This window comes from Myodes glareolus, chromosome 17 (assembly GCF_982192425.1).
Source record: "Myodes glareolus chromosome 17, mMyoGla1.1, whole genome shotgun sequence".
In the NCBI taxonomy this organism is placed as follows: domain Eukaryota; kingdom Metazoa; phylum Chordata; class Mammalia; order Rodentia; family Cricetidae; genus Myodes; species Myodes glareolus.
Window position 1 is genome coordinate 65,448,606 of NC_142042.1, and position 67,740 is coordinate 65,516,345.

At 46.9% G+C, this 67,740-nt stretch overlaps 7 protein-coding genes across 16 annotated transcripts in view; 3 read left to right on the forward strand and 4 right to left on the reverse strand.

Moving 5' to 3' along the window:
* Nucleotides 1–9,904: 9,904 nt before the first annotated feature.
* Nucleotides 9,905–15,621, reverse strand: S100a16 (S100 calcium binding protein A16). Of its 3 annotated transcripts, none has more exons than XM_048456492.3 (3): nt 15,460–15,621; nt 10,870–11,038; nt 9,905–10,652 (listed from the first exon to the last, which is right to left on the reverse strand). In XM_048456492.3, exons 2-3 carry the CDS (start codon nt 11,020–11,022, stop codon nt 10,476–10,478), a joined length of 330 nt encoding a protein of 109 aa, XP_048312449.2. In that variant the 5' UTR covers nt 11,023–11,038; nt 15,460–15,621; the 3' UTR covers nt 9,905–10,475. The 3 variants fall into 3 exon arrangements, with proteins under 3 accessions (XP_048312449.2, XP_085534364.2, XP_048312456.2); XM_085678238.2 differs by lacking the exon at nt 15,460–15,621 and adding an exon at nt 13,140–13,283; XM_048456499.3 differs by lacking the exon at nt 15,460–15,621 and adding an exon at nt 11,655–11,807.
* A 5,395-nt stretch (nt 15,622–21,016) lies between these two features.
* S100a14 (S100 calcium binding protein A14) lies at nt 21,017–23,125 on the reverse strand. Of its 2 annotated transcripts, none has more exons than XM_048456469.3 (4): nt 22,987–23,125; nt 22,551–22,667; nt 21,993–22,139; nt 21,017–21,783 (listed from the first exon to the last, which is right to left on the reverse strand). In XM_048456469.3, the coding sequence occupies exons 2-4, from the start codon at nt 22,578–22,580 to the stop codon at nt 21,646–21,648; spliced, it is 315 nt and encodes a 104-aa protein (XP_048312426.1). In that variant the 5' UTR covers nt 22,581–22,667; nt 22,987–23,125; the 3' UTR covers nt 21,017–21,645. The 2 variants fall into 2 exon arrangements, with proteins under 2 accessions (XP_048312426.1, XP_048312435.1); XM_048456478.3 differs by having other exon boundaries at nt 22,551–22,682; nt 22,987–23,124.
* Nucleotides 23,126–25,195: 2,070 nt separating this feature from the next.
* S100a13 (S100 calcium binding protein A13) lies at nt 25,196–38,244 on the reverse strand. 2 transcript variants are annotated; one of them, XM_048456440.3, is made up of 4 exons: nt 38,097–38,237; nt 33,792–33,906; nt 32,771–32,963; nt 25,196–25,456 (listed from the first exon to the last, which is right to left on the reverse strand). In XM_048456440.3, the coding sequence occupies exons 3-4, from the start codon at nt 32,921–32,923 to the stop codon at nt 25,313–25,315; spliced, it is 297 nt and encodes a 98-aa protein (XP_048312397.1). In that variant the 5' UTR covers nt 32,924–32,963; nt 33,792–33,906; nt 38,097–38,237; the 3' UTR covers nt 25,196–25,312. The 2 variants fall into 2 exon arrangements, with proteins under 2 accessions (XP_048312397.1, XP_085534362.1); XM_085678236.2 differs by lacking the exon at nt 33,792–33,906 and having other exon boundaries at nt 38,097–38,244.
* S100a1 (S100 calcium binding protein A1) lies at nt 34,443–38,574 on the forward strand. Its single transcript, XM_048456455.2, has 3 exons — nt 34,443–34,602; nt 36,640–36,803; nt 38,249–38,574. The coding sequence occupies exons 2-3, from the start codon at nt 36,663–36,665 to the stop codon at nt 38,390–38,392; spliced, it is 285 nt and encodes a 94-aa protein (XP_048312412.1). The 5' UTR covers nt 34,443–34,602; nt 36,640–36,662; the 3' UTR covers nt 38,393–38,574.
* A 1,580-nt stretch (nt 38,575–40,154) lies between these two features.
* Nucleotides 40,155–50,652, forward strand: Chtop (chromatin target of PRMT1). 5 transcript variants are annotated; one of them, XM_087897309.1, is made up of 8 exons: nt 40,155–40,457; nt 41,334–41,446; nt 41,946–42,027; nt 43,292–43,445; nt 44,232–44,315; nt 46,461–46,650; nt 47,482–47,619; nt 49,508–50,652. In XM_087897309.1, the coding sequence occupies exons 3-8, from the start codon at nt 41,963–41,965 to the stop codon at nt 49,711–49,713; spliced, it is 837 nt and encodes a 278-aa protein (XP_087753435.1). In that variant the 5' UTR covers nt 40,155–40,457; nt 41,334–41,446; nt 41,946–41,962; the 3' UTR covers nt 49,714–50,652. The 5 variants fall into 5 exon arrangements, with proteins under 5 accessions (XP_087753435.1, XP_087753434.1, XP_087753437.1 ...); XM_087897308.1 differs by lacking the exon at nt 41,334–41,446; XM_087897311.1 differs by lacking the exons at nt 41,334–41,446; nt 44,232–44,315 and having other exon boundaries at nt 40,158–40,457.
* An 8,315-nt stretch (nt 50,653–58,967) lies between these two features.
* On the forward strand, nt 58,968–62,262 carry Snapin (SNAP associated protein). 2 transcript variants are annotated; one of them, XM_048456378.3, is made up of 4 exons: nt 58,968–59,142; nt 59,362–59,408; nt 59,657–59,775; nt 60,580–62,262. In XM_048456378.3, exons 1-4 carry the CDS (start codon nt 59,000–59,002, stop codon nt 60,679–60,681), a joined length of 411 nt encoding a protein of 136 aa, XP_048312335.1. In that variant the 5' UTR covers nt 58,968–58,999; the 3' UTR covers nt 60,682–62,262. The 2 variants fall into 2 exon arrangements, with proteins under 2 accessions (XP_048312335.1, XP_085534356.1); XM_085678230.2 differs by having other exon boundaries at nt 59,050–59,142; nt 59,609–59,775.
* Ilf2 (interleukin enhancer binding factor 2) overlaps nt 62,073–67,740 on the reverse strand; it is a 10,508-nt gene continuing 4,840 nt past the window's right edge. The window contains exons 6-13 of the mRNA XM_048456366.3: nt 67,692–67,740; nt 66,171–66,236; nt 64,814–64,930; nt 64,348–64,426; nt 63,841–63,928; nt 63,152–63,213; nt 62,872–63,077; nt 62,073–62,732 (exon numbers count right to left, since the gene is read on the reverse strand). The exon at nt 67,692–67,740 is cut by the window's right edge and continues 54 nt beyond it. Coding sequence (XP_048312323.1) covers nt 62,572–62,732; nt 62,872–63,077; nt 63,152–63,213; nt 63,841–63,928; nt 64,348–64,426; nt 64,814–64,930; nt 66,171–66,236; nt 67,692–67,740 — 828 coding nt within the window. The 3' untranslated portion in view covers nt 62,073–62,571. The remainder of the gene's footprint in view (nt 62,733–62,871; nt 63,078–63,151; nt 63,214–63,840; nt 63,929–64,347; nt 64,427–64,813; nt 64,931–66,170; nt 66,237–67,691) is intronic.

A 67,740-nucleotide genomic window follows, 5' to 3' on the forward strand; every position in this document is an offset into this window, starting at 1 on the left:
GTTTCATTGATTCTTTGTATTGTTCTCTTTGTTTCTATTTTCTTGGTTGCAGCCCACAGTTTGATTATTTCCTGCCATCTACGCCTCTTCTGTGTGCTTGCTTCTTTTTGTTCAAAAACTTTCAGGTGTGCTGTTAAGTGCCTAGTATGAGATCTCTCCAGTTTTTTATATAGACAGTGCTGTGAACTTTCCTCTTAGCACCGCTTTCCTTGTGTCCCATAATCCGACTATGCTATGTGTTAAATTTCATCGAATTCTAGAAAGCCTTTAATTACTTTATTTATTTTTGTCTTGATCCATTTTTCATTCAGTAGAGAGTTGTTCAGTTTCCATGACTTTATAAGCTTTCTGTTGTTTCTGTTAGATATTAAAATGGCTATATCAGCTTGCTTCTTAGGTACGCTTGCTTGGAATATCTTTTTATAAACCTTTATTCTGAGATAATATCTATCTTTGATGCTGAGTTGTATTTCTTCTATGCAGCAGAAGGATGGGTCCTGTTTTCACATCCATTCTGTTAGTCTGTATCTTTTTATTGGGGATTTGAGACCATTGATATTGAGAGATATCAGTGACCAATGATTGTTCATTCCTGTTATTTTATTGTTGCTGTTGTTGGTGTGTGTGTGTGAGTCTGTCCAACTGTGTGTGTTCTTCCCTTCATTTGTTTTTGCTAGTGTGAGGTGATTTATTTCCTGTATTTTCATGGGTGTGGGTAACCTCCTTTGGTTGGAGTTTTACTTCTAGCACATTCTGTAGGGCTGGATTTGTAGATAGATGTTGTTTAAATTTGACTTTATCATGGGATATCTTATTTTCTCCATCTATGGTGATTGAAAGTTTTGCTGGGTATAGCAGTCTGGGCTGGCATCTGTGATCTCTTAGAGTCTGCAGCACATCTGTCCAGGCCTTTCTGACTTTTAGAGTCTCTGTGTAAAAGTCAGGTGTAATTCTAACAGGTTTATATATTTTATTTATTACTTGGTCTTTTTCCACTGTAGCTTTTAATACTTTTTCTTTGTTCTGTATGTTTAGTGTTTTGATTGTTGTGTGACAAGGGAAACTTTCTTTTCTGGTTCAATCTATTTGGTGTTCTCTATGCTTCTTGAACTTTTTTTTTTTCTTAAATAGGCAGCTCCTTTAGTTTAGGGAAATTTTCTTCTATGATTTGGTTGAAGATATTCTCTGTGCCTTTGATCTGAGATATTTCTTCTTCTTCTATCCCTGTTATTCTTAGGTTTGGTCTTTTCATAGTGTCCCAGATTTCCTGGATATTTTTGTGTCAGGAATTTTTTAGATTTAACATTTTCCTTGACCTATGTATCCATTTGTTCTGTCCTATCTTCAATGGCTGAGAGTCTCTCATTTGTTTTTTGTTTTGTTTTATTTTGTTTTTTCAAGGTAGGGTTTCTCTGTAGCTTTGGAGCCTGTCTTGGCACTCTCTCTGTAGACCAGGCTGGCCTTGAACTCACAGAGATCCACCTGCCTCTGCCTACCGAGTACTGGGATTAAAGGCGTACGCTACCACCGCCTGGTCTTTTCTTGGCTTTCTTTAAGGGATGTATTAATTTCTTCCACTTACTTGTGTTTTCCTGGATTTCCTTGAGGGATTTATTATTTTCTCCTTAGGGACTTCTATCAGCTTCATAAGGTTGGCTTTAAGGTCTTTTTCTTGTACTTCAGCTACGTTGGAATATTCAGGGCCTGCTGTGGTAGGCTAGCTGGGCTTGGTGGAGGGAGACATATGCCCTGGCTGTTATTGATTGTGTTCTTACCCTGGCATCTGGGCATCTAGGTTTGGATAACTATAGTGTAGGTGCTGATTCCTGGGTTTGTCCTTGTTGGGTGAGTGTTCTGTTCCCTCTCTGGATTTTCAGAGTGTGATGGCTGTCTTTGGTCTGTGTTGCTGGCCTGCTCAGCTAGTGTGTTCACAGGGAAGGCCTGTGAGTGTTGGAGGCTGAGATACAGTTATGAAGGGATGGTTTGTGGTATCCACAGGAGGCGTGGACATGGGGGATGGGGGCCGCAGCTGGTGTTCTGTTGCCTGAGGGACTGGTCTGTTCGGGGAACAGAGAGCCACAGTAGCCCTTTTCCAGTCAAAGCCAAAGGCAGAGGCAACACCTTTGACTCCTTCAGATAGCAACACTCTGCCTAACTGAATGGCTAAGAACTTGCTCGCACATTTCTTGGTGTCAGTCTTACACAGTCCATTCATCTACCAGCTACTATCAACCATGACAACACACAGCATAAGGGGTTTTTTGTTTGTTTGTTTTTGATATATGGTCTCTCTATGTATTTCTGCCTGGTCCAGAACTCACTATGTAGACCAAGCTGACCTCGAATTCACAATGATCCAGCTGCCTCTACCTCTCAAGTGAGAGTACTGAAGTGGTGTTTAGTATTTTTAAATCAACGTCCTCTACTTTTTAGTATACATAGCACAATATATTATTATTGATAATTACACAGTATATTATTGATAGTATGTATATTTTTTCTGATTTTTCAAGCTAGAGTTTCTCTGTGCTGCCCTGGTTGTCCAGGAACTCACTCTGTAGACCAGGTTGACTGAACTCACAGCGATCTGCTTGCCTCTGCCTCCCAGGTACTGGGATTCACTGCCCAAACCCTTTTTATGTCTATATGTCTGTTGCCTACATGTGTGTCTGTGTACCATGTGCATGCTTGGGGCCCTTAGAGGCTGAAGAGGACATTGGATGCATTGGAACTGGAGTCACGATGTTTGTGAGCTGCTGTGGGTGCTGGGAAGTAAAATGGTCCTTTACAAGAGCAGCCAGCGCCTGCCCGATGATGGTGGCACACGCCTTTAGTCCCAGCACTCAGGAGGCAGAGGCAGGCCCTTCAGAGGAGAAAGCTGCAGAGAAATCTTGTTTTGAAAAACAAACAAAAAAAAAGCAAAACAAACAAAAATAAAGAGGAGACGGTGCTCTTAACCACTCAGCCCCCTTTCTGGCCCCACATGAGATTTGAGACAGTGTTTTATAAGTATAGTGCTGTACACATGTACTCTTGGTAGTGGGAAGGTTGATGCAGGAGGATTGTCGCAAGTTCAAGGCTACTATAGAGGTCCTTGAGAGGAGAGATAGAGAGATAGGTAGGTAGGTAGGTAGACAGAGAACACTTTCTATTTGTTGCCCAGGCTGGCTTTGAACTCCTAGCTTCAAGTGATCCTCCTCCCTCGGTCTCCTAAGTATCTGGGACTACAGGTGTGTCCCACCTTGCCATGTATGATATACACTGTGGTATGACAGGTCTCTAGAACTGTTTCATCTTGTTAGATATCCAAACTATCTAAAAGATGGAGAAAGAATATCCAAATTAACAAATCAGAAGTTAAAAAGGGCATATAATAACAGACATTGAAGAAATTCAGAGAATTATAAAGTGTCTTAGTTAGGGTTTCTATTGATGCGAAGGGACATCATGACCATGGCAACTCTTAAAAAGGAAAACATTTAACGGGGGTTGGCTTGCAGTTCAGACGTTCAATTCATTATCATCATGGTGGGACATGGCAACATGCCGGCAGACGTGGTGCTGGAGAAGTAGCTAGAAGTCCTACATCTTGCAGGCAACAGGAAGAGGTTTGAGACTCTGGGTGATATCTTGAGCACATATGAGGCCTAAAAACCACCTCCATGATGACACACTTCCTCCAGGGAGACCACACCTATCCCTACAAGGTCACACCTCCTAATAGTACCACTCCATTTTCCTTCAGTCCGCCACGTAAGGACATGCTTTAGAAACCTGTAGTCCACCAAACTGGGAAATCTAAGAAATGGATAACTTTCTTGACAGGAACCACTTACCAAAGTATAAACAATTTAAATAGACCTATAAGCCCTAGTGAAATAGAAGCCATTGTTAAAAGTCTCCCAATCCAAAAAAAAAAAAAGAAAGAAAGAAAGAAAGGAAGGAAGGAAGAAAGAAAGACAAAAAAGGTTTTTAGTGCAGAATTCTCCCACACTTTCAAAGAAGAGTAAGGCCAATACTGCTCAAATTATTCCACAAAATAGGAACAGAAAGAACATTGTCTAGTTCATTTTATCAGACCACAGATACCCTGATTTCCAAAACATATAAAGATTCAACAACAAGAATTACAAACCAATTTCCTTTATGAACATACCTGTAAAAACACTTTTCTTTTTATTGGTTTTTTAAGACAGGGTTCCTCTGTGTACCCCAGCTATCCTGGAACTCACTTTGTAGATCAGACTGGCCTAAAACTCACAAAGAAACATTTGCCTCTGCCTCCTGAGAGCTGGGACTAAAGTTGTGCGCCGCCACAACCTGACTTAAGCATGAATATCTGTTGAGCAGATATTTCCTTTCTTTTCTTTTCTTTTCATTTTTTTGAGACAGGGTTTCTCTGTGTAGCCTTGGCTGTTCTGGAACTAGCTTTATAGACCAGGCTTGCCTTGAACTCACAGAGATCTACCTGCCTCTGCCTCTCAAGTGCTGGGATTAAAGGTGTGTACCATCACTGCCCAGCAAAAATATTTAATAAATATTTGCAAATTGCATCCAAGAACTCATCAAAAAAAATCATTCACTATGGTCAAGTTAGGCTTCATCCCAGCGATGCTGGGACGGTACAACACACAAAAATCAGTAAATGGTAGTCACCATATAAACAAACTGAAAGAAACAAGCTTCATGATCATCTCCTTAGATGCAGAAAAGGTCTTTGACAAAATCTAACACTCCTTCATGATAAAAGTCCTAGAGAGATTAAGGAAAAAGTGACTAATAGGTTTTCTGTCCCCTGATAATAGGCATCTCCACCAATACAGTAAAGCAGATGAAGCTGAATTGAAAAATGTAACAACAGGTTTATTTGAGCAAAGCAACTCCTGGGTGGCTTCTCCAGTCCCAGAGACAGAGGTAGGAGAAGCTGAACACCGAACTAAAGCAGGGTGATTATATAGCTTGTATGCAAGGGATGAAGTATGATCCGAAGCTAAATGTTTTAGGCAGGGACTTGGGCTGCTGGCAACTTCAGAGGAGGAGCTGCCAGTAGCCACCAAGAATTCAGAACTGGGTTTCTTAGTGCCTTTCCTTTGTTCAGACATTCTCTGAGAGGACGGGGTTTGGAAAGAAAGAAAGTAGGGGGGAGGAGGGTCAGGCTTTCCAGATGAAGCAGGAGTGAGCTGAAGCTTCCAATCCAACAGTGACATACCTAAACATAATAGAGACAGTTCACAGCAAGTCTACAGCCAGCATCAAACTAAATGGAGAGAAACTCAGCCATTCCACTAATATCAAGAGCAAGACAAGGCTGTCCTCTCCATATCTTTTCGATATAGTACTTGAAGTTTTAGCTACAGTTGAAAGACAACTAAAGGAGATCAAGGGGATACAAACTGAAACGGAAGAAATCAAAGTGTCATTATTCACAGATGGTATGATAATATAATAAATCAGACTGCAGACCCAGACATAAATCCACACACCTACGGACACCTGGTTTTTGATAAAGAAGCCAAAAACACACAATAGAAAAATGACAACATCGCTGTCAGAAATCACCTTCCAGCCACTTCTTCCCTACCCCAAAATAAGTGCTATCAGGCCTGGCTTGATCAGCTAAGTCCGCTGTTGTGAGCTTTCCATAAGTGTAACTGTATGGTGTACACTGTGTTTTACTTGGCTTCTTTGCCCTAGAAGAGAATACAAGAGCTCTCTGGTAGTGATTACATAGATGCATTCATTTTATGAATATTTATCAAGCTGTACCAACAATCATGCTTTGTGCACTGTTCTATGTATGGAAATACAACTCAATAAAAATGTTTGGTTATAAAAAAAGAAAAAGACAACATCTTCAACAAATGGCGCTGGTCAAAATGGATATCTGCTTGTGGAAGAATGCAAATTAATTTATATTTATCACCTTACAGAAACTCAAGTCCATGTGGATCAAAGACCTCAACATAAAACCAGATCCACTGAACCAGATAGGAGGGAACTCATTGGCCCAGGAGAGAACTTCCTGAGTAGAACACCAACAGCACAAGCACGAAGATCAACAACTAACAAATGGGACCTCATGCTGTGGGATGTCCTTCTGTGCACTGTGAATATGTGTTGCTCTCACTGGTTGATAATATAAGCTGATTTGGCCTATAGCCAGGCAGAATAAGACTGGGCAGGAAAGCCAAACAGAAAGACATGGAGAAGGAAGGGCATAGTCAGAGAGACATGTAAGCCAGTCTCCCAAGAAGCAAGATGCCAGAGGACTGGTAAAGCCACAGCCACGTGACAGTACATAGATTAATAGAAATAGGTTAATGTCAATGTAAGAGCTAGTTAGTAATAAACCCGAGTTATCAGCCAAACATTCTGTAGCTAACAGTAAACCTCTAAGTGATTATTTAAAAGCAACTGTGGGATGGGGTGGGACAGAAAAACCTGTTTACAGCCTCATGAAACTGAACAGTCTCTGTAAGGCAAAGGACACCATCAATAGGACAAAGCAGTAGCCTACAGAATGAGAAAAGACTATTACCAACTCTACGTCTGTTAGAAGGCTAATATCCAAATATATAAAGAACTCAAGAAACTAGATATCAAATAAACCAAATGATGCAATTTAAAGATGGGGTACAGATCTAAACAGAGAATTCTCAATGGAGGAATTTCAAATGGCCAAGAGATAGTTAAAGACAAATTTAAGATCCTTAGCCATCATGAAAATGCAAATTACATCAAAACTACTTTGAGATCTATCTTACACCTGTCAGAATGGCCAAAATCAATAACACAAGTGGCAGCTCATACTGACAAGGCTGTGGGGCAAAGGGAACACTCCTCCATTGCTAGGGGAAGTGCAAACTTGTACACTAAGGAAATCAATATGGCAGTTCCTCAAAAAATTGGGAATCAATCTACCTTAAGAAACAGCTATATGGGGATGAAGAGATGACTCAGTGGTTAAGAGCACTGACTGCTCTTTCAGAGGACCCAGGTTCAATTCCCAGCACCCACATGGCAGATTGCAACAGTCTGTAACTCCAAAATTCAACACCCTCACTCAGAAATATATACAGGCAAAACACAAGTGCACATAAAATAAAAACAATTTTTAAAAAAGACCCAGCTATACAACTCTTGGGCATATACCCAAAGGACACTCCATCCTACTACAAGGATGCTTGCTCAACTACCCTCATTGTGGCTTTATCCATAATAGCCAGAAACTGGAAGCAACCTAGATGCCCCTCAACCAAAGAATGGATAAAGAAAAAGTGGTACACTTACAAAATGGAGTATTATTCATCTGTTAAAAAAAAAATGACATCATGAAACTTTCAAGCAAATAGATGGAACTAGAAAAGAAATCATCCTGAGTAAGGTAATCCATACCCAGAAAGACAAATATGTCATGTACTCACTTACAAGTGGATTATTAGTCATTATGTAAATGATAATAAAGCTACAATTCATAGACCCAGGGATGCTAGGTAAAGAGGAGAGCTCTAGGGCGGGGCTTATGGATCTCTCTGGGAAGGGGAAATAGAACAGAATTTGGAGGTGAATTGAGGTGGGAAGGGATGGGAGAGGGAGGGGCTGGGATAGAGAAAGAGTGCAGGGGGAAACAGCTGGAGCTGAGCTGCATTTGCAGGACGGTGTGGAACCTGCACAGTGGAAGCTCTGAAGACAAGGTCCTCATGAGGACTCCTAGTAATGGGGAATACAGAGTCTGAACTGGCCATCTTCTGGAGCCAAGCAGGGCTCCCAATGGCAGGACTAGGCTGCATTTGGTTGACTTGTTGGCTAAGTCGGCCTGTGGAGATTCCCCAAACAACCAAGGCTGATGCTAGGACAGAGCAATGCTGACTGCAAACTGGCAGTGGGACCCCTTTGCTGAGGACAACAGCCACATAGCTCACTGAATGTGGGGAGGTCAAGGGGGTGCCTGCAGGGAGCCTTCATCCCTACAGTCTCTTTGGTGTGGAAGACACTCTGCAGGCCCCAGAGTACCTTCTCACCAAAAGAGAAACCTGGACACCCATCCAACCATGAAACCTTTGGCCTACATCCTGCCTGCAAGATGTCCTGGAGCAACGGCGCTGCAGAACCTGTGCTAACGCATGTCTGATTTAACTTGAGGCCCACTCAGTGAGAGGGAGTCCATGCCAGACATTGGTCGGTTGGCCAGGAACCAGAAACTAGGTAGTTCAGAGACTTAAGGTAGAACTAAACAGGACTGGTCTTTTTTAAAAAAATCAATTAAATAATTTCTAATTATTTAGGCTCATAGATCAGTGCCTTTGTCCAGTGGTCCAGTGGTCAAAAGAGAGGCTTTCGCTGGCAAGAACAGATGCAGAGATCCACAGGCAGACATCATGTGGCAAGAGAGTCTATATTTGAAGTCTCCATCTGATTCGTCCCATTGGAGCTCAGAGAATCACGAGGAAGAGGGGAAGAAAGATTGTAGGACTCAGAGGGGATGGAGGACACCAAGAGAACACGGCCCACTGAATCAAGTAAGCAAGGCTCACATGGGCTCACGGGGACCGAAGCAGCAAGCTTGGGGCCTGCATAGGTCTGCACCAGGTCCTCGGCATACACGTTGTTACTGTTAGCTTGGTGTTTCTGAGGAACTCGTGACCCTGGGAGCAGGTGTGCCTCTGACTCTTGTCTGCTCTTGGGATTCTTCTTCTCCTATCAGGTTGCCTTGTCCAGCCTCAGTGTAAGGGTTCTGGCCTCGTTTTTTTGTGTTTTGTTTTGTTGTGTTTGATTGTTGTCTCCTGGAGGCTTGCTCTTTTCTTAAGGAAAACTGAAGCAGAGTGGACCCAGGAGAGAGGAGAGGTAGGGGGAGCTGGGAGGAATGAAGGGAGGAGAAACTGGAGTCAGGATGTTTTGATAAGAGAAGTATCTACTTTCAATTAAAAAAAATAGACGATAGATAGATAGATAGATAGATAAAAATTAAAAATATGTTTTTTAAAGAGTGTTATTGTGGTGCTGCAGTGGGAAGGGAGGCCAGCAGTGCCTTGACACCAGCCGGTCGGAGGCACACCAGTTTCACAAAGCTGAAAATCCTTACATGGACTCTAATAAAAGTCTCTGCGCCTGGGCCTGGTGGTGGCCCACACCCTTAATCCCAGCAGTTGGGAGGCCCAGACACTTGGATCTCTGTAAGTTCAAGGCTAGTCTGGTCTTCATAGTGAAACTCTGTCTAAAAAAACGAAACAAAAGCAATGGGGAAAAAAGCAAAACACTCTCTGCCCCTGTGCTTCTCTCGGGCAATCTTAAACTGTGGGGACAGGCTGGGTTTCCCACCACGTTCCTATTGAGGGCTGCTCAGTGCAGGAACAGAGGGAGATGGAAAAGCTGGCATTGCTCCCAGCATCTGAAAACTGTGCTTTCTTTCTGTCTCTGGCTTCCTACACCTTTACACCGTTTCTCGCCCCACAAAGTCTCCGCACATTAGTATTATCCTCTGAGGAGGATCTCAGCCTTCCATGCAACTCATGGCTCAAGACTGAGGGTTCCTAGGCCCTCTCATTTAACTGCAGTGGGACTAAGTGACACCTACTATGCACCTAGAAGTTGAAATTGAGTCTGAGAATAGGTTATGAGGGCCTTTGGGGATTGCAGGCAAACAGCACCCTGCTGAGCTACATATCCCAGACTGTCCTCGAACTCCAGACCCTTGTGCTTCAGCCTGGATTCTAGGGTTATGTGCGTGTGCCATCGAGGCCATTTTAACTTCTGGCTTTCTTTTTTCCCTTGCTTTGTTTGCATATGAGGTTTGCTTGTGAGATTCCCTGGAGCCTCAGAGTCCAGGACAAAGACCACCAACATGGGATAAAAACCCAAGGAGTGTGGAAAAGTTAAAGAACATCACAAAGGAACCAGCCAAGAGTTACAAATTCCAATTCCAGCCTTTATTTCAATGGCAGAGCAGAGAGGAGGCTCAACCCAGGTTAGGCCATTCCCAGACAGAGACAGCTGGACGGGAGCCCCTGGGAATGCCTCTCCACCCAGCTAAGAGGTTGGGAGGAAGAGGAGAAGATAATACTGGTGCTGCCACTTCCACAGCTGCCACAGCCAGGAGCTGGGACACCTCAAGCAGCAAGCTGACCTCCAGAGGTCAGGGCAGACCCAGAATCAGGCAAGAATCAGACAGGAACAGCAGATATTGCAAGAGTGTACAGACTCAACAAATGAGGAGACTATTGGGGGCCCCCCAAACAGCACTGATATTTCACAAAGGGGACTCCCAGGGCCTGCAGGCTCCAGGGACTGAATGCTCAGGGAAGCAGGGCCACAGTGAGACACTCACAAAGAGGCTTTGATAGCCACCCCCCAACCCCCGTGTGTGTTGTTCTGTAAGGGCAGGAACAGGTCTGGAGGGAGGAGAAAAAAGAGTCAATGAAAAGCACGGGAAGAACGCTGGCGCTGGTGGGACATGAAAAGGGACCCAAGAGGGGCCTCTAGCTGCTGCCCTGCCCCTGCTGCTCCTGCTGGCACTCCTGCTGGCGGATGAGGTTGGCCATGGGACTGGTGATACCACCTATCATGGTCCAGTATTCATCAAAACTGATGCGCCCGTCATGGTTGGCATCCAGGTTCTGAATGAGCTTGTCAGCTGCCTTTCGGTTCCCAGTGTCCTGTAGAAGAACTGGAGTCAGTAAAACTTGGGGTGACCCAGACAGTACCCTAGGCAGAGTCCCAGAAGCAGCCCTGACAGCTGCTGCCTTGGCCAGGCAGGCAGGGCACAGGGAGGGGTCACCGAGCAGGGCACGGGTGGGGGACAGGGGTGGAGGGGGTGTTGCTGAGAGGCCTGTGAGGAGCAGAGGAAGACAGAGAGAGCAGAAGCGGGGGTACCGTCAGCATGTGGTTCAGCTCTCTCTGGAGCATCTTGCGGAAGCCACTCTTGCTGATCTTGTTTTTCACCAGGCTGTGCTTGGATACGTATTTATAGAAGTTCTCCACCAGGATGACAACTGCCTTCTCCAGCTCCGTGTAGCACTCCGCCATCTCACTGCCTCAGCTCCTAGGAACCAGAAAGAGAGGAGATGAGGGGAGACACATCCCCACACACAGCTCCCAGCACCCCCAAGACTCCTGAGCAGGGAGAGGAGCAGGCATGGAAGCGCAAAGGGAGTGCGGGGGCGGGCTTGGAAGGAGAGCTATGCACTGCTCTAATCCAGGTGTTCCCCAGCCAGGCTGCCAACTGCCAAAACAGGTTCTCCAGGTCCTTCCCATGCCCTAGGCAGCCATGCTGCCTGTCAGAGCCCTGTGAGAGTTGAAGGCTCCTATGGGAAGTGTAGGCAGGTAACTGTTCCCCTACGCACACCAGGGTCGCCTGTTCTAGGAAACCACAGCTGGGAAGAGTTGAGAAAGAAGGCCAAAGACTTTTCTCTTCCATCCCAAGGACTGGCTGAGACCCCAGCCCTAGGCCACAAAGCAGGAATAGAAGCCCTTGGCCCACTTCCACCCCTCGCACGGGCTCTAAGACAGTGAGTTCAGGGGCTCAGGCCACCACTGTCCCTCTCCTTCAGAATAGATTTTGTGCGGCTCCCCTCCAGGGCACACCCTGTCAGCCTCTCCTCCCTCATAACCATTCCTAAGCAGACATCATGGCCCAACAACACCCTTCACCCCATTACCTAAGAAGATGCAGGCCCAGTTCTGCCCCAGCAGGAGACAGACTCTGGGCCTCTGGACGCAGCAGCTGCCTGGCAGAGGCCAGATGCATCACCCCCTCACCCCAGAACAAAAGGCACTCTCAGTCCAGGCGGATACAGCCTTTCAAATAACAGGATATGAGGGGAGCAGGCGGATCCACTCTGTGAGTCGCCGCCCATGCCCAGAGCCCCCCCAAGTCAGCCTGGCAAATCAGACTCCCCTCCCACTCTCAAGCATAAGAATGAAGCCCTGCTACTCTCCCCCAGCTGGTCCCAGGAAGGGAAAGTGGACACAAAATACACAGCCACTTGGGCAGGCCTGTGCACCCACAATCAGATTCACAAAGGTGGTCTCCCTTCACCAGGCCCCACCAGGCCCTCCGTCCTTACCACCTGCTTTCTATCCTTGGCGGCGGCATGGTCCTCTCAGCTGCAGGCCTGACACTCTGGCCCTCCCCAAACTGTACCTGCGGGAAAACTCGCCTTGACCTCTGCCATTGCTACACTCTCCCTGGACTCCCACAGCCCTGTCTGTCTTCACCACATCAACACCAGCTGGGGCCATTTGCTAGCTTGGTTAGTCTCCGGCTCTTATCTCTCCATCTATGAAGCCGGCGTAGTCTTTCTTACATTCAGCTGCTGTTCTCTGATCCAAATAGGAGACTACGTAGATGTGAGGGCAAGGTTTTCTATTCCTGAATATACCACTACCCTCTTCTTAATCTCTGAAACTTGCCTGGCCTACAAGGCCTGGCCAAGTGCCCTGCTCAGAGGAGATATTCCTCCTTCCAGCCCTAATGCCCAGCATCCAAGGTCCCTCCTACCCTTCTACACTTTTAAGCATCTTTTTCTTAAGGAATCATCAGAACAGGAGGAAGGAGGCTAGGATGCAGGAAGGAAGGAGAGCTGAGACGGTCAGGCTGGGCATCTCTGATGGGAAATCCTCCCCTGCTGACCACTGTGGTCTGTGGCTGGAAGGATGACACACGGTATCAGACCCACAGGAAACTATATTCTTCCCCATACTCTGTTTGTTAAGGGTGTAACAGTGTGGTTTAATGTTTGAAAGACTCTCAGACAAATTCTCTAACATATACAAATAGGGAAGAAAAGAGATTTTCCACCCACGGTCTGTCTGCCCTAATGCCCTCGGGTGGGGTGAGGGCGGCCTACGGCCAGCGTTCCTGGAGGTTCTAGAACGTGAGCTGGGATCAGGGAGGGTGGCACTCAGCTTTCCCCCACCCAAACCTTGAGAGCAAGAGAGGAAATGGGGGAACCCCACACACACCCCACAGGGAAGAGTTCTGTAGGAAACAATCCAAGAAAAGATAGGGAAAGAGTAGATAATTGGGTTGCTGTGCCTCTGTTGCTGTCCCCAAAGGCCAGTTCAGCTCTATCTGCCTTAAGTCTTGTTCTTCCACCAAGGTAGCTTCCTCCTGCCCCCTTAGCTCTATGCCCAATCCCTACCTGGCCTCTTGCAGCAGCTAAGCCAACAAATGACAGAGGAACACCCGACGGACGATGCAGACACCTGTCCCAGGAGCACGGGCGGACAGGAGACACAGCCTTTGTGTGCGGCTCTTTCCCAGGCCGCCCTCCCATAGATCTGCCTCCTCCCCAGGTTCTTATAAAATGGACAGCTCTGAGATAACCATCAGGACAAGTGATTTTCTGGAGCTTTGTCTGAAGACAGAGCATCAGAGTGAAGCAGTCAGGTGTCATTACACTCCTCCACCCTCCCCTGGGGGGCAGAAGACAGGCTCAGCGGCCCCACCCATTCACAGCCACCTGCTCCTCAGCTGTCCCATCCTTCAACCAGCCAGGCCTGAGGACCTCCAGGCATGGGGGGTGGTACTGGTCCCTTCCTGGGCAGAACTATCCAGGAGGCAATTTCGTCACATGCAAGTTTTGGAAAAAGAGTTGGGGGTCATATGGGGGTGTGTCAGTGTGCACTAAAGCTTTCAAAAAAAAAAAAAAAAAGCAGAAATCTGCCCTCCAAAGGGCCCTTCCCTAAAGGGGCCATTCATCTTGGGCCGCACCCTTCCCCCAATGTTCTCTTAGTCTCCTGGACTGATTCATCATTGAGCAACCAGAAGGCTCCCATCCCCCCTCCCCCCATCCCCGCCCACCTGAGCCCAGCTTGCTGACTTTTCCAAAAGCCCAAATTGCCCTGACTCCATGCCCCTGGATCTCAGCCACTCTAGCACCACCCTCCCACCCCCAAGTCCTGGTCCCCACCCCCTTGGAAGAGCCTGAGCACTGCCATCCCTTAATCCACCTGGTCTGGACCTCCGGAAGCCTGCCACACCCACCAAGGTTCACCTCACATACACTTAATTCGCAACTTATTTCCAGATGTTGGGTATGTCCCTACTCTTACCTCTCCTACTCAGGATCCTCACCAAAGCCTACAGGATTTTCACTTTTAGCTCTGGCACGCTCCGTGTCCCTCTCAGCTGCCTGGGATTGACCCCCTGCCTCACCATTTGTCTGGTACTCACTCACCAATGGCCTCATTTGCTCACTTCCATTCATTCACGTTTACATTCAGCCGAACGCTCACGCGCTCATTCATTCAGCCATTCCCTCCCTGATGAGCTCATTCCTCCCAACTGCTATCAATATGCAGGGATAGTAAAATAAACTGGGCTAGGAATCTTTGTTTTCAAGGCTCTATGGTGACTCCCTCCAGCCTCCCAGGCCCAGTCCCTGTCCCTCCATGCTTCTCCCGTGTTGGTGGATCATGGTGCAGAGGTGCTCCTACCTCCGCACCCTCACAAGACTCACGACACATCACATCCACATATAAACATCCACGAACAGAGCAGAGAACTCTGCCGGTCCTGATCTGCTTGGGGACCCCATTTATCCCCAGCCAACTTTTGCTGAAGCAAGAACTCCTTTGAATTTTTCCACCTCGTAAAGTTGTAAGTGGGGGGTGTGCACGCACACACCTCTACCCCAGGCCTCCCCAACCTTCAGAGGGCTCCTCTCCTCGGGGAAGCTGAGCCCACCTTCCCATCATCCCTGTCCTTGCCCCCACCTCAACTGGGCTGGGCAGGCAAACACTCCTACAGTGCAGGTGGCTCTGCCAGGCAAACCCAGTCAAGCTGGGACCTGCCTAGGACCTAGAATGGAAAAGCTGCCAGTTTGAAACTCCACTCCTTTCTCTTTCCCTCTCGCCATCCAGGGGACCTCCCAGGCTTCCCCAGGCCCCTCCCAAGGAACACTACCCAGCGCAAGAGGCCTGCATCCAGACCCTGCCTGTGCCTCAGGTGAAGGAGAAGCCACCTCAGCCCCTGCCTCTCTATTCTGGCTTCTTAGGAGCGCTGGGCCCTCTCTAGTTCCTCCTGGACCCCATTTTCTCTCCTAGGTCACAGCTACCATAGTTCAGTGAGGCCTGTGTCTACAGTCCAACCACCCCCAACACCCACCAAGAGACACTCGCTCTGTTCCCCCGTTCAGAGAGGACAAGGACGCAACAGCTGTGGGCAAGGCCCTGGAATGTTCTGCCCAGAGTCCCAGCCCCTGGAGACAAGCCAGGTCAGCTGCTTGGCCAGGGAGAGGGGCTTACTACCCTGCCTAGCCCTCTAAAGCTGTCACAAAGCCGCTAGGGTTCCTCTTTCCCTAACTAGCTTTTGGGGAGAGTTCATTACCAAAATCTGCCCTGTGTCTGCCAGGCACCTCTCTCCCCAGGCTCGCTTCCGTGACCCTTCTTCTGACCCGCCAAGGCTTCAGGATCCCTCCAGCCACCCCAGAGCTCCCCAGCTGGGGCTGGAGTGCTTACCTGCCTCCCGTTGTCCACCTCCTCCAGCAGGGCTCTGAGGCCTGGGCTCTGGCACCGACAGCCAGGCAGCTCCTGCTCAGCCGAGCCAGGACTCCTCCCCACGGCAACTCCAGACTCTGTCCCACTCCCTTTGCCTGGCTGAGCTGGCTGTGGGAAGGTAGTGACTGAACTCTTGACTTGGCCCTGGGGTTGGGCCCTTGTTAAAGGGGTACACACCTTTTTTTTTTAAACACCCCTCTACCCTCACCCTAGAGGGAGTGGTAGAAGCTGGCACTCCTCCAACCCCACCCTCCTAACCCCACAGGCTCTGAGCAGAGCCCAACAGGATAGAGGAAAGAAAGGGAAGGCGCATTCACCTGCCCTTCTCACCTCGGTCACTGAAAGCCAGGTTTCAGGGCAGCCTCCACCAAAGACGAGTTCAGTTAGATTCCCAGGCAGCCTACCTGGCCACAGGACTTCTTTGCTGTTGGGATTTAAGGGCTCTATCACCCAATTTCTGTTGGTTAGAGTAGGAGGGCAGCCAGCAGCCCTCTCTGGTCTCGCTTCTCCAGCTCAGCCACCCTGAGTTTGAAGTACATTCCTAAGACCCTCCTGCCTGTCAGGTGCCTCCTGGGCACCTCCTAACCCTGTCCACACCTTTCCTGCAGGTACCCAAAGAAACTGTCCGGCTCGACCTCCTTCTAGAGGACAGCAGCCAAAACAGAGAGGACCCTTTGGCCGACTACCATGATGATGTCTGTCAGGTCCCAAAGAGCATCCCCCCAAAAAATAAATAAATAAAAGAGTGACTAACTGAGCTGCCTATGGGCATATCAAAGCGCAGGCCGGGTTCTCTCAGCACCTGTTACAGAGTCCTGGCTCCTCGCGGTATCTCTTACCCCACACCCTACCCTAAACCTCTCCAGCCTCCCTTCCTTTCCCTTTCCCAGCTTCTGATTCCTATATAACCTAGCCATTTTGGTCGCACGCTGTCTTGGGTCTCTTTGTCCTTTTGGTTTCTCTCTTGGTCCTCCACTCGTGGCTCCTGGTCCCCTTTCTCTTCTCCCCCTCTTGCTATCCCTCTCACCCCCAGCCTCCTCTCAAGTCTTTGTCTTTGTGCTTGTCTGGTCTGCTGCCCTGCTCAGTCTGGACTCTTCCAGTTGCTTCTGGCTGTTTTCTCCCTCACATCTACAGTAAAACCCTTCTCCTCAGCCATACCTAGGAGTAGCCAGTGTCCTCATTTTCATTCCCGCGGTGCTCGAGACCCAGGAGGGGCTCCTATGAGCCTCCTTCCAAGGGGCTCAGCCTCTCTCTTAACAGAAGCAACCTGCTGATTTGACTCTACTAAAGTGTGTAAGAATCATTTGTTTCTGCTGGCTTCTGCCACCCACCAAACTTGACTCCCAATTCTACAGTCTGCCTCTCCAGCTGTTTCTTCCCTCCGCCCGCTTCAAACTTTCATCTCTCCTCCTCTGCTCAGTGTCTCTCCGACTCCTGGACCTGCTGCGCCCTCCAGGGCACCCCCACACGAGCACCTCTCTGCTCAGTGTCTCTCCGACTCCTGGACCTGCTGCGCCCTCCAGGGCACCCCCCACATCAGCACCCCTCTCCCCCTCTGTTGTAGCGGTTCTCAACCCGTGGGTCACAACCCCTTTGGGGGTCGAGCAACCCTTTCATGGGGATCGCCTAAGACCATCAGAAAACACAGACTTTTACATTATGATTCATAACAATAGCAAAATTACAGTTATGAAGTAGCAATGAAAATAATTTTATGATTGAGGGGTCAGCACAACATGAGGAACTGTTAGAGGGTCGCAGCATTGGCAGGCTGGGAACCACCGCTCTGTCGAAACCTTCCCCTCTCCCAGAAGCCCCTCCCAGTCCACCTCGGGGGCTGTTTCCTCCTCTCCCTACTCTAACCACGCTCTCTCCTCCTCTACTGAGTAAGCGTCATCATAATTTGTCTGTTATTACTACAAACGCCACATTGGTGCACCAGAAAACTCCATCATGCTCACGTGGGAAATGTGATTTGGGTCATTGCTCCTGGTAAGACTCTCAGTCCCTTGTGGATGCTCCAGGCTGAAATCCTGGTTACCTTACGACTGCTTTGCTTCCTTTGCTCTCAACTCCTTCCTGGAGTTTCCTCACCTCTCCCTCCTGGGCCTCTAGATATTGGAATCCTCCCTCAGGCAGAGCTCCTGTCTGTGACCCTTGTCCCTTCTGTCTCTCAGCACCCTCCTGGGAGGGCCACTGCTTCCTTATGCCTGGGCCTCTGGCTTTTTTACACCCACCAGGGCCTTTTTTCTCTTCTTCCTCAGATTCAGAGATTTCTGTGTACCACACTTTTAAGCCCAACACTGGGGAGGCAGAACCAGGCAGAGGGCAGATCTTTTTGAGTTCAAGAACAGACTCGTCTACAGAGTGAGCTCCAGTCAAAGCTACACAGAGAACTCCAGCCTCAAAAAACAAAAACAAACAAGAAATAGACAAAAAAGGATCAAGAAAATAAGGATCCCAGTCCCTCTGTCGATTGTATTTATGGTTTTGTAAAGTCCCCAATCTCTCTGTGGACTTTGATTTGATTTGATGCTAAAGGATCTTAAACTCCAATTTTTAAGGCTCAAACTACTAACTTGTAACCTGTTAGATAATTAAGGCATGTAGGTTAACGGTCAGCCACCTTATAAATATGTGAATTCTTTTTTTTTTTCCTGGTTTTTGAAGACAGCATTTCTCTATAGCTAGTTCTCTAGAACTAGTTTTGTAGACCAGACTGGCCTTGAACTCACAGAGATCCAACTGCCTCTGCCTCCCAGTGCTGGGATTAAAGGCATGTGCCACCACTGCCTGGGTACAAATTCTTTAAGGTACTCAAAACTATTCTCATAAGCCATGCTAAGCACAAATGTAATTCGTTTACAGGGACAAGCTTTAGCCTCCTGTATATTTTTTTCAAGGTTAAGCCTAAAGCAAGTAAGTAAAAACAAGTAATGTAGAAGGCCGCAACCACACTCTCCACCATAGATGGCGCTGCACCGCCAGGTGAGCTAGAAAGCTCACACGTGTTGGTATTTTTCCACTACTCCCAAGGTATCACCTGGGACTAGGAGCAGTTGACCAATCCAAGAATGACACGTCCGAAGCAGGGTCTGTTTCCTATATAAGGGATGGGTTCCATCTTATCTGGGTCTCCGCCATGTTGGCTGATGCCCGCTCTCCCAAGGGGCATTAAAGCTTTACTGCAGAAGTATCCTATGTGTACCGCGTGGTTCTTGCTGGCGAGACGGTAGCGCGGGACAAAGTAAAGTTTTCTTAACTCGGGTATACTTAATAAATGACGGTCCTCAAACTCCTCAGGGATCTGCTGGATGTGCCATTTAAAATGTTTAATGGAAAAAGCTCGCTGTGATAGAGAGAACCGCTACTCCTAGCAGTGGTCCTAAGGTCAAACTGACCCACGCCTCACCCACTACCAGGGTTCTGCCCAAACTGTGGGCACTGCTGAGTCGGCTGTGACCCCTCGAGGCACACTGGTTCTCAAGTTCCCTCTTCCACAGAAAAGCCTCTCAGATCTCTGGGGCTGGCAGCCGAAGGCCAATGCTGTCCTGTATGGGAGCTGAAGAGTTTTTGGTTTTGTTTTTTGAGACAAGGTTTCTCTGTGTATCTTTGACTGTCCTGGAACTCACTCTGTAGACCAGGCTGGCCTCAAACTCAAATACTTCTGCCTCTGCCTCCGGAGTGCTGGGATTAAAGGCGTGTGCCACCACCTCCAGGCTGGCTGTTTTCTAAGTGTGGACTTAAAAGTGCTTCTCATTGTGTTTAAGACATCTGTCCAACCTTTATACACCTGAGGAAAATGTGTTCATGCTTTTAACTCAAAATCATTGTTTTGGGTCCCCAGGCTTTTACTATGGCTTGAAGGCGGGAGACAACTGCTTTTTCTTCAATGTGCAATTCAGTACAGATTACAAAGAGTGATAATGCTAAATATATTTAAAATTTTTATCTATTTTTGTAAACTTAAAAAATTCTTGTAAGCGTCAGGATGTCGTGAGACTTGGATCCATTTCTCACAGGTCAAACAGACTTCAGACTTCAGATAAGTAGACCTTATCTGAATCAACAGCCTCAGTGTCCCCACCTGCCAGAGGGTGGGATTTCTTTCTCTCTCCTGGTCTTGGGACACCCCTCCCCCACCTCTCCCCCTACTGCCACTGCAGCGACCAGGACAAGGCCAGGAAGTTTCAAATATATACCCAAGATAAAGAAAAAATTTCCGTTAAGCTCCTTGACTTTGACTTCGGTCCCTAGTCTATCCTCCCCCCTGCAGATTTCCAATCAGATGGAGAGTCAGGCAGCTCCAAAATGACCTGCAAAGCTCCAGCCCCAGATGTTCCTTTGAACCTGCATCCTAGACTGCTCCAAAGCAGCCTGCACTTCACTAGTCCCAGATGGTCCCTCGGAACCTGGGCAGTGAGCAAAACGGATGTCCTCCGGTTTATGTCCTTCTCTCTTCCCAGCCTTTGACCAACCTTCCAGCCTTCTTGGGCCCCAGTGAGGTCCCAATTTCAACTAAGAAGCAGTTACAGCAGAGATGACATCACCCATTATCATCAACAAAAAAGCTGGAATGTCAGATCCCAAAGAAAGCCCAGGCAAATGGCTAACTGTGGTTCCTTTTCAGCCTACCAAAGCCAGATTCTCCATTGCAAGTACCTGATACAGAGGCCTGATTCTTCTCAACACTTCTCGCCCCACACCCTACCCCAAACCTCTCCAACCCCTGAGCTTGTTTCCCTCCACCTGGCTTGATCCCTATATAACCCAGCCATTTTCACCACATGCTCTCTTGCTTTTGCCTTGTCCTCCTGGTCCTCGGCGCCTTTCCTAGTCCCATTTCTTGCCTCTCACTCTCCCTCCCTCTCTCCTCTCGTGGCCCAGTCTATTCTGCTGTCCATGATCAGTCTAGACTCTTCCAGATGCCTCTGGCTGTCCTCTCCCTCATGTCTATGATAAAAACCTTCTCCCCAGCCATACCAACGTCCTCATTTTCACTCAGCTTCCACGTCCTAGGCACTCACTGTGTCAAGCTTTCTGGCAAGTACTTCCTGTGAGGGGTCACATCCTCCTCCTATGAGAGGACCATTCACACCCCCATGAGGAAACCCACTGTAGGAGAGTGCCCAGAGTTCAAAGCCCTAAGTGGCAGAGCTGGGATCCAAACTCCAGCCACCCAACCTGTTGCTTCCCTTGACGTTAGTCAGCTGTGCCCCAGGCCGCGTGGTTCCTCCCTCCCCCAGGTATGAATACATGCTTTCATCTCCTAGCAGAGGAGCAGCCCAAGCAAGGAGGAGCCTGGCTCTGGGAGGAATACTTCTCTAGATTTTAGACCTGGGACCACCCTCAACCCAAGTCCACGGAGGGAAGCGAACCCCTAATCCCTCCCACTGCCAACCACTCCATCCTCATACCTCCTACCCACCAATGGCTCTGCCATTTGCCCCAACGACCCCCTTATCCCTGGACTCTGAATACTGGGCAGAGGAGAGGAACAAACAGTCAAGACAACGTATTTTATTTTTTCCAATATTTTTATTAATCAAATATTATAAAATAACTATCATCCATAAATGCCCAAGCACCTAGCTAGTCCTCTCACCCCGAAGTCCTGAAACCATGCCCTCCTTTGCCCCTTTTGCCTCTCTGCTCCTGTTTGCCCCTGATCCTACTGGGAGGAGGGTGGGGCAGAGCTGGAAGCAGCAAGGACAGCACAAGGCGGACAGCTACAGCTTCACTGGACAAGACTGGAAGGGGTCGGCTCTGAGACACCCTTTTCCAGCCAGCTTCCCCACCCATTCTTCAGATCACTTCCCATAGTCCTTTCTGCTCTTCCCCTACTACCAAGAGCTTGGCCCTTCCCCCACCAGGTCCCTGCATATCCTTTCCAGCCCCAGCCCACCCCCTGAGCTCCCCTGGGATGAGGACTTTGGACCCAGAAGCTCAGCAGAGCACCCTAGAGGAGGGCACAGAACCCATAGGGAAGGTTGTCCTGAGCCTGAACCTCACAACAAAGAGGAGAGGTACAGGCTGGGGAATGGGGTGGTAGGCGTAGAGAAGAGTTTTATTTCTATGCCCAGGACTTCTAAAATCCCCTACCTCCAGTAACCCCAAAACCCCCCAACAAGTTCCAAGCAGAAGCTCTCAGCTCCGAGCAACAGGGCTCTCCATCTTCACACTCTTGGCTGCTTCTCCAATCAACTCCCAGAAGCTTCCAAACTCCAGCTTCGAGTCATTACAGTTGCCCAGGTTGGCAATTTTCTCTTCTAGCCCACAGTTGCTCTGAGAACAGGAAAGACACCACAACTCAGCAAGACTGCAGCTCCAGAGCCTCCTGCCCCACCCTGGCCTAGGGCGAATAGGAGGACAGGAGCCTACCAGGTGTTGGCAAAGGGAAAGGCAGGGGTTACCAGGGCCAGGTGGGTGGGGTCTTGGAGCACCAGTTTGGGAAGTCAGGGGTCTGGGTGGGGTGGGGTCCTCTCCCTCAGTACCGGCATGAGGTGAGGCAGCTGCTGGGTAACCAGGTCTCGGAGTTCAGTAGGGGTCAGCGTCTCCTTTCCGCCCTCCACCGAGTACTGATGGAAGTTCCTAATGAGAGTCTCGATGGCCTTCTCTACATCACTGAATTCTTGGGCATCCTGAAGATGGGAGACACAACCCATGTCAGGAGGACCCACCCACCCTGCAAAACCATTCTCAGGAGTCTTGGAAAGTCAACAGGATAGAAAGCAGCTAGAAGACACTCTTGAGTCCAGAATCCTGCCCCCACTCCTTCTTTCCCTAGCCCAGCCTCCAGGCCACAGTGACCTCTGCCCTAAGCCACAGATTAGGTAAGCCTCACCACCCCAAATCCTAGGCAGGGCAGGCCCCAGCATGTGCCTAGACATCCTATTTCCAAAATAACTCCATTTGCATCACCCTGTGGAACCCTAGGGAGGAGATTTGGGGCTTTCTGGCAGTATCTATAGGGCAAGGCCCAGAAAAGAAGCAGAAGTCATAAGAAGAGAAGAGTGTAGGAACAAAAAGACCGGCCAGATGAATGGGCCCACCTCGGCGTTGGCTGACCGACACTGTCCCATGGTGCCTGGTGCACTGGTCCTCCGGTGAGTTACTTTTGTTGTCTGTCCTATAGCCTGCCCCACAGGAGCTGATGGCTCATGATCTGCCTAGAGCGGGGAGGACTGAAGTGAGGGGAGAGAGCTCTTCATTCTCTTTCTCATGCCCGTTTTTGGCTTCACCCAACATTTACATTCACCTAAGCCATTGGAGTCTACTCCCCACAGATCCAGTCCCTGTCCAAACTCCAGTAGCTAAGGGCACAGCCCCCAAGCCCAACCCACTCAGAGGGAACCCCCCCTGGGCCTCACCTCAGCCTCATTCTTCCCATCTCCTCCAGCCACCCCTGAGAAACTTGGGCAAGAGAGGCATGGAGTACTCCCTGAGGAGAGACAGCCCATCTAGGTTGAAGGAACTGGGCTTTCTTACCTGCTGGCAGCTGCAGAGACAGGATGGAGGAGCCAGCTCACCTGAGCTCAGCTCTTATACCTGGGGGAAGGGAGGGGCAGGCAGGGGCAGGGCCAGGGCCTTCTCCCTTAGCCACCCCAACTATTGCAGCCTCCTGGGCTGGGAGCCAGCTTTATGCGCCCCACCCTCCCTCTAGAGTTCTAGACTCAGTCCCCACCCAGACAGAGAGGAGGAAGCCATGGAGGGCTGGGTATGGGATACCCCTGGCACAGGATCGCCTTGCAGAGTCACAGGGAAAGAAGAGAAGGAAGACAAGGGGGTGCAGAAGGAATCATGCCTGGGAGGAAGGGAACCTAGCAGCTAGGAGGCAGGGAAGAAGAGGGAGTCTACACGGAGAGGAGAAAGAAGGGTTGATCAGGGTGGGTTTGCAGGATGAGGAGCCTGAAAGAGATCCCCGGGGTCTCTGTGCTTTGACTCTCTTCTCTCCTCTCCCTCCCAGCCAGAGCTAATTTGGCTAGGAACGCTGGGCCTGCTGAAACCCAGAGCCAAGGCAGTCCTGACAGCATACAGATGAAAGGGCTGAAAGGAAGGCCAGAGCAGTGCACTCTGGGACTGGGAACCAACTGCTCTGAGCCTTCCCCTGATATCCTGCCAGGGCCTTGCAGCAGCCCAGGTTACACATGTGCAAGGCTCAAAGGCGTTCCCTGGCAGGTAACAACCTCTCCAAACTGGTTAGGCTGCTACCTCCTCCCTCCCTCAAAAATCCTACCTCCCTTCCCAGAATAGCATGTCAACACCAGCCCTCCAATCTACTACCCAGGAACCCCCGGGGGAGTCTAAACTGTTCTTCCTGGGACAACGACCAACTCAACTACCCTCCTCACCTGCCCAGGAACTAGGACCTATAGTCATGGGGAAGGACACACCACGGTGAAAGGACTGGGGGCCTCTCTCCTTGGTGTCACCTGTTGGAGGTCCCCTGCATTTCTGGTCTCAATCGGGGACTCTTCCACAGCAGTGGCATTTGGAGAGCTCCTCTGAAGGGCTTCTCTGGAGACTCTACAAGGGTCTCGCCATCAGAGGGCTTCTCAGAGTCCCTCAGCCTTGGTTCCCACTGAGGAGTCTGGAAACCTCTCAAATTCTCTGCCAGCGTCCCCTCGGAGAGCCCGGGGATGCCTTCGGAGGTCCCTCTGGGGCCTCTTTCCTGGTTCATGATGACTGATTTGTCTCTGCTGATCTTCCTCTGGCTGACTAGCTGCCCCAAGTGGACACCCACAGTTACAGCAGTGGCAACCCAAGAGGCATACATCATTGCCACACCCCTACTCTCTCTAGCGGTGAATTGTATAAACCACTTGCCCCTCAAGTCAGAGAGCTGGGTGAGGACAGCTCTGTCCCTAAGTGCACTCTCTCCCTGTCATATTTGAGCAGCATTTCTCCAGGCCAGGTCTAGCTTTGTTACCTTAACCTCCCTAAGGAGTGGTAGCACACCTGCTATTGACCCCAGCACCTGTGAGGCTGAGGAAGGAAGATTGCTGAAGACAGTGAGACTCTATCTTAAAATAATGACAAGGGGGCTGGAGAGGTGGCTCAGTAGTCAGGAGTACCAACTGCTTGTTCTTCCAGAGCACCTACATGGCAGCTCACAACTATCTTGGAGTTACAAACTCTAAGATCTGACAGCCTCACACAGATACACATGCGTGCAAACCACCAATAAACAGAAAATAAAAATAAATAAATTATTAAAACAATAACAACACAAGAAGAAAGAAAAAAGCTAAAAGAGGGCTGAGAGTTAACTAGGGTAATATGGGTAAAAGGTTTAGCAGGTATTCGTATTATCATCATCAACCAAAGAACAAACTCCAGGAATTATATAGGGAAAACTGGAAGCTGAAGCCATGGAGCTGAACCCCAGGAGCTGCCGGCCTCCAATCTCTGTATTTTTCACCCAACAACTATGTGTTTATTGAGCACCTACTTAACGCAAGGCCTATTACTATGCCACATGTGCTCAAGGACCTGAGTTCTGTCCTCAACCCCAAAGGGATGAAAACCATCACACAGTCGGTAGGATGCTAGATGCTGTGGGATACATGAGCATGAGCCACATTCCTTGCCTTCAAAGTGCCTTCAATTTTCATGTTTTCACCTCAGGTAAAGACGGAGCTTTCCCATTTCCTGGTGTCCAGAAAAGGAATCTGGGTAGAATATAAAGACAAGCCTCTGTGTTTCAAGAAGGAAGCTTTATTAGGGGGAGTGAAGTTCTGCCTGGCCCTGCCCAGCAGGCCCTGCTGGGCCCCCATCCCAACAAGCAGGCTTTACTTCTTCTGACAAGCAGGCTTTATTTCTTCCGGATCTCCAGGGCTTTCTCCTTCCTGATTTCCTTTGCCAGTTCCCCAATCAGTCTCCAGTACTCATTGAACTTCAGCTCCGAGTCCTGGTTCACATCCAGGCTCTTCATCTTCTCATCCAGAGAGCCCACGTCCTAAGATGTAACAGAGAGAAGTGCCATCAGGTGCTTCCGTCAAACAGCACCAACACACACGAAGGGTGGGGCTACGGACCCAGGACTGCCCTGCCGGAGGCCCCACAGCGAGGGACACAGGCAGACACTGCGGCTGATTGTAAATTACCCTCCTCCTCCACAATACACTCCTGCTCATCTGCATTGTCCTAACGTCTCCTCGATTTTGTCATCACCTGGCAGGTCAGAGGAACAGCGAAGATGCTGGGTTATCTGGTTTACTAGGGTGCTCTCGACAAAACATCTCACGGCTATCAGACCAATGACTTCTGTAAGCCGGACTTCGTGATAAAAGGATTCGCTGCCAGATAAACAATTACAACCATAAATGTCAGGGCTGAATAACTCACGGATGTCTAATGGAAAGATGTCTCACATAGAGCTTGATTCTCAAGACTAAGGTTTTGGGGGTTTAGACTCATTCATTTTATTGTATATGTGTGAGCATTTTGCCAACATGTGGTATGCATGTATACCACATATATGTCTGGTGCTCACAGAGGTCAGAAAAGAATTGTCTTAGTTAGGGTTTCAATTGCTGTGAAGAGACACCATGACCACGGTAACTCTTATAAAGGAAAACATTTAATTGAGGTGGCAGCTTACAGTTCAGAGGTTCAGTCTATTATCATCATGACAGGGAGCATGGTGTCATGCAGGCAAACATGGTGCTGGCTACATCTTGATCAGAAGGCAACAGGAAGCAGAGTCTCACTGGGCATGGCTTGAGCATATATGAACCCTCAAAGCCCGCCTCCACAGTGACACACTTCCTCCAACAAGACTACAGCTACTCCAACAAAGCCACACCTTCAAATAGCGCCACTCCCTTTGGGGTCCATTTTCTTTCAAACCACCCAAGGATGCTATCTCAAGAGAAGTTACAGATGGACTTAAGCTACCATTTGGGTGCTGGGAACTGAATCTAGGTCCTTTGCAAGAGCAGTGTGCCTAGCCACTGAGTCATCTCTCCAGCACCCATGCTCAACATCTTGACAAAGATCTGCCAAACAAATCTCTAGATGACACGTAGCAAATTCATAGAGGCCTTTGGTTTTGTTTGGTTTGGGGGAGTGTTTTGATTTGTTTTGATTTTTAGCAGAGTCATAAGCTCACTCATTCATTGCACAGTGCCTCTACTACCAGTGGAAGGGAAGGTGGCAGGGCCACCTCTTACATCCTGGACTCCAGGCATTGTGATATTATACTACCTTTTATTTCATTTGATCCTCGTGATCCACTAGAATGACGACTTCTGTGGCACAAGGACCTTGTCTGCCTTGTTCAAGGCTATATTTTTTTTAAAGATTTTATTTATTTATTGTGTATACAACATTCTGCCTCCATGTATGCCTGCAGGCCAGAAGAGGGCACCAGATCTCATTACAGATGGCTGTGAGCCTCCATGTGGTTGCTGGGAATTGAACTCAGGACCTCTGGAAGAGCAGCCAGTGCTCTTAACCACTGAGCCATCTCTCCAACCCTCAACACTATACTTCTTATGTCAGTCCACAGCTGAAGCTTGTTCACCAAGACAGGAAAAGACTGAGTAGATCTTCAGTAAGTACAGGCTGAAGTACACCACCAATCCAACAAGAAAGGCACGACAAGTCTGCCTTGCAGATAAGAAACCTAAACCCCAGAGAGGCCAGGTACTGGCACCAAGCACAGATGAACAGCTAGAACCTATATTTGAGTCCAGGTTGCTTTTTCTTTTATCTTAATTGTATGCGAGCTTTGTACCATGTATGTACCTGGAGCCTGCTGAGGTCAAAAGAGGGTGTGGACCCCCGGAACTGGAGAGTGGACAGTGATGAGCCATCATGCTGGCAATGGAACAGAAACCTGATCCTCTGGATGGGAAGTCAGTGCTCTTAACCATTAAGCCAGTGATCCAGCACAAACCAAGATTTTCTAAATCAGGGTTCCATTCTTAACTACTGCTCTGTGTTGTGGGAGTATCTTCCGCTGCCTCAGCCAATAGTCGCTGAAGCACGAGCCCACAGTGCAGCGGGGAGCGACTTCCACTCCGTCAGCCAATAGCCGCTGAAATACCAGCCCACTGGGGCGTGGTATATTTCTCTTCTAAAAAGAGACACAGATCCAGATCAGGCCCTCTTGGTTCCGGTGCTTGGTTCCAGCGCTTGGTCCCGGCTCCTGCTCCCGGCTCCTGCTCCAGCGACTATTGGCTGAGGCAGCGGAAGATACTCTCACAACAGCTCAGTGTCTTTCTCCCCTGCCTGCACCTGCCCCACCACAAAAAAAAAAAAAAAACAGAAATAATGCAGGCCTGTTGGTGATAGACAGAAACCACAGCTACCCAGGAGACGAAGGCCGGAGGATCCTGAGTTCAAGGGCTATTTAATGAGTGTGTGTTTCCAAAACAAAAGAAGAGGTGGCTAAAGAGACATCTCAGTTTTGGGGAGTTTACCTAACATGCAAGAGGCCCTGGCTTCAATCTCTAGTGCCATACACACAAAAACTATTACTAACAGATAAACTTGGCATAATGGCACATACTTGTAATTTTAGCATTTGGAAGGTGGAAGCAGGAAGATCAGAAATTCAAGATTGTTCATAGCTACATAGCAAGTTTGAGGCGAGCCTGGGCTACATATTAAGCCCATGTCTCAAAAATAATTTTTAATAGCTTTTAGTTATAAGAATGTTAACCAGAGAGCTGGAGAGATGGCTCAGAGGTTAAGAGCACTGGCTGCTCTTCCAAAGGACCTGGGTTCAATTCTCAGCACCCACATGGCAGCTCATAACTGTCTATACCTCTGGCTCCAGAGTATCTGGCACCCTCACACAGACACACAGGCAAGCAAAACACTAATGCACATAAAATAAAAATTAAATCCACTTTTTAAAATAAAAGAATGTTAACAAGTTAGAAAATATAAAGAGAAATCCTATTTAAAATAGTAAAAAAAACAAGTGAAACAGCACTTACACATAAATGCCACAATTATAAGAAAAGTGAACCAAAAAATTAGAGAATAAAAACCAAATTTCTCTCTCTTCACACTAAGCACAGAAAATTAATTTGAGTTCTACGTGATTTTGCTTTGTTTTGAGACAAATTCTCACTATAGCGGCCAAGCTGGCCTTGAACTCCAGGTCCTCCTGCCTCCTTCCCCCAGGTGCCAGTGTCCAGGGCTGACCAGAGAGAATGCCGTGGTTGTGAAGAGCTGGAATGTTAGAGCAGAGACAGGGCTGAGGCAAGGAGACAGCCGTGAGCTGGAGGCCAGCCTGCTTTAGAGTGAGGCACAGACGGGTTTGAGAATACACAGCAAGGAAAAAAATGTGTCTCAATATTTTTTTATTAGAAGGACAGTGGCCAGTGAAATGGGAGATGGCTTATCATGTTCCAAGATGGCTAAGGCTACATAGAGATAGTCTGTATCAAGAAATTTTTTTAAAGAAGGAAAGGAAAAGAAAGGAAAGGAAAGGAAAGGAAAGGAAAGGAAAGGAAAGGAAAGGAAAGGAAAGGAAAGGAAAGGAAAGGAAAAGAAAAGAAAAAGAAGCTGAAGCTAGGGCTGGAGAGACGGCTCAGAGGTTAAGAGCACTGACTGCTCTTCCAGAGGTCCTAAGTTCAATTCCCAGCAACCACATGGTGGCTCACAGCCATCTGTAATGAGATCTGGTGCCCTCTTCTGGCCAGCAAGCACACAGACAGACAGAACACTGCATACATAATAAATAAATAAATTTAGAAAAAAAAGAAATAGAAGCTAGAAGGGGTGGCAGACACCTTTAATCTCAGTGCTTTGGAGGCAAGCTGAGTTCAAGGCCAGGCTGGTCAACAGAATGTTCCCTGACAGCCAGGGAGGGCTACACAGAGAAACCCTGTCTGGGGTGGGGGGTTTGGGGAGGGGGATAAGGAAGAAGGAGGAGAAGAAAAGATATAGGTGTGGTAGTGTCTCTACCTGTAACACTTCAGAAGATCTTGGGGGAAGATCTCAAATTCAAGGTCAGCCTGGGACACACATTTTCTGTCTAAAAAAAAAAAAAAAAAAAAAAAACTAATGGGGCTGGAGAGATGGCTCAGTGGTTAAGAGCGCTGACTGCTCTTCTGAAGGATCAGAGTTCAGTTCCAAGCACCCATATGATGCTAATAATAACAGTCTGTAACTCTAGTTCCAGGGGATCTGATGCCCTCTTCCAGCCCCCACCAACACTGTACACACAGGGCACAGACATGCATGCTGGCAAAGCACCCACACACATCAAATAAAAAGACAGTAAGTATTAAAAATAAAGAAGCAGAAGCTTTCTGTACTGATGTCACTCCCAAAAACATCGTGAAGTTTCTAAGACCTGCCTGACTTTCACAAGAAATATGGCAAGCATGAACCCAGCTGTGGTGGGATATCTTGATAACCTTCTGACACCCCCCAGACTGCTTAATAAAGTTATACCTTGAAATAGGGGGTGGAGCCAGTGACTAGCTGACCAGAATTAGCCATAGGGAAGCCAGACAGAGAGAGTGCAAGATGGAAGAGAGGTAGTGTCAAAACATTCATTAAAATAAATGAGTTAATTTAAGTTATAAGAGCTAGTGGGGGGCTGGAGAGGTGGCTCAGAGGTTAAGAGCACTGACCGCTTTTCCAGAGGTCCTGAGTTCAATTCCCAGCAACCACATGGTGGCTCACAGCCATCTGTAATGAGTTCGGGTGCCCTCTTCTGGCCAGCTAGCATACAGACAGACAAACACTGTATACATAATAAATAAATAAATCTTTAAAAAAAAGAAAAAAGAAAAATAAGAAAGAGCTAGTGAGACCAGCCTAAGCTAATGGCCAAGTTTTTATAATTAGTAAGACTCCATGTTATCATCTGGGAGCTGGCTGGCAGGACAGAGAAAGACTTATTACACCCCACAAAGTGACACAGTACAGAAAGGCAAGGACTCTCCATGTGCCCAGGGAAAGTGACTCCCTGACGGGCTACGGTGGGCAGACTAAGCCCACTTTCCTCAAAAATGTTAAAACTACCAAGAAGATTTCACTGCCAGTGCTTGGTGTTGAGTCTGTTACGGATCTAAGAGGATGCTGGCTCTTAACATAAAAGCATTTTGAGTTGGGAGGTAAAGGGGCCAAGTAATGGAGTTCTAAGCTGATTCCGTCATGAATTCCAGCACACTGTACTAATACAAATGACCCAGAGGAAGGAAGCTGACAGTGCGGGGGGGGGGGGGGATCGCTGCAGGAACGAGCATTTTAAGCAGGTGAGAGGGGATGGGATCCAGGACACCAGCAGAGAGCTGACCTTAGCCGCACTGACAGCTCATTTCTGAGCACCGCAAGGAAGGCACAGTATACACTGTCCCAGTAGAAGAGCTGGGGATGGGGAAGGCACATAAAACCTTCTTGGTTGCTTATTTTCAAAGCGAGTCGATTTCTTGGTGACTGGGAGAATGCGGAAAGAGGTATTGGAACCTGAGGAAGGAAAAGTTCTGGCCTGACCATTCACAGGGAATGCAGAATTGCTCATCATGGCCAAGGGCACCTTTGGAGTTTGTAGTTACAACTTCGGTGAAACAAGCCAAACTGGCTGTGTGCTCCCCTAGGTAGAGTCAGCTCTCCAAGTGCAGACACGGGAGGATTTAGGCAGAAATGGAGGCATGTGGGGGTCCTGACAAAACAGAGAGACAGGATCAAGAGGCTCGCAAGCATGACTATAATGATGTTTCTTAGAACATGAGCCAATCAAGAAGAGCCACGAGGAGCTGAGTTGGTGGGAGAAAATAAAAATGGAGCAGTCAAGAGATTGCGGGTCCTTGATGAAGCCAAGACACTCACGAATGGATCCTACCTAACACTGCCCAGGCCAAAACAGGAGAGCTCCAAGGACTTCAAGGCTACGTTGAACTACACAATTTTTTTTAACCCTGTCCCAAAAACACAAAAAGGAGAGCTGGAGAGATGGCTCACCAGTTAAGAGCACTTGCTGCCCTTGTAAAGAACAGAGGTTTTTGTTCCCCGCACCCAAATGGCAGTTCACAACCCTCTGCAACTCCAGTTTCAGATGACCTGATGAGACCCTCTTCTGGTTTCTATAGGCTCCAAGCACACAAATGTTGCACACTGATACAACTGCAGGCAAAACACCCATACATATAAAATAAAAATGGAAAAAAATGTGAATCCATATTCATGTCGGGACTGGTGGCACACACCTGTAATCTCAGCACTTGTGAAGTAGAGGCAGGAGAATTAGGAGTTTGAGACCACCCTTAGCTACTACATGAGACCATCTTTAAAACAGAGTTCAAGAGCTCGGCATGGCAGTACAATCACAATCCCAGACCTTGAGAAACTGAGGCAGGCTAGGCCAGCCCAGACTACATAGCAAGTTCCAGGTCAGCCAATACTACATAGTGAGACCCTGTCTCAAAATAAATAAATAAAAATAAATAAATAAATAAAATAAAACTCCATATTCACATACTCTTTTTTGTTGTTGTATTTTAAGACAAGGGTTTCTCTGTGTAGCCCTGGCTGTCCTGGAACTTGCTCTGTAGACCAGGCTCACCTCAAAGTCAGAGATTCTGCCTGCCTCTGCCTCCCGAGTGCTGGGACCACAGCCATCTTCACATACTTTTCTGTGCCTGTGGATTTTCATAGAGGATTAAAATAAACTGTTAACAGACTAGAGTAGCAAACAAACTTAAAGTCGATAAATCAGAACCCCAACCACCTCTGCAGAATGCACCTAACTGAGGAAGCCCTCATAGGTAGCTGCAGTAATCAAAGATGTTCCTCATAGACCTGGCTACATCGAGAGTACAGCTCCCTAGGACTTTATGTGTTGTTTGTTGAGAACACCCTAACCTGGTTTCAGCCTCCTGAGTGCTGGGATTACAGACACACAGGCAGACAGCACCATGTCTGGGTGCAGTTTGATTTTTTTTAAGCCTTCTTCTAGTTCTTACTGTCTGTAAATCTCTGGGAATCCACCTCTGGGTTCAGCAGTATGTTGAGAAAATGAGACTCAAGAGACACAGGTAGACTCAAGCACTCAACGGCATTGTTCAACAGGAGGACAGACCCCAACAAGACCACATTCCCATTTGCACAACACAGCATCTTTGCTCATCTAGTTCACATAGTGCACACACAAGCACGCACACACACGTGTATGCACACACACGTGCACACGCGCACACACGGCAGGGAAGCCCAGCACCACCTACATCGCAGCACTCACAATCTCTTCAGTGTCATCACGTGGCTCGCACAGAGAGTCTCGGTCCCAGAGACCCCTACCAACCTTTAGCAAATGAGGCAACTGCTGGGTGACCAGTTCCTTAAACTCATTGAGGCTCAGGCTGCCTTTCCGTCCTTCCCGCCCTGCAAAGGTGAAGAAAGTGGTAACCACAGTCTCAATGGCTGCCTCCAGTTCACTCAGTGGCTCTGCTGCCATTAGTACTGCAAAGTAGGAGCTGATGTCCTCACAAACCAACCTGATGGGAAGAAAAAGACCAAGAGTTAGGGATCCAAGAACGGGTGGGGTGACTGCCTGGATGGGTCAGCGTGGGAAAGATGAAGGGCCCAGAACAGGCAGCAGAATTTAGTTTGCTTTCACTTCCAGAAGTTATTTTTCTGACTCTCACGTCTGTGCGTCCTTCTTAAGTGTCTACCTTAGGGACACCTCTGTAGTGGTCTCTCTGTGTGGCATCCACTCTATCTTTGAGGGTTTTTCTTTGGAGTCTTCTGAGTGTGGTATCACCAAATATGGGGTCTCTGCTCTAATAGTCCTTTCTTGTTGTCGTTCCCTGTCTCAGGGTCAGGAAGTTGTTTGTCTACAATGCTTATTTTTGTTGAGTCTCCACCCTCCCACAGACGAGATGCTGCCACTGGAGAAGCTTAGGGTTGGCAAAGGCCCAGCTGAGGTCAGGTCTGGTTCAATCGGGCCAGACCCATCTTCTCTGCTCGTCTAAGGGGGTCAGAGGGTGCTCAGCCCCAGACCCCACCGACCTTCCCCACTCCTGTCCATGGTTGACAAGGTCCAGAAAGAGACTCTCCAAACTCCTCAGACCCATAGCCCACAAAGAATTTGGCATGGACACCCAGTGCCCTCGGGGCTCCAGGAAAGGAAGAAATTCGTCTACTCATCCCCCTCATTTCTGTTCACCCACCCACATACTCCTGCAAGGACCTTTGCCTGCTTTCCGAAAGTCACTTCCTGAATCTCTGCCCGAATGAATCCACTTGGAAGGAGGAACCTGAAAACTGATCAAGAAAAGAAAGTCTCCTCCAGGCTCTCCGCAGAGTCAGGCAGAGTAACTCACCCGGGAAGGGAGGTGGGATGCGGCGAGCTGAGCTGGAGCCTCCAGGCTGAAGTTTTTAAGCACCAGGGAAGAAGAGAGCCACTCCCAAGTCCGAAGTGTCAAGTTTCCGCCTCCGCTGATTCGGAAAAGAGAGGACCGCCCCTGCTGTCACTAGCCATCCCAACACTGCGCCACGCGACCAGGACAGAGCCTGATCAAGAGGGATCAGAGGGTCCCACACACCCCATTACGGTGGCTAATCAGGAATCTTGTCAAAAGGGCTGCCACTGTTGTTGTTTAGAATAATCACAATAAAAACAGTTGGGGAATTCAGTACTGGAAAGCCCGGTCTCAGAAACCAGAGACCCTGCAAAAGATCCTCCAGTCCAAGGACACTCGGAAAGCCCCAGGCTGAGGCCCCCATAATGAAATCCCAACTGAAATTCTTCGCTGAGCTCCGAGTCAGAAGTCCCTCACAGAGACGCATAGGCTAAGCAACCCTGGGCAGAACTTTCCCCCTTTCCCTGCTCAGTCCGCACCACAGCACACTTCCCAGGGCTTCTTTTCCACCTCCTTCCTGCTGGGCTCAGGGAGGGGGTGCAACCAAGAAAAACATAGGGCAGCCAGTTGCCGCCCGGGAGACAGAGGGCGCCTCTGTCCACTCCTGGCCCCTGGCCCTTCACGGTGTCGTTTGTGAAGGGGTGGAGCCGGCGGGGAGGAGGGTCGGCAGGGAAAGACAGCAAAAGACAGGTCTCCCCTCACCGCTCCAGGTGCCACATTTGCAGCCTGCCTGTCTGTCGAGAACTTGCTGCCACCCCAGGCCCAGTCAACCGTGAGTACCCTACCCTGACTAGGATATGTCCCTGGCTTAGCCAGTCTGGAGAAAAGGGGGTCTCAGAAAGACCCCACGAGTCCTGGAAAAGGATACAGTGGTGCCAGGAGGGTCCGGGAGAGTCAAGGGAAAGGGCGCTTTGGGATCTAGGAGAGATAAGGTTTGGAAAGCAGGGAGAGGAGGTGAGTGAAGGTCGGAGGGCTAAGAGCTTGGTGAATGAGGACGCCACCCAGTTCCCAGGCCACCAGACCTTCCTATACAGGACCCTGTGCTTCTTGCCAGACCCCGCAGTCTCTAGGTGTGGAGAGGGGGAAGAGACAGCCCTGCTCCTTTAGGGTAAGAATAAGAAAGGCTGTTCCTGCCCCCTCACCAGCCTCAGTCTCTGGCATCCCTAACCAGCCTTGTCAAGAACAGGCTCCCAGGGAAGTCTAGCAGCAGAGCCTAGGCCATGTGACATCATGAGAAGGGGGTCTGTGGCACTGTACCCTGTCCCATCTCTGCCTTCACAAAACCCCCTCCTTATCCCTGTTTTTTCAGCCTTGACCCCCACTTCTCTCTCCCCAAAGTTTTTCCCCTCGGTCCTCCCTTCATAAAATTCCAATCTGCTGGAGGGCCCCAGGCAAACCTCCAGATGCCCCCCAGAGATGAGGATGGTAACTGAGCCACCCAAATTCCTCCCTTGAGCACCCCCTTATCCCTTTCATCAGCCAGGCTTGGGTTCTATCTCCCCCGTCTCTGTGACAACTGCTTCTTGTGACTGGATTCAGGTGACAGTCACAAGGGCTCCATTGAAGAGCTGGGATGTCATCTAATCAGGACCTATTGTCCAGTCTGCACAGTGGTGAGGAAGGATGGGGACACCTGATCTGAGACATCTGAGCTACCCTCGAGGCTGTGGGAAGCAGGACCCTCCCAGAGCCAAAGGACTGAGGCCCCCTAGTATAGCAGTCCATTCTCCTGCTCTCACCCAACCCCTTGAGCTCAAATGACCTCCTGCGCTCAGTCCTTTATCTCAACACAAACCAGCCCTATCCTGCTCCCCCTGTCGCTACCTGAGAGCTGGCCTGAGGCAGGCAAGGACAGCCAGCATCAGAGACAACGCCTTCAGGTTAGCTCCCTCCCTAGAAGCTGTCTGCATGGAAAAACCACGGACATTTCTCTCTCTCTTCCTTCTGCCTACCTGATGAAAAGGGGTGGCTTTGCAGAGGAGATAAGTAGAACAGGAGGTATGGGAAGCATGCCCCAGAGAAGACAAAATGACATACTGAGGAGAGAAGGAAGCCAGGCATGGTAGCTCACACCAGTAATCCCAGCACATGGAGACAGGACTGCCCACAAGTTGAGGGCCAGCCTGAGCTAGTTCAAGGATAGCCTAGGCTACAGAATGTAACCCTGTTATAAATAAATAAATCCCAAGTACAAAAAGATGGAGACATAGCCAAATGACCTGGGTTTAATCCTCGGTGCCTAAAGAGGAGGAGCCACACTGCTGACAGGAAGCTTGCAAACAGAGAAACTCCCCTCTCCAACAACTCTTGAACCTCCCACCTTGACTACCACACCCCCACACCCCTGAATCAGCTACCAAAGATAGCAGACTTCTTCCTGGGATAGGCAGCAACCTCAGCTCACTTACAATAACAGTAAAGTTTGCCTATGACAGGCCTGGAAGGTAAAAATAGAGCTAGAAGGCTGCCCTGTGTACACCCATGCCTGCCCCTCCCCACTCCACCCCGTCTCTGCCCAGGCAGCCAGGAGCCAGCTACTGCAGATGTCTGTTGCATGCTTAAGGCTGCCCAGTTTCTATTGCTCGGTCTCCATGCCCATCCCTGACTCCCTCTGGAGAGACCAGAATGCTAGACTGACTTACGTGTGCTAGGTCTCTCCCACATTGTCAAATCTCAATGAAAAATAAAGTACGGGGGGGGGCATCCTGTGACTATTTGAGCTGTGAAACCAGGGTCAAGCCTGAGGATCCCCCTTACCCAGACCCCAGATATCCCGAACCTGCTTTACAACTCACTTCCGTCATTGTAGTGTTGAGTAGGTGCACTGCTGAAATGGGCTCTGAGCTGGAGACTGCCATGGAGACCCTCATCAACGTGTTCCATGCCCATTCGGGCAAGGAGGGGGACAAATACAAGCTGAGCAAGAAGGAGTTGAAAGACCTGCTACAAACTGAACTCTCCGGCTTTCTGGATGTGAGCAGAGGGTTGAGGTACAGGGTGGAGGAAGGGATGGGTGCCCCTGCTATATCCCTGCCTCATGCCGAGCTCGGCCCAACCAGCTTCCTCTTCCATTGTTTACTAGGTTTTTCCAGGCTCCCTTCACTCCTCCCTGCTAAAGTCAAAATGCCCTAGTTTACTGACCGCCTGTCAATACTAGGCACTGCAGATTTATCCAGAACACTACCCACAGCGTAGAATGGAGTCATGGCCAGGCCGTGGTGGCACGCACCTTTAATCTCAGCACTCAAGAGGCAGAGGCAGGTGGATCTCTGTGAGTCTGAAGCCAGCCTGGTCTACAGAGTGAATTCTAGGACAGCCAAGGCTACACAGAGAAACCCTGTCTCAAACAAACAAACAAACAAACAGAGAAAGTAAAACCATGAATGGAAAGAAATACGGAACCTTAGAATTATGGAGATTAATTCTCTGAAGTCGCATGGCTTCTCTACTGAGATGGCACTTGAGGCACAGGTTTCCACGGGAAGACTGTAGAAGGTGTCCATGGGAAAAGAAGCATGGGAGGAAGGGTGGGAAGTAGGCTCAGTAACTTCCTTTGATTGGAGGATGCAGAGAAGTAGGAGACAGACTGCTAGGCTTCATGAAGCTGTGGCCCTGCTATTTTGTTGCTGTATAACTTTTGTCTATACCCCAACTGTCAATTTGTTTCCTCTATATAATAGAAGCAGTAGAAATGTCTCCACATTATTTGTATTAGTGTTAAAGACAGGCGTGGTGGCATGTATCTGCAATACTGGCACTAACAAGACAAACCCAGGTAAACCTCAGGTGCCAGGCCAGCTTGGGTCAAGTGGCAAAAACCAGGGTTTTTGGTTTTTTTGTTGTTGTTGTTGTTCTGGTTTTTTAATTATTTATTTATTTATTATGTATACAATATTCTGTCTGTGTGTATGCTGCAGGCCAGAAGAGGGCACCAGACCTCATTACAGATGGTTGTGAGCCATCATGTGGTTGCTGGGAATTGAACTCAGGACCTTTGGAAGAACAGGCAATGCTCTTAACCTCTGAGCCATCTCTCCAGCCCTTTTGTTCTGTTTTGAGACAGGGACTCACTGTGTAGCCCCAACTGGACCTGAACTTCAATAGATCACTTGTTTCTTTTCCCACTGAGAGCTGGGATTAAAGTCATCTGCCACTGAGCCCTAAATTATTTTATGTATCTTTTGTTAAAACAAAGTCTGTAAGGTTCCTAGGTTAGCACTTGTCACATTGTAGACCATCATGTATGGCAACTGTTGTTAGTATTACCTCTGCTAGGTTCTGCAGGCAAGAGGAGCGCACCAGTCTGTAGTGCTGCAGAAGACTCCCATACATAGTAGTCTCACTTGCTCATTTCTGCCTCTCAACCACTGTGCAGGCTCTAACTTAGTGGTATAAATTTCCATCTTCTCCTTCCACAGGTCCAGAAGGATGCAGATGCTGTGGACAAGGTAATGAAGGAACTGGATGAAAACGGAGACGGGGAGGTGGACTTCCAGGAGTATGTCGTGCTGGTAGCTGCTCTCACGGTGGCTTGTAACAACTTCTTCTGGGAGAACAGTTGAGCACATGGCCCCAGTGGGCAGTGCCCTTCCTCTCCACCATGTCAGGCTTCCCCCTTTAGCCCATTTCTCCTCACCCCACATGTCCCTCCCCATGTCCCTATCCTTACCCAGTCTCTCACCAAGGGCACAGGAGCAGTGGTCCAGGTCTGCCGCTCGCTCTAATAAATAGGTTTCCCTCACCAGCTGTCAATGTCTGTCTCCTCTGGTCTGGATATGTGTGAAACATGAGGGCTCACTCCCAGCTCCTTATCTTGGAGAGTTTATCTTATTTAAGGAACACTCAAGACCCAAAAATGAAGGGGTCCAAACTTTTAGCTGAAATTGAAGTGCCAATGGCTTCTCAAGAACTTATATAAGCGACTTGAAGGACGAAGCAGGAAGATTCTGAGTTCCAAGCCAGCCCATACCTACATAGCCAGAGCCCATCTCCAAAACCAAAAACACACAAACCATCAAAAACTGAAGAAAATTCAGGGCAGTGGTGGCACACTTTTAATCCTAGCACTCGGGAGGCAGAGGTAGGCATATCTCTGTAAATTCTAGGCCGACCTGGTCTATAGAATGAGCTTCAGGACAGTCAGGGCTACAAAGAAGGCTACACCTGGGGCAGTGGTGGAGGGAACCAAAACAAAACAAAGAAAGGAAAAAGGAAAATACATCAAAGGCAGCCTTTACAGCCATTTACAGTTCTAAACACGGGGGTGTTAGCTCAACGAGTTCAAACCCAGCACAGTGCGTGGCACTGGAGGGGGTTGGGGGTGACTTGAACTAGAGCCTGGTGAAGTACACCTTTAATCCCAGCCCTCTGAGACAGAAGCAAGAGGATCTCTGAGAGTTCAAGGCCAGCCAGGGCTCCATAGTAAGACATCCTGTGTAATAGCTAATTCTAGTTGTCAACCAGACTACTTCTGGAATCAACTAAAACTAAAACAGGGCTAGGCACACCTGTGACAGATGATATGCTTTATTGGATAATTCAACATGAGAAGACCCACCCGAAAACTAGCCATAGCTTCTAATGGCAGCCCATATAAAAGGACACAGAAGAGCTGGGTGTGGTAGTCCACGCCAATAATCCCAGTACTAGGATGGCAGAGGCAGGAGGATCTAGTTCCAGGAGCGCCAAGGCTACACAAACTCTCTAAAACAAAACAAAACAAAAAAAGCAACAATAATAACAAAACATATTGCCTGGCATGGTGGCACACCCTTTAATTCCAGCACTTGGGAGGCTGAGGCAGGCGGATCTTTGTGAGTTCGAAGATAGCATGGTCAACACAGAAAAACCCTGTTTCCAAAAACCAAAACCAACCAAACAAAACCACACACCACAAATAGCGATGAGTAGAGGGCCAGAGCAAATCACCCAGGCTCTGGAGGTTCTATTATTATTATTATTATTATTATTAATTTTTTTAATTTTTTTGGCTCTGAGGTTCTAATAAAGACTTTTTAAAGTTACTTTTAGTTTAGGGATTGGAGATAACAATACAAACATTGCTTCCAATCAAACCTAAGCTGCTCTTTGAAATCAGAAACCCCTTCAAAGTGGGGCGTAAACTCGTCCAGAAGGTAATTTAGAAGGTACCGTAGCGATTAAGGTCACCGACCACTGCTCAATGGGCGGAGTACCACACCTAACTACAGGGACCTTCGCCGAAATCCCTGGGGATTCGCCTGCGATTCCTGCGCCAGCCAAAGCACCTACCACGCCCCTAGTTGCGCGCGCAATGACGCAAGTGCGTCGACGCCATTTTAGCCAGTCACGCTGCACGAATGCCTGGCAGCCATTTTGTTTTGGGCACCAAGCGGGAGTTGGCGGCGCCGGCCGTGGTGGCACAAACGAAGGGAAGGAAAGGGCAGGCCTGACGAGCGGGACGATCGGCCGACTAGGTACCCGACCCGCAAGGAGTGAGCTTCGCGTCATACCGTTTAAGCATCTAACTCAACCGCCCAGCTAATTGACCCGAGCGGGCCCCATCAGCTCAGGTTCGGCCGGCCCCCGGCCCGCCCGCCGCAGCCGTGGTGGCAGCCCCGGGAGGAGCGCTGGCGTCCGTCTCCTTCGGTGAGTTTCTGCGGGGAAGCCGAGGCGGGGCGGCGAGGGCAGCGAGCCGGGCGGCGCGGGTGGCAGGTGTGGGCCGAGCCGCGGGGCGCGCAGGCCGGGGAGGGGGCGGAGCCGGGAGGCGGGGGCTGAGCGGGCCGCGGCGTCTGCGGTACTGGTCCGGCTGGTCCAGTATGGTTCCGGTGGTTTGGTTCTGGCTTTACGGTCCCGAGCCTTGCTTATCTAGACGAGCGCCCCACGCCGGAGCCCCAGCCCCCCCAGAGTGGTGGTGGTGGTGGGTAGGGGTAACAACGAAATAAGCAACTGACCAGTGGCCGTCTTGAGAGGCTTTGAGAATTTGAGAATGGGATGGATTTAGCGGTCGCTCTAGGGATTTGGTTTTGCGGCACCGAAATGGGACCCAAAACCCTGCTTTGGCTAGACAAGCGCTCCGAGTTAACGTCCCCAACCTCTTATTTTTATTTCTTTTAAGAAACCTTTAGTTTGAGGCAGGACCTCTCAAGTAACCCAGGCTAGCCCTGAGCTTGGCCATCAGGTCTGGCTACGGTTAAATTTTGTGGCGTGCTTTTCAGAGAACTCTCAGGTTGAATACCCGAAGTAAACCTTTTCTGACTTTACGCTGACATATCTTGCTAGAACTCCACTTGCATTCGGAATTGAGAATCGGTTTTGAAATCAGGCATTTGTTTCTTTTGATTTGTCTTTGTAAGAGAGAGTTCGTGCCTCAGTGTCACAGTGTAATCCACAATGACCTCACCCTTCCCCTTGTCGCAGCTGGGAATTGAACTTAGGGCTTCATTAGTGCTAGACAATCCCTGTACCGCGCTGAGCTGTGTTAAATTCCCGGCTCCTGCACGGTTCTTGATCCTTGTCTTTCAGTTTTTTATAGACGCCTAAGATGCACCTGGGTAGCTCCCCCTCCAACCCCAGTTGCTGTTCCCCAGCCCTCGTTGCCAGATTGTAGTTTAATTGGTCCAAGTCCAGGCATTAAGGTAAATGAAGTTTGGTGTGGGGTCTTTAACATTCCTTGGCTAAATCAGTCTAGGATGAAAGGAAGAGTGAAAGCCAAGCTCCTAGGCCTTGACTACATCTGATTCTGCCATTTTGGAGACTTTGGCAGACATTGTCCATACTGGGGCTTTGACATTTTAATAAATTAACATAATTGAGATATAAACTTAAGTTCTTAAAATGATTTTTAATATGATCTTCAACAGTTTGTAATATAGGCCAGCCTTTCATTGGTTTACGTCTTGCTCTTCAGGAGACTGTAATCAGCTGGGCCGTGGTGGCTCAGACCTTTAATCACTTGGTGCAGTAGTAGGTATGTGAGTTCAAGGCCAAACTGGTCTACCAGTCGAGTTCCAGGACAGCCAAGGCTACACAAAAGAGCCCCGTCTCAAAAAAAAAAGCCAAAAGAAAAAAAGGAAATAAAGAAAACAAGATCTTGATCTGATTTAATTTACTCATTATGTCTATTGTCCTTTGTAGATTCTCGGGATTTGAAGATGGCTGCTCAGTCGGCGCCGAAAGTTGTGCTAAAAAGCACCACCAAGATGTCTCTAAATGAGCGGTGAGGCAGCCAACAGCAACTTCAGCTCCTTCCTAAGAAAACATTACTTAAGTTGGCCCTGGGGTCCAATACACAAAAACCAGTTGTAAGCTAAATAACAGAAGGCTTCAGACTTCTGTTCTTAATTGCATCTAATGTGGTACACAAAACAAATTGGGCGGTTGTTTCAAAACCCCTTATCAGTAGATAAGCTATCTGAACTATTTACCTGGTGGGATACATTTTTTTTTGAAGGACTCCTCACACTCTTTTTTTTTTAAACATTGATACAGGTGGTGCAGCATGGTGATACGGTATATCCTGGCTGCAGTAGGCTTGCTGCCTAGTCCAAGACCGGCAGTGTTGTGTCTGGCCTGTAAGAGGCAGGTAGCAAGCCGTAACTATGTCCAAAGGCCCCTGAATGTCATTCTTGGGCCTTGTAAGAGGCACTTGCTTTGCTCCATTTCACTTTCTTTCCATTCTGCTTTTTAGTTTGTTTTGTTTTGAATTCTTTTGACAGCTGTGTGTTTTCTTCCATAAAACTTAACAGAAATGATAGAATGTCCTCATAGGCTCTTAAGTGGTTGAATTAATTTAAATTTCTCAGAAGTACTGAGTTAGAAAAGGTGATTATTTGAAGACTGAGAAAAATTAATTTATTTAAAGGCAGTTTTTGTTTCTGAGAGTTTCATTTGGTGTCGTTCGCCATTTTATCATGTTGTTAGAACTCCCAAGGCATTTAATGTCTGTTTTTGCTTCTAAAGCAAATGTACTTCTCTGCTCATATTTTAAGATGTGATACGTTAATTGCCTGTGTTTGTGTGTTACTAAGTAACATGTTAGAATGTAATAAACTTACGTAATTTGTCTGTACTATTTCAGTGGACTTTAAAGGTGTTCTGGTTTTTCCTTCTGTTTGTCCTTAGAATGAACCCTTCCCTCTCCAAAGGTGTAGGCATTTTGTTTGTCTTTATAACTGCATCTCTGTCTCTTGTCATCATATTTGCTTAATGCGTGTTTTTCTTACTTTCCACTTCTCTAAGAGCTGTTATCTGAGCCCTTGTTATCACTTTTAATTGTGCTGCACTTGACTGCATTCTGAATTTCTGGTTCTTGCAAGTTTGTGGAAACAGAGGAGTCTTTAACCCACATCCACCTTGATCCAAATGTGCCACTTTAAAGTTCGTGGGATCTGGAGCCTCCTGGTCTAGCAAGCCATGAAAATGCCAATAAGTGTTTTATAATAAAGCTTTTATTTAAACACCCATTTTGTTCGACCTTGAAGCTTTACTAATATGCTGAAGAACAAACAGCCGATGCCAGTGAATATTCGGGCTTCGATGCAGCAGCAGCAGCAGCTAGCCAGTGCCAGAAACAGAAGACTGGCCCAGCAGATGGAGAATAGACCCTCTGTCCAGGCAGCATTAAAACTTAAGCAGGTGAGAGAATGGGTTTTGGCAGTCTGTGTCAGGCAGTCCACCAAGGCTGTCAGGATATAATGGATGATTAGAAGATGGCTCAGGCAAAAGCTGAAACTTCTCTGAACAAATGCTCAAAGAATTCCTGTTTGGGCAGGTACCAATTAAGTAACTTTTTTTGGTTTTGTTGTCTTTTCTTTTCGGGACAGGGTTTCTCTGTGTATTCCTGGCTGTCTGGTACTCACTCTGTAGATCAGGCTGGCCTTGAACTCAGAGATGCGTCTGCCTCTGCTTCCTAAGTGCTGGGATTAAAGGTCTGTGCCGCCACCACCACCCAGCTTAAGTAACTTTTTAGTACTTTTTTCTGTTCAGGAGTTTGACCTCTGTAGGTTTATGGGTGAGAATTTATTGGTTATTTTCTGATCCTTGCTCTTGAAATAGAATTTTTTTAATCTTTTTCTACAAAGAACTTTAGTCTGGGAGTGTTGTTCATTGGTAGAACACTTTCCTAGCAAGCAGAAAGTCTCCCTGATTCAGTTCTCACCACTTCCCAAAAACAGGAGGATAACTTTGTTTAGTTGTTTAGCTATCTATAAAATGATTTCCAAGCTAGAATAATCTTATTCTTCCTAGTGTAGAGTCTGAATGGCCTGGATCTAAGGTTTTCAGTGCTAAAAACAACTCCTAGCTTTTGCATCACAGTAGAGCAAGCATACAGGATAATCAAATGTTAGTTCTCTTTCACATTTCCAGTAAGAGGTAATCCTGTTCAGGCCTGAAATAAAACCTGCTCTTTATCATTCGTAGACTTTATATGCAAGTCCGGAGAGTGGCTGTGGAAGGATATGTCCAAGCTGTGGCTGGGCGTCCAGAGGGCGGTGCCATGCAACTGTAAGGACTTTAACTGGTAGCACTGCATGGCTGTGCATAGAGTCAGCACTTATAACACCCACCCCTCACTCTGAACCTTTTGGGCTCACTGACTGAAAATAAGCAAGGCTTTCTGCTTTGTCTACCTTTCAGCTGTGGAGTGGTTAGGTTCATCCGTGACTCAGGAGAGCAATAAGCCATAGGCCCACCGTTTTCCAAGAGTAAATAAAAATTATGACATCTCTGATAATGCTGTGCCAGGTCCTTCCAACAGGCTAATCTCTAAAGCAGCAGCAAACATCAGCTTCAGCATTGGTGGGACACTCTGAATCTGTCCAGTAGCCCTATGTCCTGTAAAAAACTTCCAGTGTGGCTCGTGTGATGGAGGGCCTTTTTTTTCCTCTTTTACTTACATTAAGGCCAGATGAAGGGTATACAGTGGTTATCTCATAATATACAGGTATTATGAGTTCAAGGTCAACCTAAATTTTGTTTAGTTTTTGGTTTTTGTTATTGTTTGGTGTGCTTTTGAGACTAGTGTCTCGATATGTAACTACTACTAGCCTGAGCTCTATATGTAGACCAGGGCGGTCTCAGACTCACAGAACTGTAACTACTTATACCTCCAGAATACTGGGATTAAAGGGGTGTGCCACTCACCACACCCAGATCAAAAACTAAATTGTTATATATGTATATGTATGTATATGTGGTTAGTAACTACTTCATTATACAGCACAGCTCTGGAGTAAAAACAGTAGTTTTATGAGTATACTATGAGTGTCCAAGATGGGTAGCAACTAAGGATGGAGATGGACTCCATGCTATACTGTTCAGGAGAATGAGTATACTCAGTAATTGAACATGAGAATGCAATTGTGACTTCATAGTTGTGTGCTAATATCTGGAGGTACAGTTCAGTGGTAAAGTATTTGCCTACCATGGGCATGAATTTCAAGCCCAAGCACCACAAAAAATAATTACTGTGGTAATTGGGGGAGTAACGAGACAGGCCCTTGAGGTCGCTTTTGCCTGCCTGTGCTAAGTGCCTAATGATAAGAGCCTTTCTCCTCTAATTGGAAGCATTTAAGATTTTGTGCTGGAAAGCTAATATTTCAGCATCTTTTTCAGAGCTCTTAATTCAGGAAAAGTGTATATGCACAGGCATTTGTATGTCTGTGCCATTAGTGTGTGACGGAAGTGAATTGTGTGCAAGAAGACCATTTTCGTTAATATTGACTGGCTTTATGGAAGACCAGAATTGCTAGTCTTAGTTATATTTGAGGCTATATTGTCTCCTTTTCCTTTGAAGAAATCTATCTGAGATGTGATCTTCAGAGCCTTTGGAGAAACTAATTATTGAAAATTGATATATCCAGTATGTACTTACTCTCTGTGTGGTTCTTTGTGGTTAATAGATTACTTGTTTTAATTTTAACATGAATTTAACTGACTCTCTATGAAGATATTTGGATATATGTGTTCAAGGCCATTCTTCTGGCTTAAGGAAACTGTTGGCAATGGGAAATGTGGAACTTACAGATTTTTAAGAAATGTAAGGAGAGGATTGTTGATTTTGTTTGTTTGTTTATTTGCATCTTAAAGGTAAAAAAAAATAAAATAAAAAGGATCGTCTGGCGATAGATACTCAAAGGAAAACTGGAACACACTGGCCTCTTTGCCTGAGAAGCCAATCTTGTCCTTAAGTCTCAAGAATTCAAGTGAACTTGTAATTTAAGTTTACCAGAATGTGATGCACTTCCCGTGGTGTGTGAGTAAGCCTTTCCAAACAGTGTAGTTCTTGGGCAGGTATGGATGAAGACGTGTCATTGTCAACCTGTGGCTAAGAAGCAGCAAGTTTGCAGCTACTGCTGTGTCACGTGAATAGTCATATTAGTAAGGTTGTCTGCACTGGTGCCACTTTTGTACACCATGCTAGAACTTCTTAGAGCTTTTTTTCTGGATCACAATTCTGCTTTATCCATATTTTGAGGTAAATAAAGTCTTTTTGCTTGGGGTTCTATGTTACCCACAACAGGCTTATACCCTCCACACCAGGTGCCTCACTTGCCTCTTTTGTCCCTATTCTTTAAACTGCCTAATCCCACTGAATTGCTTTTTTTTTTTTTTTTTTTGATCTCAATCCTCTAACACCTTTTTTTCCAGAAGAGCTTAAAGCAGCGCCTGGGTAAGAGTAACATCCAGGCACGTTTAGGCCGACCCATAGGTGCCCTGGCCAGGGGAGCAATTGGAGGAAGAGGCCTACCCATAATCCAGAGAGGCTTGCCCCGAGGAGGAGGACTACGTGGGGGACGTGCCACCAGGACTCTGCTTAGGGGCGGGATGTCTCTCCGAGGTCAGTGTTTGTGTGTAGCTGAGAGTGGTTGGACTCTATCCTCTTCCCCTTTCTCTTGAGCTTCTTATGGTCACATTTGTTTAGCATCTTTAATCCTAAATTTGTATTAATCTAATTAATAACTTTTGAAATCACATTTTTAGTACTGCTGCATGTGTTTTATCGATATCATTCCTTTTCTGATAATGTGCAATGGTGAGAGGCTATGACCTTCATAGCAACAGGTAATTCATGTCATCTCCATTCCATTTGAAAACACCTGCTGCTGCTTGAATCAAAGCACATTGAAGTTCTGGAAATAAGTTAAGAAATGAGTGGTTAGCATGTGCGAGGCCCTGGGTTGAATATCCTCAATACCAAGAAAAAAAGTATAGGTCTTTTGACCTGTGTCATGACTAACTGACTACCTTCCTGAAGCGAAAAACTATTAAATCTGGAAGAGAGGGGACAGTTTGATCCATAGTGCCTACCTATCTGTATCATTCTCTTGGGACATGTTACCCTGTTCCCTTGTAAAGTTCTTATCCCTTCAAGAATATATTGAAAACAGGAATTATAACATTTATTTTTAAATCTACCATAATGCCAGGCATCTGATTGTTAGCTTCTTAAATTTATGAACTTAAGTCCCAGCTTTTTCCAAAGATGGCTATGATCAGAATTACTAAATTGAATAAACTTAATCTGCTCACACACACTGTGCAGTTTGCCCCACCCAGACTAAACATTAACTAATTATTACTATTTAACCCTCACCGCCTTCCTTTGGTTAGAATCTACTTTGTCTCTATTGGATTTACCTGCATATACATTGTATGCCTCCTCTCCAAGGTCAAAACCTGCTCCGAGGTGGACGAGCCGTAGCTCCCCGAATGGGCTTAAGAAGAGGTGGTGTTCGAGGTCGTGGAGGTCCTGGGAGAGGGGGCCTAGGGCGTGGAGCTATGGGTCGTGGCGGAATCGGTGGTAGAGGTTAGTCAGCTACCAACTTCAGAGAGTAGCTCCCCTTATTTTCCTCCCTTCAAAACTCAGAGCCACCTTTCTGCACAGCTTCAAGTCAGGCAGGCTTGTTTGTTTGTCTTGTTTGTTTTTTTTTTGAAACTGGCTTGTTTTCTAAATTAACATGCTGATAATGCAAAGGTCTGTTAGGATTAACAGTCAGGTACATTTTCCAGAGCCACATTTTAGCATTCTCCAGGTTTTTAGAAATTTAAAGTGTTCTATTAAAATGATGCAGTGACCAGCTTGGATTTTTTCCTTTTTCTGTATCTACCTGCTGTTGCCACCACCACCACCATTACACACCCATTCTATAGGCCATAGCCAGTTTAACAGAGATAGGAGAAGTGGAATTGAGGTAAAGCACAGTGAACACTTCTCTGGCATATGTGAGGTGCTGGGTTCAATCTTACACCCCTCAAAGTAAGAGGGAGATAAAGGTGAAGGATGTAGCTCTGTGCTATAGCACATGCTTAGACTGCATGAGACTCTAGATCCAGTGCTGTGTGGTAGTGGGATGAGTCCTGGCACCTGTTGTTGGCACTGAAACCAAGAAATTAAACATAGGATTTATGAAGAACTAAACACAGTTTTCCTGATTAATGCAGAAAGATGTGTTTTTACCAGTTAGCCAACTGGCTGTTAGTAATCTTACCTTGGTGCCTTGATTCTTGTGTTATGATCTCATGGACCAAATTAGAAGAGTTTAATGATGGTGGTGTCAGTGCCAAATTTCATGGGAGGTTTTCTGGCTTAAGAGCTTAACAAGAAACTCCCAACACCTGTTGATGGGTTGACCATCTTACTCTAGTAAGCTCTATAAATAATTGTTCTTGTTCTTTCTAAAGTGTGGGATAGGTCTTCATAATCCACAACATTGATAGTGCTGAAGAATAACTTAGAACATTTGATAACAAGGGTGTATTTTTTTTCTCTGCCATTCTATGTCCCTTGGCTTATTGAATGAAGTATAAGCTTGTATGGGTTTCAGGATTTCCAGATTTCCAAGACAATTGCCAGATTGTCATGACATGGTTTCTGAGAGAGATTTCAGAAGTTAGGAAAGACTAGTCGATTTTGAGAAAGCTGAGTGTTAGGTTACCGAATTGAAATGATTTCTCAGATAATAGTTGTCCTAAGCAGCTAAGTTTTTTTCTCTAGAATAACAGATGAGGTAATACAGAAGATTACTGTGAATACCCTGGATTCTCTGCCCTTTTTACTGCCTCCTAACTAACTAGGATTATATATTTTAATTTAATGTGTTTTAATTATGAACTTAGTAAGTTCCAAGCTTTTGGTGGTTCCTTTGTCTTAGGAATCTTTGCTAATGTTGTTTAATTTTTTTCAGCTAATTATACACACCTATAATCCCAGCAACTGGGAGGCTCTTGTTTTTGAGACAGGGTCTCCTATAGCCCTGGCTGGCCTTGAATTTATGATTCTCCTGCTTTTGCCTCCCAGATGCTAGAATTACAAGTGTGTGTTATGTGGTGCTGAGGATTGAACCCAGGGCTTCGTCCATACTAGACAAGCACCCTACCGACTGAGCTACACTCCTGCCCAGGAGTGCAAGTTTAAGGCTAGCTGGTCTGCATGGCAAGACCCTGTCTCAAAGTGGGAGGGGCAGATTTTTTTTTCTTAGTAGCATTTAAAGATGAATACGTAAGAGGGACTCACTGTGTGTGCTTTCCATGTATTGCTTTCTACCCAGTGTGTTTCTTGTCCTTTCATACTTTCCTCTTTACCCTTGAGCTTCTCTCAGCTAGGCCCCAAAGTATAATGGGGCACTTCTTCTAGGAACCATCAAACCTGTGTGTAACTGTCTTCTTTATTTTTTTTTCTTTTTCAATTTGGCCAGGTCGGGGTATGATAGGTCGAGGAAGAGGGGGCTTTGGAGGCCGGGGCCGTGGCCGTGGCCGAGGGAGAGGTGCCCTCACTCGCCCTGTATTGACCAAGGAGCAGCTGGACAACCAGTTGGATGCATACATGTCGAAAACTAAAGGACACCTGGATGCTGAGTTGGATGCCTACATGGCACAGACAGATCCTGAAACCAATGATTGAAGCCTGCCTGCCTATCCACCTGTTAGACTCTTGTTAAAGTCACCACATCTATATAAAAAAAAAAAAACAAAAAAAAAAAAGCCTTGAGAAAACATGAGAAGAAATCTGATTGATGCTGGAGGACCTATCACAATAGGTTGTGGACTTGCCTGCTACCAGTTGGGGCATTTAGTCTGTTCCGTCTACTTTTTGATACTGTGTTACATGAAACCCTATTTTCCTTTGATTTGGTTGAGTTTGTTTTGTTGTTTATCTAGTCACCCAGACTTGTATTTCAACAGGAATGCGTTGGCTTTGTGAGTAGAACCTTTTTCCAGTCTGCTTCACCTGCCGTGTGTGCTGTCATTTTAGTATTTCTTCTGTTCATCTTTATGGTCCCAGAAGGAGCCAGTGTTCTCACTAATGTATGTATAGAGTTCTACATCTTCCTTAAAAGCTTTCTGGTCATAGCTAAAACTTTATAAAGGTGTGTGTCTGCTAGGTTGATGGTGAAGGTGGTAATTTGGAAATGTTGACCCTGCTACTGGGCCAGGAAAGTCTTCCACGAGGTAGCCACTTGGTTTGGTCCTTGACGTTGCATAAGTGGCAGCTGACTTGCTGAGTTGGATATGTACAATTTCCACCCTAAAATAAGATTTTTAAGTTTTTTGGCTTTGTGTCATGTCCAGGGGGCCTGTACACATTTAGTATAAAAGAAGCCATTTTATGTGGCAGAAGATACAAGGGTGGGAGACTGTTTACAAACTAACTGTTGGGAAGGTGTCATATGCTACTCATGCTGAAATGCAGTTACCTATGTCCAGAACCAATCTTGGTCTAATCCACATAACTGCCTTTATTTGACCCTCTTGAAGGTTTAATTTCAACTATGTTTTGTCAGCTGTTCAGTTCAGTGGAATCTTGTATTTCTGGTTCATTATAACAAATTGTTCTCTCAAATTCAACTCAAGCTTTCTGTTTATTTTTTGGGTTCCTTAAAATGGCCATATAGCCATTTTTTGTGATGTATTAATGTCCCTTTTATAGTTGAAAATTCTTGTGTTAAAATTCTGGGGGTGGGACCCTCAGTGGTGATGAATGCCTTTAATCTCGGGAGGGGCAGGCAGGTTTCTGTGAGTTCCAGTACAGCCAGGGCTACACAAAGAAAGCCGGGCGGTGGTGGCACACACCTTTAATCAATCCCAGCTCTCAGGAGGCAGAGGCAGGCAGATCTCTGTGAGTTTGAGGCCGGTCTGGTCCACAAAATGAGTTCCAGGACAGGCACCAAAGCTACAGAGAAACCCGGTCTTGAAGGGGAAAAAAAAAATCCAGGGTGAGGGTAGTAAAACTTGTGCTTTCTTTTGATTAAGCCTTTAGATGATGACCCACCTAGAAAGTACTGCTGTATTGGTCCGTGGAACTGTTTCTTTTTTCTGTTTGAGAGAAAAGATGTTATAAGAGTCAGGAAGGACATACTGAGCAAACTCCTCTACCTTGAATCCTTACTTGCTTGAGGTCTCTGGAGAGTCTGAGGGACCAGGCAAGGACTTTGGGTGTAGGAGGCTGGTGCTTGGGGGTAGATCTCAGCAAAGGAAAATGATTCTAGGCCCCATTTCTACCCCTGTCACTCCTACCTCATGAAGAAGTTCAATTCCCCTGCCAGCCATAGGCCCTTCAGCTCCACCTGCTGCGTACAGCTGTGGGGATCTCTCCTAAGGCCTGTTTCCACCTCTGCCATCCTCCTGGTCATGCCCCAGCTGGGCCAGAGAGCAAGCCTGACTCCTGAACCGCCTTGGAAGCTTCAGTTGCCATCTACTGAGGACTTGCCTTCCAGAATCAAACAAGGCCTCATTGTGTCACAGAAGTGCACTGCGAGCCTAGACGAAGATTTGACCAATGGAAGCTGTACTGAAATTTGAAGCTGAAGAAAGTTTAAAGATAGGTGAGAAGCGCCAGTACAAGGGCAAAATGCTCCTTTGTAATCCCAGCACTCTGGAGACAGTCAAGAGGCTTACATACAAGTTGAGTCATCTGGACTATGTGTCAAAAGATTATAAGACGAGGCAGTAAGTGTGAAGTTAGAGCAAATATGTTAAGTATCTTGGAGCCATATGTGTGTCCACCATGTGTGCCTGCTACCATAAGGTCAGAAGTAAGCCATCAAATCACCCAGAACTAGAGTTACAGATGGTTGTTAGCCACACTTAACTGCTGAAGCACTGCCCCTATGGGAGATGGGGCAACAGGGACAAAGCCCTAGCTACCCAGTCATTATGGTATGAGCCTTAAAGTACCTCCTACCCTTGGGTGTCTTGGGACTTTTAGCACTAATGCCTATTTTTCTGGCAACCAAGCAGCAGTCACACTGGCTCTGAGAGTACAAGAGGCAGGACTAAGGAGGCAAGGGCCCTAAAATGCCTGGGATCTAGTGAGGGCCACACTTGGCCTCTATCTCCCCTTCCTGCTCAGTTGAATGAAGCCCCAGCTTTCCCACTATCCAAGAGTCAAATTTTCTTTTATTCTTCAAGACAGGGTTTCTCTATAACAGTCCTGGCTGCCCTGGAACTCTTGTCTAGACCGGACTGGCCTTGAACTCAGTCTCCCAAGAGCTAAGTGTGGAGGTGTGTGTCACCACTACCCAGCTTTAGCCTCATTTTCATTGCCTCAGATAACCTGTGCAAACGTCGTGAGAACACTTTTCTCTGGACTCTGGTCCCATACCTCGTCCCATACCCAACACTATTAACTAGGAATCCACATCCAGATGTATGATGGTCTATCTCCTGTTTTGTATTCTGAGATTTGTTTGTTTTGTTTTATGAGATGGGGCTTCACTGTGTAGCCCTGGGTGTTTGGGGACTCACTCTAGACCAGACTGACCTCGAACCCAGAGATCTGCCTGCCTCTGATCCTGGGAATAAAGGACTAAAGGCATGCACCACCACTGCTACCTGGTGGTAAAACTAGTTCTTAATAATACAGCATAAGCTGACCTTGAACTCATGGTCCTGCCTCACTCTCCTGAATGTTGGGATTACAGGTCTGTGTCACCATGTCTGTCTTGTTTCTGCAATTCTTTTGCTTGATATGCCAATGGGGTGGTTCTGGTGCCCTCTGCTCACTATAGATGGCAGAGTGGGTAGGAGTAGGAATGGAAGTTCCCACTCTGGGTGGGCTCCAACCTCCACACCTTAGCTAATGATTCAACCAAGCATGGGAATCCAGGCTGACCACAATATCTCAGGGGCAATGTAAGAATAGAGGGATAATATAAAGTAGGCCAAAATAACACATGGATGATGTGGGATTCCCCTCTGTATGCTATGAATATGTTTTATTACCATTGGTTATTAAAGAAGCTGTTTCAGCCAATGGCTTAGTAAAGCCAGGCAGGAAATCAGAACAGAGATATAAAATAGGCAGTCAGAGAGATGCCATGTAACTGTCGAAACAGACACTCCAGATCCTTACCAGTAAGCCACAGCCTCGTGCGGATACATCAATGAATAGAAAACGGTTAATTCAAAATGTAAGAGCTAGCTAGAAATATGCCTAAGCTATTGGCCAAAACAGCTTTATTTATTAACCAATGAAAGCATCACATGTGCAGAAGAACTTCCCACATCACAGAGGGAATAGAGGCAGGCCAAGGGCAATTGTGGGATCTGTGCTGATGGCAAGAAACGCCCAGCAGGTCCAGGCCATAACTGAGGGGTGTTTTTGATGCCTTTTAAAAGGGACTCACTTCATCTAAGTTTGACTTGTGTTTAGCTTTTTTACCTTATCAGCTCAGTATAAACATCCATGGGAAAGGGATGCAATGGAAAAGCTTTCTAGAAGTTTAATGGGAAGGGTTCTCCCAAAATGCCCTACAATCTTAAATTCACTTGCACATTCTCTAAAGGGATGAAAAAAAGCAGGCTTGAGAATGGATGAGGGAAGGCCAAGGCCAGTACCACAACCTCATTTCTCATTCTTTGTGACTAGCAGGAGTCCTAGCAGCTGAGATTTCACCCAAGCAGATGGCTGCTCTCCAGGAATAGCTGTCAGTAAGCAACTAGAAACACAAACTGCCTGCCTGACTATGCTTAATCTTTTCCAAAGCTCACCCTTCACTCTTTAAGCTCCTCCACTGAAATGTGGGGTACCTTAAGTGATGGTCTCTTAGAAGAGCAAGCCCAGAATATCCACATCCTTGTTCTTTGGACTTGTCAAGAGACCTGATGCCTAAGTCCTTGGGTAAAGTTAGGCATCATTCTGTGCACCCTCCTACAAGTGCACATCGTCTCACCCAGGTGAAGTACAGGGTACAGGTAGCCTCTAGGTAGAGGCACTGTTTGCTACCTGAGCCAACACAAGTATTCCTGTAAAGCTACCTTATGCACCTACCTTAAGGCAACCAAGACAAGTTAGGCAAGTCAGCTTAACCACTTGAAGGGGTGGGTAAGTGGAGTCAGAAGAGGGAGCTTGAAGTGAGGCAGGGCCAGACCCTCCAGGACATACACTAAAGCGTGGAGGCACTGGACTCTATCAGCACCAGCACAGCTGATGAGAAATCTAGGCAGAAGGGAAGGTTGACCATGAGAGCACTGTTAGGTTAGCAGGGTATACTGTGCTTACAGGTTTGTGTGTGTCAACTGACCCACAACTTATATACTGATGGTGGGCAACATCTCCAGGCCTGACTCTGGAGGAATCATCCCTGCCATGATTGGGGAGAGAGGCACTGGATTGAGGTTGTTGGGGAGCAGTGGGGTTACCTAGCAGACCATCAGTGTTGGAAGAAGTACAAAGACATCTGTCCAGGCTGAAGGTGACTTGCTTGGGTAGGTCTGATACAGGGGATTCTTGAGTTAAAAATCAGGAAGAAAATGAAATGTGACGTTGAAGAACTGAGGCCCAAGTTGGAGGCTAGGAAGTCAAAGTTACCCAGGATGGACCCCCTCCACCACTTGGACTTTAAGCAGCTGCTGGCATTGTTGACAGGTGATGGACAGTACCTATGAGCCCTCTGCCTAAGCAATGGCAGCAGATCATCACTAACAACCTCAGTGGACGTCCCACCGAGATCAGGTGGGAATGCCTGGGAATGCCGAGAGGTCGCTCTCGTGAATGGTGTGTGTTTTCATCCCCAGAGAAGCTCTGAGACACGCCCTCCAAAACAGGAGGCAGGAGGGTGAATTGAAAGGCCTCAAAAAGGAAGAGTTAAGGGGGCTGGAGAGATGGCTCAGTAGTTAAGAGTATTGCCTGCTCTTCCAAAGGTCCTGAGTTCAATTCCCGGCAACCACATGGTGGCTCACAACCATCTGTAATGAGGTTTGGTGCCCTCTTCTGGCCTGAAGACATACACACAGACAGAATATTGTCATAATAAATAAATAAATATTTAAAAAAAAAAAAAAAGGAAGAGTTAAGAGAGTACAAAAAGAATGAAAAAATGACAGAGGATAGCCCCAGAGAGGAAGGAAAAGAGTAAGTTTAAAAGAGACAGATTAAAAGGAGTACCCCCAAGAATGCAGCACTCCCGCTCAGCAGGAGCCAGACAGATCAACAACACCCAGATTCCCTAAAAGATTGTCGAAGAAAAGAAAAAAAAAAGGGGGGGTGAGATGTTGGGAGCTGTGAACCCCCTAGATCCTGAATTTCTGGTAAACAACTTGTAATGCTTGCAGCTGCTCTGAGCACAAGACCCTCAGAAGTTCCTGATGGCAGGAGAGTGATTTCTGGTGGGTTTGACTGGGGCGTGGCTATCAGTTAAGGATCTCTATATAAGCAGCTCTGGTACACAGTAAGGGGGGGGGGGACATTCCTGTTTCAAGGATGACCTGTGTCTCTTGTCTCTGTGTGTCTGTGTGTTTCAATCTCCAGCTCCTTGCCCAGTTCACAAACTGTATGGTAGTGCATGGAGCGCAGACGGGCGTGGTGCACTACAACAACCAGCCTGAGCACATGCTGTTGTACCAGGTGCCACTGCTGCTGCACTGGCTGTTGGACACCTTGCTCAACCTCGTCCCAGCGGCCAGCACCCTGCAGTCTGCAAGCACCATGCAGATTTCAGAGTGAAAAGGCTGATAAACCACAAATGCCCCGTGTTGGACCACCATGAAAAAAAACAAAACAAAACACAAAGACCCACAAAAAAAGTGAGTTTGCAAAGGACCACAGGGGGTTAGTTATCAGGATCAGAGGTGATCATGAACTCTGCATTTTCTTGTACAACTCCCCGCTAATTCTGCCTTTTTCTTCCCCTCACCTGTCTCTGTCGTTTTCATATTTTGTAAACATTTCATACAGTTCTCTCTAAGAAAACTGTATCAAAATGTGGTGTATGCCTTTAATCTCAGCACTTACCAGGGAGGGGCAGGTGGATCTCTTCAGTTCAAGGCCCACCTGGTCTGCAAAGGGAGCTCCAGGCCAGTCATAAGTACATAGTGATACCTTGTCTCAAACAAATGAAAGATACTCTCACAATGCTACATTAACTCTTTCTGTCTACTCAGTAAAAATAGTTCTGGATCTCTTGAATGTTTTCTTTACCATCTGACAGGGCTGGAAAAACAGGAGGAGATGCTGCTTTCTGGCTCTGGTGGCTTCTCCCACTATTAAGGTCTTGGGATGCAGAGCAGCCAGTGGCACCCAGTGTCCTCAGGCTGTCATGTATCAGCACGCTAAGAGGGCCCTCTCCCATAAACAGCTTTAGCAGAACCCAGCACAGCCCACCAACATGGAATCACAGTAATTTCTGTACCATTCAGTAAGTTTGCTATGCCCTTTTCAACAATATCTGTACCTCAGATCAGGGGTACAGGACTTCAAAACTCTAGTGGCTGCTGCTGTTCTGCTTATCTGTTTCCCCTGTATGCTTGATCTCTGTTGGTGCCAGGTTAGCCAAGCTACATAGTGAGACCTGCCTCAAAAACAAAGCCAGAAGTGTGCATAGCACAATTCACCTTAAGTATGTTTAAATGTAGAGTTCGGTAGCAGCAAGTGCATACCCGTGTATCTTCCCAAACTGGTACTCTTTACCCATCAAACAATCCTACTCTTCACTCCACCCTATCCAACTTCTGTTGTTTTTCAGTGCTGATAATCTAACCCAGAGCCTCAGGTATGATATACAAGTGCCTTCACACAGAGTTACACCTCAGCCCCATCCTACAATTTTATATCCATGAATTTGGCCATTCATATAAGTGAAACCATATGATATTTATCCTTTGGAGGCCAGGTTATTTTGTGTAACATAAATGTCCTTAAGGGACATCCATGGCCTAGCCTATATCACGATTTCATTCTTAAATCCATTTCTTTTAAGGCATACTCAGTTTTGTGCGTATTTGATGCCATTAAAAATATTCTTGGGTGGGGAGATATAGTAAGGAGGAGTGGGCCACATCCTGCCGCTCAGCTAGCTTAACCCCCGAAATAACCACACAGAAACCTTATTAATTTAAACACTGCCTGGGCCATTATATCTAGCCTCTTCTTGGCTAACTCTTAAATCTTGGTTTAACCCATTTCTATTAATCTGTGTGTCACCACGAGGTCGTGGTTTACTAGGAAAGATTCAGCATGTCTGACCTGGCGGCTCCATGTTGGCTCTCTGTCTGCCCTACTTCCCAGCATCCAGTTCTGTCTACTCTGCCTACCTAATTGCTGCCCTATCAAAAGGCCAAGGCAGTTTATTTATTCAACCAATAAAATCAACACAAATACAGAAGAACCTCCTACACCAGGGAGAGGTTGAAGAGATGGCTCAGTGGGTAAGAGTACTTAGTGCACTTGCAGAGGTTCCCAGATGGGTTCCCACAGCATGAAGCTCATAACACCTGTAACTCTAGCTCTAAGGGATCCAACACCTCTGGCCTCAAAGCTCCAGGGAATCTTATGCTTCACTGAACCCATATGTACACACATGCGTGCACCCACACATAGGTTTTAAGTGATAATTTAAAACCACCTTTTGGGGGCTGGAGAGATGGCTTAGCAGTTAAGAGCACATAACAGTTTTCCAGAGAACTGGAATTTGGCTCCTTGTACCCATGTCAGGCAGCTTACAACTGCCTGTAACTCCAACACCTCTGATCTCCCTAGGCTCCTGTACTCACTGCACTTGTGTACACAGATAGAGGGTGGGAGAGCAGCCTCGGGCCCAGGGACCCACATGCTGGAAGGAGAGAACTGACCTCTACACATATGCCATGGCACACATACACATGAACACATACTATATAAAACTGAAAAACAAATTGGAAACTTCTTTCAAGCCAGACCTGGTGCAAGCCTGTTCCTGAAGCAGGAGGAGCGCATATTCAAGGCCTGCATGTAGTAGCTACAAAACAAATTCAAGTTCACTTCAGCAATTTAGTGAAATTTTATCTCAAAATAAAAAGCGAAGGTGGGAGGTAAGGTACTGTGGGGATCTGTCTAGCAATCACGATGCCCTGCTAGGTTCTCCTGCCCCCCACCCAAAAAATCAGCATAAAAAATTTTAAAAACCTGTTATGATGGCACAGGCCTATAACTCCAGCACTAGAAAGACTGAGACAAAAAGACTGTGAACGCAAGGTTAACTTAGGCTACATGGCAAGAATTTGTTTAACAAAAATAAATAATACAATCTTTAGAAATATAAAATTCACAGAGCAGTGGTGGTACAAGCCTTTGATCGCAGAGGCAGGCAGAAATCTGAGTTCAAGGCCAGCCTGGTCTATATCACTAGTTCTAGGACAGCAGGGCTATCCAAAGAAACTCTGTCCCAAAAACAAAACAACAAAAATTAAAAAAGAGAAATATAAAACTTTAACATGAACATCAATTGGCTTTCTCATCGATTCCCATGGGGAGGCTATGGACAACAGCACTTAGTTTCACTTTTCAAAAAAGAAAAAAATAAATAAATAAAAATAAAACAAAAGCCTTAATCCCAGCACTTGGGAAGCAGAGGAAGGCGAATCTCGTTGAGTTCGAGACCATCCTGGTCTACATAGTGAGTACTAAGCCACCAGGGCTATGTAAAGAAACCCTGCCTTTAAAAATAAAATAAAATAAAATTTAAAAACAGCCAATCCAAAAACATGGTTCCTACGGGTTCCTGAAGTCTGGATCCCGCCCCTGACAGGCCCACTAATGAACTGCAATTTCCAGGAGACTAGCACGTTCGCCCGCGGCTCTCTGAGGACTCCATTTCCCAGCTAGCCCATCGCCCGGCGGACTGTGTACCTCAGCGCCCCCTCGCGGCGCACCACCGCACGCTGCCGTTCCCGGCGGCCCTCGCGGCAGGCTGCGGGCGTCAGGGCAGTTGGTGATGGCGGCGGCAGGTTCCGCTGCTGTGTCGGGGGCAGGGACCCCGGTGGCGGGGCCCACGGGCCGCGACCTCTTTGCCGAGGGGCTCCTGGAGTTCCTGCGACCCGCTGTGCAGCAGCTCGACTCTCACGTGCACGCGGTCAGGTGCTGGACCGGGAGGGCTGGGGGCGGGGCCTGTGGAACTGGCTTTGTAGGGGCGGGGCCGCGAGAGGTAAAGACCGGGTAAGTTCTTGAGACTCTTCTGGGTCAAAGAGGCGGAGGTGAGGCTTTTGAGATTGGCTTTTCTCAGTACTTGAGGAATAAGTAGAATTAGTTTCCCGCGTCCCATTCACTGACCGTGTAGGCCTTTGTACCTCTTTGCAGAGAAAGCCAGGTAGAGCTCCGGGAACAAATTGACAACCTAGCTACAGGTGAGTGAGCACCCGGAATACCTAGAACCCTTGAACTCACTTTTACGAGCTTTGGTTTCCTCAATATCAGAACTACCCACGGACTCTTAATTTCTGGGTATATCTTAGGACAGAATGAAAGGGAGTGAAGGGTAGGTATCTGTGGTCACACAAGACTGCAAGAGTGTTTTTCATCTTGTTCCTCTTTTATATTCCCTAAGAACAAAAAATGAGCCATTAGATGTTGGTTGCCCATTTACTCTTCTCAGAACTATGCCGGATCAATGAGGATCAGAAGGTGGCCTTGGATCTGGACCCCTATGTTAAGAAGCTGCTTAATGCCAGGCGACGAGTTGTCTTGGTGAACAATATTTTACAGAATGCCCAGGTAATTAAAAAAGAAAGTTTTCTTAGTCGAGCATGTTGACACATAATGAAATTTCAGCATTTGGTGGGCTAAGGCAAGAAGAATGGTTGGGACTTGGAGCATAGCCTGGACTACACGGGGGCTCTTAGATCAGCCAGGGCTCCATAGCAAGACCCTGGATCAAAAAAGCAAAACAGGCCGGGCGGTGGTGGCGCACGCCTTTAATCCCAGCACTCGGGAGGCAGAGGCAGCCAGTGGATCTCTGTGAGTTCGATGCCAGCCTGGTCTACAAGAGCTAGTTCCAGAACAGGCTCTAAAACTACAGCCAAACCCTGTCTCGAAACCCCCCCCCCCAAAAAAAAAGCAAAACAAAAGTCTTAACAGTTCTTTATCCTACTTTATGTCTTCAACAGTGAAAGCCACCAGACATTTTAACCACCGGGGAAAGGGCAGTGTTGAGCCCCTCCCCCATACTAGACCTCAGCCTCAGGTCCTCTAAAATACTAGACAGGTATTCTTGATTTCTAGTGGATGTCGTTTACAAGCTTATATATACTTAAAGGATTGCCCAAACCAGCCCTGTGGTGGTGGCACACGCCTTTAATCCCAGCACTTGGGAGGCAGAGGCAGGCAGATCTGAGTTTGAGGCCAACCTGGTCTACAGAGTGAGTTCTAGGACAGCCAGGACTACACAGAGAAACCCTGTCTTGAAAAACCAAAAGTAAAATAAGATAGAGTCCAAGCCTAAGGTACCTCTCAGTGTCTTCTTAACTCAGGTAAACTTTTTACAGCAATCATTAGATTCCCTGTCTTCCTGTCTTGTAGGAACGGCTAAGGCGGCTAAACCACAGTGTTGCCAAGGAAACAGCTCGAAGGAGAGCAATGCTGGATTCAGGAGTTTACCCTCCTGGTTCTCCAAGCAAATAAGTTGGGCCTGTGACCTGAGTGTACAAGTACTGTTCTCCAGCTGCCTTTTTTGGTAGCAATGAGAAGATCCCAGAAAAGTTTCTGTCGACCTTAGGTTTGTTTGAACTGTGTACTCGTTCGTGTAGTGGCCTCAAGAAACATGCATACTGCAGACTTTCCTAAAGAGCTTCCGTTACAGCTTGTGCTTCCAATAAGCTTCTGCCTTTGGATTTTGAGACAAGGTCTCACTGTGTAGCCCAGGCTGGCTGAATGCTGAGATTACAGGCATGTATCAAGGTGCCTGGCTCACGTCTACACATTTTCCCACAGAGAATGTTAAGGTTAGACATCATGTAGAAAGTTCAAAACACCAGAGTTAGTGCAGGAATATTTCCACTCCTTCCCCTCTGCGCTTTACCAGTTCCTCTCATGGTCATGACTCTTCCAGATTCATCTTTACATATATATCCTATATATTTTAATGTTTCTTAGCAAGGGTCACAACTATTGCCTTCATCAGTGCTGCCCTGGGAGAGCACAACAAACGATATGAAGATCCGAGGTCAAGGGCAGAGCACATTGACAGCTCAGAGTCCCTAAGCTTTTGTGTTTTTTTTTTTTTTTTTAAAGCTATGTATTTTAAGGGCTGGAGGGATGGCTCAGTGATTCAAGAGCACTGACTGTTCTTCCAGATGATGGAGTTCAGTTCCCAGCACCCACAAGGTGGCTCATAGCAATCTACAGTTCCAGAGGATCCAATGCCCTTTTCTGGCCTTTTGGGGCACAGCACACATACAAGATGCAGACATAGATGCAGGCAAAACATCCATTCACATAAAATAAAAACTTAAAGCTTCATAGTTGGAGTTCCAACCTTTCCAGGCCTAGTTAACCAATGTTGACCATCCTGTCACTTGCTGTCTTAGAGGGATTCCCTCTACCTGTGGTTTCACTTGTTTTGTTTACAACTGAGGACTTAGGCAAAGTCAAGGTAAATCTATCCCCTTGACTACCCTGGCTTGAATGTTGATAGTACTGGTCAACATTATTAAATGCTTGTAATCGGTTATTAACAAAAAAGGATTTATCTTGCTTTGTGGTCTCAAAGGGTTCAGGACGTGGTCACCTATTGTCAGACATGAGTGTGTGGGAACCAAGCTTCTCCATCTCCTGCTGGCCAAAAGAAGGGAATGCCTGCTTTGTCTTTTAAGCCCTTTATTCTGTCTGGGCACCCAGCTCGTAGGATGATTTCATCCACATCTAGGGTGATATTCTTGCTCAGTTAATCCTCCGCAGAAATGTCTTACCAATCTCCTAAGCCACAACGACATGAAAATTAGCCACCACAATGTTGATGCACAAAAAAAGAGTTCCACAATAACCCGGAATGGTAGAGTTCCACATCACAAGGCTTAAATGTATTCCAGTTTACTCGCACAAACATAGAAAGATTCCAGGAGTCTATTATTTTTAATTTATATAGGCTGAAATTGCAATCTCAGTGTTTATAATAAAGATTCAACTTTAATTCTAAATGAAGTGTATAGAAGGCAAAAATGAATGCTACATATTGAAAAATAAAACCAAAAGCCCAGCTAGGAAGTACTTGACTCATTTTTCATAGAAAAAAAAATTCCCAGACATTTTACAACATTTCAACAGAGTATACTGGTTGGGAGTGGTTAGGTTTAAATATTGGGAATGTGCTTCATTCAGATGGACAGATGGCATACAGTCACAAATTGGAGACATCTGGCTGCTTAGCCGCTTTCGAAACAGTAACTAGCCTCCTTTCCTTTAGTTTGTTTTCTTCTCTTCCATCTTCCTATGCCACAGAAATGCCACCATATAAAACCCATGGCAGCTGGCTTAGCCCCATCTTCCCTTGGGCAGCAAGGAGTAAAGAGGAGTTCACTCCTGAGTCTCCATACTTTCTTCTTCTTCCCCTTGAGGTGGCTCTTCTGTGTTCTCCTCTTCCTCTTCTCCCTCCTTCTTCTCAGGAGGCTTCTCATAAGCCTTTTCTGAAGGTGTCACAATGACTCCATCCCAGGTAGATATTTCAGAAGCAAGATCTAGAAGAGAAGGGAAAAACGTGTTTCATACAGACAGTCAGTAAACAAAATAAGCTATATCCAGAAATAATTAGGGCACCTTAAGATACAGCGTCTCTATAGATCAGAACCCCTGGACCACACCACAGGGAGAACTCACAGCTGGCATCCCCCTCCTGGCCAAGGATCTTCCTAAAGCCTCCATGGGAGAGAATTCGAACCAGAGTCTGAGCTGTGTAGCACACCATGTCCTGCTGCTCTAGGGTCATGACTGTGTGCACTCTGAAGTTGCCACTCTCACAGGGGTCAGTGATGCCCACTGACCCTGGTAGGAACAGTCCTGCAGCCAGAATCTGCAAGCAACGCCTACAACACAAAGACACTCACTTAGAAAGCACACAAAACAACTTGCACCCCAAACCTAAAGAAGCATGCTATACCTGTATGCCACATTTAGGGCCAAAGGCTGTCTGGTAGGGTTATTCATCACAGCATAGTGCCCCTGGAAGAGAGTAAGTCTGCTAGGTGTGCTACCAACTGGCAAATCTAAAGTTCAAACAAACAAAAACTTCAAGTAAGGAGGAAAACTAGCTGTAATGATGAGCTGACAAGAGTAATGAGAGCAGAGTACTTTCACCGAGCATTAAAAACGTCAGTGAAGTAAACTCCCAGTCTTCCTAGACTAAACTTTGGTTGTTTTTTTTTTTTTTTTTTTTTTTTTTAAGGACAGGGTCTCCAAGACTATCCTTGAACTCCAAATGCTCCTGCCTCAGTCTGTCAAAGACTGACTACAATTTCTTTTAGGCCTCATTGGATTTCTGATGTTGGTAGGTTTAGGAGTAAATCAAACTGGGTGTGGTGGCACATCCTTTTAATCCAAGTACTCTAGAGACAGAGGCAGGCGGACCTAAGTTCAATGCCAGCTTGGTCTACAGAGTAAGTTTCACCACAGCCAGGGCTACACAGAGAAAACCCTGTCTCAAAACTAACTAAATATAGATGAAAAGGGACTCCAATTGCACCCTTATTTCTTCTTGCAGTACTGGCAATTGCACCACAACCTCTCACATACTAGACAAGCGCTCTACACAGAGCTACATCCTCAGCCGCCCTTTTTTTTTGAACTTACAAGTAGGTCAAGGATCCAGGGTGTGAGAGGCTCGAAGCCAGGAAAACGAATCCTCAAGTCCTTTAGCAATCTGATGAGAACTTTAACTCTGAATGTAAGAGACCCACAGGTTAGAGGTGATAGCATACTGATATTTCCACACTGAGGAGTCAACGCTGACTATACTATTTAGAGAACTACAAGGACAGTGGCCACCAGCTGGAGCAACAGAGAAAGGCATTTGTTCTTAAGTCTGACAAGCCTGAAATGAAAAAATTCCTTAAAGTTGTCCTGAAACTAGCTACCCAACTGTGACCTGTGTATGTACGTTCACACACACAATAAAATGTTAATATACCCTCCTCAACCTTGTTTATTTAGGTAAAAATCAAAACCCAGACATCACATCTGAAACAGTTCTGTCACAGGAGGCGGAGGCGTCTATTGTTCATGGTGGCTGGATCACAGGCCAGAGCCACTACATTCCTCAGGAAGCGTTATCTTCTACAAATAACCAATGAGACTCACGTGGACTGAGAAGCATTTTCTTCAAACCAGCGGGCGTGCCGGATGGCTGCTAAGGCGCTCTGCAACACCTTGATGTCCACTGGAGACAAGCATAACAGGCTAAGAAACTTTCCTATTAAATGTGCAATAGAGTCAACCCCAATGTCTGTCCAGAAGTACGGCAAGCCACTTGTCCAAACACTATGGTTGCCCCCCAGCTAAATCTGAAAACAGGCAACATACATATCTCTTCCAATAATCTACTTCCCATCTAAGTATTTACACACATTTTTACTTTTTTTAAAATTTTTCCTCCAAGTTTTTTTTCTTCTGCAATCCTTTTTAAGGCTTTGAAAATCTTACTAGGAAGCTAGTAAAGCTGTTTACAAATCATGGAGAAAATAACCCTCAGAGTTAACGCAATACTAAAACTTCCAGAAAGTGCCAAAGCCTTGGCTCCTGTCACAAACGGGGACAGAAGACTCACAATGGAGTTCTGGGTCCAGTTTCCGGAGATTGGGCGGCACTGTTGTAATGAGAATTTTCACCGTAGCATCAGAAGAGCTGATTTCAAAGCCAGTTTCATTAGTCAGCATGGTCAAAACTAAAAGAACAAAATAATCAAAATACATAACACATATTTGTTCTGTTTTGCTGTTATTATTATATTTATTTAGGGCGTGTGTGAGTGAGCCAAAGGACAACCTTTTAGGAATAAGTTCTCCCCTTCCACCACATAGGCCCAGGGAACAAACTCAGGGCATCAGGCTTAGTGGCATGCAACTTTACCCACTGTGCCATCTTGCTAACCCGTTTTGCTTTTGAGACAAGATCTCATTTAGCTGAGGCTGCCTTCCAACTCATTGTACAGCCAAAGACGACTGACCTGCTTGCTGATCCTCCTTCCTCTGCCTCACTAGCTAAGCATACATAAGTGCCACTAAATCTGCTGGATATAATGCTGAGTACTGATCTGAGAACTTCACACATGCTAGACATGGATCCTGCCAGCTAAGCTCTATCTACCCAGCCTTCATTTTGTTTTGAGAATAAGGTCTTACTATGTCTATAGCTCAGGCTGGTCTTAAATTATCAAACCCCCTGCTCTAGCTTCTCAAATATTGGGGTTATAGGTATGCCATACCTGGTTAACAGGTGGGTTTTCTGGCAGTGAGTTATTTAATTTTTGAGACAAGATGTATATGTAGCAAAGGCTGGTCTCAAACTCCAGATACTCTGCTCATGTCTCCCAAGTACTGGGATTGCAAACATGCACCAAAAAACGTCAATAAGAACTTGGATACCAGGAAGTGGAAGGTGGGAGCAAGAAGATCGTCAGGAGTCCTAGACCAACCTGACATGATACCCCATCTCCAAAGTAGGGGAGCAGAGGGACAGAGCAAGCTGAAGAGACGAGGTCTGGAGATGAAACTCAGTGGCCGACTGATCACCTAGCATGTATGAGAGGTACTGTGTTCAACCTCAACACCACACATACAAATTCAAGCTTGGGGTTATTTCTGAATTACAGAGTTTTAAAACAAATCAGAATTCAGTGGTGCATACCCATCTATGATCCTAGCACTTGAGAGGCTGAGAGAGAGGAGGAACGTAATTTGAGGCCGGCCTGAGTTATGGAGTAAATCTCTCTCTTCTAACCCACCCTTCATAATAAAAGAAAATAAGCTGTGACTGCCCGAGACCCCTGCTACGCTGCCCACACAGCCCTGACTCTGCTCCACGCTGCCCCACACAGCCCTGACTCTGCTACGCTGCCCCACACAGCCGACTCTGGAAGCGCAGCAGCTGCTGTCACTACGCAGATATTCAGAGCAGACGCAGACCTTCTGAGGGGTCCTGGGCTCTCAGGCTTTCCACGACTTTGTTCCCCAGGGCAGCAACAGCTTCCACTAGATTGGAAAAAAAGGACATAATTAATGTTACAGTACATACTTTATGTAGACTGCTTCTATCAGTAAACAATGTGGCGCTTCCATTTCTACAGACTGAAGCTTATTCAACTAAAATGAACACTCTTGCCAGGGGAATGAAAGCCTGGACAGAGAATTAGAAGTCTCAAGCAACAGGAATCCCCAGGTATATAGGGGGAAAAAAAAAAGTCTTTTTACTTTTTATCCCTTTGCTGGGATTAAAGGCGTGTGCTACCACACTTGGCTTACATGTCTTCTTTGCACAGCAGTGTTCCCAGGTCACTGGCACTTAGGACATGTAGGCTGGGTTATTCTCTTCAGTGAGGACGGGGTCTGTCTTAGCACATCTGGCCTCTTTCCCTACTCATGCCAGTAGCACCTCCTGGTTAAAATACTCAAAGATGTGTCTAGGCACAACCAATGTCTCACAGGGAGCAAAACTGATTCCAGTTAATGGATGTGGACTTTAGTACTGGCCATAACTTCTAGACACGCACCACAATTAGTACCATATCACTCCAAAAGCATTAAAAAATAAAAATAAAAAAAAAAACACCAAAGAGCCCAGTGTGGTGGTAAACACCTTTAATCCCAGGACTCAGGAGGCAGAGGCAAACAAATCTGAGTTGGAGGCCAGCCTACTCTACATAGTGAATTCCAGGATAGCCAGAGCTACATAGTGAGACCCTGTCTAAAACAAATAAAAATAAATAATAAATTTACTATTTCCCTTCCACTCACAAATGGATGGATAGACAGATGGATGGTCTGGACTTTAAATTATTACCAGCCCTACATCTAACCTCGATGTTTAGGAAAGTGGGCTGGGGAAGCTGGAGAGCTGGCTTAGACATTAAGAGTACTTGTTCCTCTTGCAGAGGACCTGGGTGGGTTCAGTTCCCAACACCCATTTGGTGGTTCACAACCATCTATAACTCCAGTTCCAGGGGATCCAAAGCCCTCATCTGACCTCTGAGAGCACCAGGGATGTACATGGTATTCATGCATTCATACAAGCATAACACTAATAGAAATAAAATATAAAAATCTTTTTTTTGTTGTTTTTGTTTTTGGAGACAGGGTTTCTCTGTAGCTTTGGAGCCTGTCCTGGAACTAGCTCTTGTAGACCAGGCTGGCCTCGAACTCACAAAGATCCGCCTGCCTCTGCCTCCCAAGTGCTGGGATTAAAGGTGTGCACCACCACTACCCGGCTAAAAATCTTTGAAAAAAAAAAAGGTTGGGTTGAGGCTCTTGCTAGACTCTGCCCCACACAGCCCTGACTCTATGTAAGCGCAGCTGCTGTTGCCACTACATAGATACTCAGAGCAGACACAGACCCACAGACCTTCTGAGGGGTCCTGGGTTCTCAGACATCCCATGACAAGCTAACATGCCCAACACCATGTCCCATCCCCAACAGAGAAAAACACTTACATGTTGGCAGGATCTTTAGTATTACCACCAAGTCAGCCACATTGTGTCC

Coding starts and splice junctions, on each gene's coding strand:
- S100a16 (XM_048456492.3), bottom strand. CDS start 11,022: ATGGCGGAGTGCTACACGGAGCTGGAGAAGGCAGTTGTCATCCTGGTG. Junction 10,653..10,869: donor AGCTGAACCACATGCTGACG/GTACCCCCGCTT, acceptor GTTCTTCTACAG/GACACTGGGAACCGAAAGGC.
- S100a14 (XM_048456469.3), bottom strand. CDS start 22,580: ATGGGACAGTGTCGGTCAGCCAACGCCGAG. Junction 22,140..22,550: donor GTCGGTCAGCCAACGCCGAG/GTGGGCCCATTC, acceptor TCCCATCTTCAG/GATGCCCAAGAATTCAGTGA. Junction 21,784..21,992: donor AGCTGCCTCACCTCATGCCG/GTACTGAGGGAG, acceptor TCCTGTTCTCAG/AGCAACTGTGGGCTAGAAGA.
- S100a13 (XM_085678236.2), bottom strand. CDS start 32,923: ATGGCAGCAGAGCCACTGAGTGAACTGGAGGCAGCCATTGAGACTGTG. Junction 25,457..32,770: donor AGTTGCCTCATTTGCTAAAG/GTTGGTAGGGGT, acceptor GTTACATCTTAG/GACGTGGGCTCTCTGGATGA.
- S100a1 (XM_048456455.2), top strand. CDS start 36,663: ATGGGCTCTGAGCTGGAGACTGCCATGGAGACCCTCATCAACGTGTTC. Junction 36,804..38,248: donor AACTCTCCGGCTTTCTGGAT/GTGAGCAGAGGG, acceptor CTCCTTCCACAG/GTCCAGAAGGATGCAGATGC.
- Chtop (XM_087897309.1), top strand. CDS start 41,963: ATGGCTGCTCAGTCGGCGCCGAAAGTTGTGCTAAAAAGCACCACCAAG. Junction 42,028..43,291: donor AAGATGTCTCTAAATGAGCG/GTGAGGCAGCCA, acceptor TCGACCTTGAAG/CTTTACTAATATGCTGAAGA. Junction 46,651..47,481: donor GGGCGGGATGTCTCTCCGAG/GTCAGTGTTTGT, acceptor CTCCTCTCCAAG/GTCAAAACCTGCTCCGAGGT.
- Snapin (XM_048456378.3), top strand. CDS start 59,000: ATGGCGGCGGCAGGTTCCGCTGCTGTGTCGGGGGCAGGGACCCCGGTG. Junction 59,143..59,361: donor TCTCACGTGCACGCGGTCAG/GTGCTGGACCGG, acceptor ACCTCTTTGCAG/AGAAAGCCAGGTAGAGCTCC. Junction 59,776..60,579: donor ATATTTTACAGAATGCCCAG/GTAATTAAAAAA, acceptor CCTGTCTTGTAG/GAACGGCTAAGGCGGCTAAA.